Source organism: Mobula hypostoma, chromosome 6, assembly GCF_963921235.1.
Source record: "Mobula hypostoma chromosome 6, sMobHyp1.1, whole genome shotgun sequence".
Lineage (NCBI taxonomy): Eukaryota > Metazoa > Chordata > Chondrichthyes > Myliobatiformes > Myliobatidae > Mobula > Mobula hypostoma.
Genome location: NC_086102.1, coordinates 51,185,348 through 51,257,436, shown reverse-complemented (window position 1 = coordinate 51,257,436; position 72,089 = coordinate 51,185,348). Strand labels below are relative to the sequence as shown.

At 40.0% G+C, this 72,089-nt stretch overlaps 1 protein-coding gene across 2 annotated transcripts; it reads left to right on the top strand.

The window, feature by feature from the left end:
* Positions 1-17,868: 17,868 nt before the first annotated feature.
* On the top strand, positions 17,869-58,993 carry LOC134348044 (cytochrome b-245 heavy chain-like). Of its 2 annotated transcripts, XM_063050829.1 has the most exons (13): positions 17,869-17,913; positions 25,536-25,631; positions 25,722-25,832; positions 26,439-26,523; positions 28,258-28,397; positions 29,991-30,172; positions 34,682-34,811; positions 34,920-35,012; positions 35,664-35,917; positions 38,126-38,288; positions 45,511-45,657; positions 53,750-53,874; positions 56,328-58,993. In XM_063050829.1, the coding sequence occupies exons 1-13, from the start codon at positions 17,869-17,871 to the stop codon at positions 56,452-56,454; spliced, it is 1,698 nt and encodes a 565-aa protein (XP_062906899.1). In that variant the 3' UTR covers positions 56,455-58,993. The 2 variants fall into 2 exon arrangements, with proteins under 2 accessions (XP_062906899.1, XP_062906900.1); XM_063050830.1 differs by lacking the exons at positions 17,869-17,913; positions 25,536-25,631; positions 25,722-25,832; positions 26,439-26,523 and adding an exon at positions 27,178-27,244.
* Positions 58,994-72,089: the final 13,096 nt, after the last annotated feature.

Here is a 72,089-nt window from a genome sequence, read left to right as displayed (position 1 = left end):
CACCTGGATTTGGTCTTGGAACACAGGAACACAGAGCCTTGGACTTGAACACAGAACCTTGGACCTGGAACACAGGAACATGGAACATGGAGCCAGGACCCCTCCTTGGGAACAGGACATAGGGCTGGGACTCGGCTTAGACACAGACACTAAACACAGGGGCACAAAGAGATAGTTCCAAACTCAACAATAGATAGTTCCTTATCTTGGCGTGGCAAGGCTCCAGCAATTGAACTTGACGGCAATACAGGCCAGGTAGCAGGCAAGGGTAACAGGCAAAGGTTACAGACACCAAGCTTCCAGGTGTGGGTTCTGACAAGATTTCCTGACAGACATACAAATGGGAGGGGAAAGAGAAAGAACAGTCCAGCACACAATCCTTGGTTTGCAGAAGTATTTATGTGCAAGCCCGAAATGAGAATCAGGTGCCTCAATTAAGGCACCCAACAGAACAAGGGAGAATACAGGAAAACCCAGAATAAGGATCAATGGACCGGACCGTGAACCGGAATGTGGACTCCATGGACTAGACCATGACACAGGTTGGTGTCAGATCGCAAGAGAGGGAATTTATTGAATGCCTATGAGATGGCTTTTTAGAGCAGCTTGTCCTTGAGCCTACTCAGGGAAAGGCTGTCTTAGATTGGGTGTTGTGTAATAACCCAGATCTTATTAGGGAGCTTAACGGAAAAGAACGTTAAGAAGGCAGTGATCATAATATGATTGAACTCAAACTGAAAGTTGAGAGGGAGAAGCCTAAGTCACATGGATCAGTATCGCAATGGAATAAAGGGAATTACAGAGGCATGAGAGAGCAGCTTGCCCAGGTGGATTGAAGGAGGATACTAGCAGGGATGAAGGCACAGCAGAGATGGCTGAAGTTTCTGGGAATAGTTCACAAGGTGCAGGGTAGATACATCCCACAGAAGAAGTTGTTCTCAGATGGCAGGGGTAGGCAACCATGGCTGACAAGGGACATTAAGGACTGCATAAAAACCCAGGAAAGGGCATATAAAGCAACAAAAGTGAGTGAGATCAAGGATCACTTGATTCTGGCATGGTCCCAGAGGACTGGAAGATTGCAAATGTCACTCACTCTTTAAGACGGGCGGAAGGCAAAATAAAGGAGATTATAGGCCAGTTAGCCTAACACCAGTGATTGGGAAAGTGTTGGAGTCTTTTAATCAGGATGAGTTTTTGGGGTACTTGGAGACTAATGATAAAATAAGTCAAAGTCAGCATAGTTTCTACAATGGAAAATCTTGCCTGAGGAGTCTGTTAGATTTCTTTGAGGAAGTAGCAGGCAGGGTGGACAAAGGGGAGGCAGTGGATGTCATTTACTTGGATTTTCAGAAGGTATTTGATAAGGTGCCACACATAAGGCTGCTTAACGACATGGTTCGGGAGGGTTTAAACTAATTTGCAAGGGGGATGGAATCTGGAGCGATAGAGCAGTGGAAGAAGTGCATGGAGTAAAGCCAGATCTAACATATAGAGAGGCTTTGAAAAAAGAGAAGCAGAATAAAGGGTGTAAAGGTAGGAAGGTAGAAGGGCTAAAATGCGTGTACTTCAATGCAAGAAGCATCAGAAACAAAGGTGACGAACTGAGAGCTTGGATACATACATGGAATTATGATGTAGTGGCCATTACAGAGCCTTGGCTGGCACCAGGGCAGGAATGGATTCTCAATATTCCTGGATTTCGGTGCTTTAAAAGGGATGGAGAGGGGGGAGAAAGGGGAGGAGGGTTGCATTACTGGTCAGGGATAATATTACAGCTACAGAAAGGGTGGGTAATGTAGCAGGATCCTCTTTTGAGTCAGTATGGGTGGAAGTCAGGAACAGGAAGGGAGCAGTTACTCTACTGGAGGTATTCTGTAGGCCCCCTGGTAGCAGCAGAGATACCGAGGAGCAGATTGGGAGGCAGATTTTGGAAAGGTGCAAAAATAACAGGGTTGTTATCATGGGTGACTTTACCTTCCCTAATATTAATTGGCACCTGATTAGTTCCAAGGGTTTGGACGGGGCAGAGTTTGTTAAATGTGTCCACGATGGATTCCTGTCACAGTATGTTGACAGGCGGACTAGGGGGAATGCCATACTAGATCTAGTACTAGGTAACGAACCGGTTCAGGTCACAGATCTCTCAGTGGGTGAGCATCCGGGGGACAGTGACCACCATTCCCTGGCCTTCAGCATTATCATGGAAAAGGGTAGAATCAGAGAGGACAGGAAAAATTTTAATTGGGGAAGGGCAAATTATGAGGCTATAAGGCTAGAACTTGCAGGAGTGAATTGGGATGATATTTTTTGCAGGAAAATGTACTATGGACATGTGGTCGATGTTTAGAGATGTCCCGGTGAGGAAGATAAAGAATGATAGGGTGAAGGAACCATGGGTGACAAGTGAGGTGGAAAATCTAGTCAGGTGGAAGAAGGCAGCATACATGAGGTTTAGGAAGCAAGGATCAGATGGGTCTATTGAGGAATATAGGGTAGCAAGAAAGGAGCTTAAGAAGGGGCTGAGAAGAGCAAGAAGGGGGCATGAGAAGGCCTTGGTGAGTAGGGTAAATGAAAACACCAAGGCATTCGTCAATTATGTGAAGAGCAAAAAGATGACAGGAGTGAAGGTAGGACCGATTAGAGATAAAGGTGGGAAGATGTGCCTGGAGGCTGTGGAAGTGAGCAAGGTCCTCAATGAATACTTCTTATTGATATTCACCAATGAGAGGGAACTTGATGACAGTGAGGACAATATGGGTAATGTTGATGTTCTGGAGCATGTTGATATTAAGGGAGAGGAGGTGTTGGAGTTATTAAAATACATTAGGACGGATAAATCCCCGGGGCTTGACAGAATATTCCACAGGCTGCTCCATGAGGCGAGGGAAGAGATTGCTGAGTCTCTGGCTAGGATCTTCATGTCTTTGTTGTCTACAGGAATGGTACCGGAGGATTGGAGGGAGGCGAATGTTGTCCCCTTGTTCAAAAAAGGTAGTAGGGATAGTCCGGGTAATTATAGACTAGTTAGCCTTACATCTGTGGTGGGAAAGCTGTTGGAAAATATTCTTAGAGATAGGATCTATGGGCAGTTAGAGAATCATGGTCTGATCAGGGACGGTCAGCATGGCTTCGTGAAGGGCAGATTGTGTCTAACAAGCCTGATAGAGTTCTTTGAGGAGGTGACCAGGCATATAGATGAGGGTAGTGCAGTGGATGTGATCTATATGGATTTTAGTAAGTCATTTGACAAGGTTCCACACGGTAGGCTTATTCAGAAAGTCAGAAGGCATGGGATCCAGGGAAGTTTGGCCAGGTGGATTCAGAATTGGCTTGCCTGCAGAAGGCAGAGGGTCGTGGTGGAGGGAGTACATTTGGATTGGAGGGTTGTGACTAGTGGTGTCCCATAAGGATTGGTTCTGGGACCTCTACTTTTCGTGATTTTTATTAACGACCTGGATGTGGGGGTAGAAGGGTGGGTTGGCAAGTTTGCAGATGACACAAAGGTTGGTGGTGTTGTAGATAGTGTAGAGGATTGTTGAAGATTTCAGAGAGACATTGATTGGTTGCAGAAGTGGGCTGAGAAGTGGCAGATGGAGTTCAACCCGGAGAAGTGTGAGGTGGTACACTTTGGAAGGACAAACTCCAAGGCAGAGCACAAAGTAAATGGCAGGATACATGGTAGTGTGGAGGAGTAGAGGGATCTGGGAGTACATGTCCACAGATCCCTGAAAATTGCCTCACAGGTAGATAGGGTAGTTAAGAAAGCTTATGGGGTGTTAGCTTTCATAAGTCGAGGGATAGAGTTTAAGAGTTGCGAGGTAATAATGCAGCTCTATAAAACTCTGGTTAGGCCACTCTTGGAGTACTGTGTCCAGTTCTGGTCGCCTCACTATAGGAAGGATGTGGAAGCATTGGAAAGGGTACAGAGGAGATTTACCAGGATGCTGCCTGGTTTAGAGAGTATGGATTATGATCAGAGATTAAGGGAGCTAGGGCTTTACTCTTTGGAGTGAAGGAGGATGAGAGGAGATATGATAGAGGTGTACAAGATAATAAGAGGAATAGATAGAGTGGACAGCCAGCGCCTCTTCCCCAGGGCGCCACTGCTCAATACAACGGGACATGGCTTTAAGGTAAGGGGTGGGAAGTTCAAGGAGGATATTGGAGGAAGGTTGTTTACTCAGAGAGTGGTTGGTGCGTGGAATGCACTGCCTGAGTCAGTGGTGGAGGCAGATACACTAGTGAAATTTAAGAGACTACTAGACAGGTATATGGAGGAATTTAAGGTGGGGTTATATGGGAGGAAGGGTTTGAGGGTCGGCACAACAATGTGGGCTGAAGGGCCTGTACTGTGCTGTACTATTCTATGCTCTATGTTAACAAGATAAAATCCTATGGCATAACAGGAAAGATCATGGCATGGATAGGTATCTAGAACTAAAGGGCACAGCCTCATAATTGAGGGGCAATCTTTTAGAACAGAGGTAAGAAGGAATCTTTTTAGCCAGAGAGTAGTGAATCTGTGGAATGCTCTGTCACAGACTGCTGTGGAGGCCAAGTCTGTGGGTATATTTAAGGCGGAAGTTGATCGTTTCCTGATCGGTTTGGGTATCAAAGGATATGACGAGAAGGCAGGTGTATGTGGTTGAGTGGGATCTGGGATCAGCCATGATGGAATGGCAGAGCAGACTTGCTGGGCTGAATCACCTAATTCTGCTCCTATGTCTTAATGTCTTTTGGTCTTATGGTGATGACTGGTTCAGCATTATCCTGCATTTCAATACAAATGGATTTGTTCAATAATCCCTCTAGAATATTACAACTTCTCAAATTGCCTTAACCAATATCACAACACCATAAAAAATGAATTTCTCATTTGAAAATCCTGAACCCAATTATGTTATCTGTTATTCCTGGACTTCTTTAAGCCATATTTCAACTTGGACTCCACCCATTTGCTTATTCAATGACTAACATTGAAATGTAGTTAATCAAGTGTTGCCAATTTCTTTTGTTGTCCAGCTTATCTGTCTACTTTTCCATGTTCCCTGCTTATAAATCCTCAGCTTTTTGTTCCACTATCACACCTGTTCTTACTGACTTACCCGATGCCATGTTTCGAGTTTTACCTCTAGGTCAGTAACCTCCAGCCTTCTGACACATTGATGCTCCCTGCTGTCTGGAGCTTTGAGTATGTGTCCACAAATTCGATTGCCTCATCACTAGCAGCCATGCTTTCAGTTACCGAGATAATAGTTCTAGAATTCCCTCCCTAAATATCTTCACATCTCTATCTTTAAAATCTTCCTTAAATCATAGCATTGACATATAGTCTCCTTAAGAGTTACTGTATTAAGGTTAATCATACTTTTGTGAAGATTCTTGGGATGTCACATGGTGCCATATAAATACAATTTGTTTGAAAGCAGCCTTCCACTAGCCATGTTACAAACACTGGGCTCGGACAGTATTAGAGCAAAGGCTCTTGGAACCAGACTTTGAGAGAAACCATGTAGTTGATTGTATTACATTTCTATACAATATAATATGATTTCATTTATTTGGTTCAGATTTTTGACTTTGGAATGGCCTTACATTTTGTGCTGTGGCACCAATAATCAGGGACAGATGGACTCAAGACCAAAGAGTTGATTGTGGACTTCAGAGAGGGTAAGACAAGGGAACACAAACCAGTCCTCATAGAGGGATCAGAAGTAGACAGAGTGGTCAATTTCAAGTTCCTGGGTGTCAATATCTCTGCTAACTTGCATCTAATCTGGACACAACATATTGATGCAGCTATAAAGAAGGCAGGACAGCTACCATATTTTGTTAGGAGTTTGAGGAGATTTGGTTTGTCAACTAAAACACCCAAAAGCTTCTACAAATGTACCATGGAGAGCATTCTAACTGGCTGCATCACCATCTGGTATGGTGGACTACTGCACAAGATTGAAATAAGTTGCAGAAATTTGTAAAATTAGTCAGCTCCATCACGGTACTAGCCTCCATAGTATATAAGACATCTTCAGGGAGCAGTGCCTTAGTAAGGCAGGGTCCAACACTAAGGATCCCCAACAGCCAGGATATGTGCTCTTCACACTGTTACCGTCAGGAAGGAGCTACAGAAGCTTGAAAGCTCAGATTCAGCAATTCAGGAATAGATTCTTCCCCTCAGCCATTCAATTTCTAAATGGACATTAAACCCATGAACATTACCTCATCACTTTTTTTATTTCTTGTTTTTTTTTTGCATTGCTTATTTTAACTTAACTATTTAATAGACATATATATACATACATAAAATTAATGCAACTCAGTTCTTTCTCTATATTTATTGATAATGTATTTCATTGTATTGCTGCCATAAAGTTAACAAATTTCACGACATATGCTGGTAATATTAAATCTGATTCTGATTCTTGGTGAAAGGGGAAATTGGTAAATTGCTTAAAATAAAAGCATCATAAGCAGATGGATATTACCTATTTCCCTTCCTCATTCTCCTCAAAGACATCAGCCATGACCTCTATGTGACCATTAGCCACCCTTTGGGTGCTCCTGATAGACCAAAGCTAAATAAAGATTTGTGACTTATGCCAAGACACTAGAGTATACAAGACAGGCATCTTTACCTGCCTGCCTACATTTACAATAGGCTAGTAATTGAAGGGATGACATAAAGAAACAATATTTTTGATGCTTCTTTATATTGACACTTTTTTTGTTGCTTTTGGTTTCCAGATAGATTAAAATTAGTTCTAAAAGATTAAATTCACATTTTACTCATTCTCTGGTGAAAATTTTTATTTTTATTCTCTGGTGAATTATTGTTACTTGAGTTTGAGAGATTATAAAAACAATTAAAGGAACAATTGACACTAAGAACCCCTTCCATGTCTCTTTCATTAAGCAATGAACTGAACCCTGCGTGTACTTAAAGCCACTGCACGAGATGCTCCACTGACAATCCGAGGACATCTAGCAACTGACCAAGTCACCCTTCCACAAACTGCAACTCCCATCTGCCAACATATGCCGACGGGTGACCAGATCACCTTATCTAACTGCAGAATCCCAGTAGCTTACAGGATTGGCATCTAAGTAAAATCCAAGCTTACCTTTGGTCCAGGTTTTGCACTATCCCCTCTTTACCTGGACAGAATAAACATACTGCAGACCTTTGGCCCTGCTATTTGGACAGGAGACTGCTGTTTGATGCAGTTTTGAATGTTACAGAGTCAGAACGTCTGTATTTCTTTCCAGGTGATCAGGCACAATGGCAACAACTACAATGGGATTTAACTTCTCTTTTTACTTCAACAAACTTTCAAGCAACTAGATAATTACAATTAAGTTACATATTTACAATCAAATACATTCAGGTAAGGAAATGAATCATTCCCAGAACCTATTTTTGATTCATACACACAGCTTCAATGCTGCAGTCTTTTAAATTTGTGTAACAGACATAACTTTTTTTTCTGAGGTTCTTTCCCCAAATACCTCCTGACTCATTAGATTTAGATAATTTAAAGCCAATGCTACGCTAGAGTTGCAAATAGCATAGCTCTATGGACCCCACCCCATCCCCACAGAGATCTGTCTCTTCACTATCAGTTTCTATATTGATGGACAACATGTTGTCTCTAGTACTGCAATTCAGAACCATTAATGCAGAACAACTGACCAATGTTCCTGCAGGTATTGCGATAGGATTGACTTTAGTTATGTGACTCTAAAGAAGTGGAAACCTTTTAGGTTTGTACAACTGGCTGAGTAAACATGGCTGCTTGCAGAGCCACCATTATGTATTTGATAACAAATTCTCAAGCTCACTCTGCCTACTTTTCCTTGGCAGGGCAAGAATAGAAGAATCAAAGCATTTTCTGGACATTGAGCTTGGTAGCGTTGCTATTGTCTCTGTAAGGACACCTTGCCAATCTGTGAGCTTTTGGTTCTGGCTGTTAGCAGATGTCATCCTTAGAGAACCACAAACATCTCATGCATTACTTCCACTGAGGTTCAAGTTTAGAGATCAGTCTATGAACATTGTGACACTCCCTCTTCCTTCCTCTTCCAATATGATGTCCTTCTCTGCTCTGTATGCTCCTTGCTAATCTTCCTAGTTGTGCATTATTCGTCAAGGGATGCTTGCCACATCTAGGCCAAGTGATTTGTTTAGAAGAGTGATTAGTAAAAAAAATCTTTTAGCACCCCTAAACCACTGCTTGTAGATTTCAACAAATGAAAGCAACTGTAGAAGTCATTTTGCACTCAAGAAAATGTACCGACCTCAGGAAGTTCTTCTTGGCTCTGAGTGCATGCTCACATGTGCAAGATGAAGGCAGAGCATTAGCTTGAGCAGGGATTTCCAAAATCACAATGTGGTATCAATTCTTAGCTGCGCAGTCATCTTCAGCAAATTCCATTGGCTTTGTATTGGCCTGTTCTCAAAGAGAGAACTCAGTGTAGTTGTTGGATCTACTGAGACCATTCGAAACAGCTTCGTGTGTAATATTCAGTAAAGGTCAGCCATGGAAGGGCACATCCATCAAGAAGAAAATGAAACCAAAAGATACAGGAGCAGAATGGGGCCATTTGTCCCACTGAGTCATCAGGGCTGATCCATTTCCCTCTCAACCCCACTCTCCTGCTTCTCCCCGTAACCTTTCATACCCTGACTATTCAAAAGCCTTCCAACCTCCATCTTAAATACACCCAAAGATTTTGCTCCACGGTCACCTGTGACAATGAATTCTGCAGATTTACAAACCTCTGGCTAAAGAAATTCTTCCTTATTTCTGTTCTAAATGGTCATCCCCTGATTTTGAGGCTGTGTCCTCTGATCCTGGACTCTCACACTAAAGGAAACATCTCTCCACATCCACTCTGTCTGGGCCTTTCAACATTAGATGGGTTTCAATGAGATTCCCTCTCATTCTTCTAAACTGCAGCAAGTACTGACCCAGAGACATTAAACAATTCTTCACACGATAGCCCTTTTATTCCCAGTATCATTCGCATGAACCTCCTCTAAACATTCTCCAGCATCAGCACATCCTTTCTTTGATAAGGGACCCAAAACTGCTCATAGTGCTCTAAGTGAGGCCTCACCAGTGCATTGTAAAGCCTCAGCATTACATTTTTTTATTTTATATTGTAGTCCTTTCAAAATGCACGCTAACATTACATTTGTCTTCCTCACCATTGACTCAACTTGCAAATTAACCTTTAGGGAATCCTGTATGAGGATATCCAAGTCTCTTTGGACTTTGGATGTTTGAATTTTCTCTCTGTTTAGAAAATAGACTATGCTTTTTACCCTTCTGCCAAAATGCATGACTATACACACCCCAACACTGTATTTTATCCGCCATTTCTTTGTCCATTCCCCTTATCGGTCTAAGTCCTTCTGCAGCCACACTGCTTCCACAGCGCTACCTGGCCCGCTCCTTTCTTTGTATTGTCCACAAACTTGGCCACAAAGCAATCAATTCTATCATCCAAATCATTGACATATAAAATAAAAAGAACCAGTCCCAACACAGAACCCTATGGAACACCACTAGTCAACGGCAGACAACCAAAAATGTCTCCCTTTATTTCCACTCTTTGCCTACTGTCAATCAGCCAATTCTCTATCCATGCTAGTATCTTTCCCTTAATACCATAGACTCTTATCTTGTTAGGCAGCCTCACATACGGAACCTTGTCAAAGGCTTTCTGAAAATTCAAGTACACAACATTCTCCAATTCTCCTTTGTCTATCCCGCTTGTTGTTTCCTCAAAGAATTCCAACAGGTTTTTTTACACAAGATTTTCCCGTAAGGAAACCATGCTGATTTTGGCCCATTTGATCAAGTGCCTCCAAAATCCTGAGACTTCATCCTTCACAATTGATCCAACATCTTCCCAACCACTGAGGTCAGGCTAACTGGCCTATAATTTCCTTTCTTCTGCCTCTCTCTTTTTTCAAAGAGTGGAGTGACATTAACAATTTTTCAGTGCTCTGAGATTTAGTGGAAGCAAAGAAAGGTTGACAGACATTTCTGAACTTCTAGGTATTGGTGCACAGGGGGCTGTAAGGGCACAGAAGGGGTACTGCAATTACATGCTCAGAAGGCAATGGCAAGGAATTAGAGAGGGAGACAGTGCAACCATGCAGTGTAGGAGGATGCTTAATGATCTCACACATCAAGCTATCTTAATACCATTTGCTACACAGAGCATTCCTAATCCCAACTACTGTTCAGTTCACCAAGCCCCCACCAGTCATCCATCAACAGTCTCTCACAGACTCATATGTAACTTGTATAGGTTCCATTGCACTATCTGGCATCATTTCAGTTCTCTAACCTAGACTGGTAAATTGCACACACAGCCTTTTGGACAATCATGTCATCTGTAGCAGTTGCACGTTTTGTGTGATATTTTCTGGAATCCATATATTCATTCCATTGTTCCCCATCCTCCTTCTATAAGAATTACATGCAACACCCTGGATATGAACATATTCTATTGTATTTCTAGTGCTATGCTGTTATGCTTTTAGCAACTTTCCTGCAAACACAGTGTGTTCTGTTAGTTAAGCTTCATAGACTAGTGAAGATAAGGAGCCATTTGCTCAGCCTAGGAGTGTTGTGTCAGCCAGTGGGTTTGTCTTGGTATCATGCTGTAGTACTCTGTCCAGTTGGATGCCATGGAACGTTTGAGAGAGTTGGGCAGAATTAGATTTTTGAGGGACAGAGGTCTGTTTCTTTTGTTGGGAAGTGTTGGAAGAGAAGGAGGTGTGGGGAAGAGCACAAGGGAAGACACTTGGAGGATCCCACCCAAAGGGGAGATGCCATTGCAAGAAGTACTTTGTGCAGGTGAATGGTTCCATGGAGGAAGTACCAATACCTCTGGATTAGCCAATTTGTTCATAGCAGTCTTCAAGGAAAGTTCAAACTGTGGCTGGTGATATGGGTTCAGCACCACGAGTCAAGCAATACACCCAACTTTGTCAGAAACGAGCTCCAACGTTTATGTGCACATTTAGACTGGTTTAACTGGAATGAGCCCTTTTTCTTTTCTTTTTTATTAACTCTTTGTTAAAGCTGAAATATTATCCATTTTAATTGGATGCTATTAAAAATTATTTCCTAGTGAGTGATAACTTTGCACAGGCAGTATTTGCACAGCATTCTCCATTATTTTCATTCCCTTACTTAAATATTCCATCTCTCCTGTTTGGTTAAACCCAAATCATATCAACACTGGACTTGTGTCGCTTATTGAAGATGACCTTCTCACTGGTACTCATGTGGTGCTGTCACGTGGCTGTTAACCAGAGTTAGTTAACGAGCCAAGTTTGTTACAAGCCATGGTGAGAAGGTTACATGTAGTTTGGTCCTTTACATATTTTATGATCTAGTAATTTATTTAAGGTCCTGGTCATCATTTTAACTTTATGTGATATTATACAATGGTGATACTGAATCATTCAATGCATATTCTGTCACCTCATATTTTATAACTCCGCTCAATGTCTAACTTGCTGCTATAATTTGTTTTTTGCATTGTTGAAAGCCAAACATATTAATCTGGGAAGACAACACACCTGTGAAATTTTGAAATACATTGTCATTGAGTTAATTCCTGTTCCAAATGATGTTCCTAGAAAATATATTCCTTGATGTCCTGCAGTTAGAGTTGCAGCACTGCTTTAGATATGGTAGCTGTTGTGGCCGTGCACAAATACGTATCAATTAAAATAAAGGCGTGCACACGGGGGAAGGCTTTAACTGGTGTATTCACTTTGCAGAGAGAGAGAGAGAGAGAGAGAGAGAGAGAAAGATGTGCCTATGTAAACAACAGATCAATACGTAGTACTAAGGGGGGGTCATTGCCCTAAAAGAAATAGATCCATACATTACATTTTCTCCCCCTTTAGATTAATGCACCATAAAACTGTATTTGTACAAAACATTCAATTTCTCTTTCATAACCCCAAATTCCAAATAAACATGCTTTCACAATACAGTAATGGTTCATAATTAACTTCACTACACTAGAGATTCAGTCTTTTGGGTGGTGCTCTGTTTCTTTCAGAATAGTGCTTTCGCACCTGTGGAGTGGCATCAGGTTTGGCAGGTGTCTTGTCAATGATAGCATTCTCGTCGTGCCTCTGGGCCTGTGGAGTTGCATCAGGTTTGGCGGGTACCTTGTCAATGATAATGTTCTCAAAACATCTCTGGACCTGTAGGGTTGCATCAGATTTGGTAGGTGTCTTGTCTAAGACAACGTTCTCAATTGCCAGTGTCACATTGCTGTCAGTGGCATGATCATCACTGAGAGTTAAGTCCAATTGCTGTAGCATGTCCATCTTGCTGGATGCAGTCGACACAGGTGTGTTCTTCAGTTGAGCATCCGGTGTCTGGTCCACATGATTGCATCCACTGTGTACATCGATGGTCCGGATCTTGTAGCCATCCGACCGGTGCCCACTTGTCTTCTCAGTAATCATGCGCACTCGCACTTCCTGTCCAATGCTGAAGTTCCTTGCTGCTTCACTTGGCAACTGGCTGAACTGTTTATTTTGTAGTTCCCACTGGAAGTCAGGTTTCAGGAGGTCTATGTAAGATCACAGATTCCTGCACATGAACAGCATTGCAGGTGTTTGATTTATCGTCACATGAACAGAGTTCTGATACACAAAAAGTAAGTAGTCCACCTTGTACTGTAGAGGAATGTCCTCCTTGTCATTCGCTTTAATGGACTTCTTGAAGATTTGGATAGACCTTTCAGCTAACCCATTCATTGCTGGGTGGTGAGGAGCTGACTTAAAATGTTTGAGGCCATTTTTCTTCGTGAACAGTCAGAATTCTTCTGGTGTGTATTGTGGTACGTTGTCACTCACAATTTATCCGGTTAAGCCATTTTTGGTGAAGATAATCCTCAGGGCAGAGACAGTCTCTGCTGAGGTGGTTAACTTCATTGGTATGACCTCCGGCCACTTCAAATGAGCATCCGCAGCAACCAGAAACATGGAGTCCATGAATGACCCAACAAAGTCAATATGTATTCTTTGTCATGGTGAAGACGGCCACTCCTATGGGTATAAAGGTGCCTGTGGGGGTGCATTTTGAACTTTTTCACATCCCAAACAGCTTTTGACCAAGTCTTCAATTCGTTTATCTATTCCTGACCACCACACGTAGGCTCCTGGAGAGACTTTTCATCTTGACTGTACCCAGGTGTCCTCCATGCAGATTCTCTAACACTCTGGAGCACAGTTCAGAGGAACCACAGCATGAGATCCACATATCAGCACCCTTTGACATATCGACAGTTAGTCTTGTCTCACTGAGAACTCTAGAGACACAGGGTTACCATGAGCTGGCCATCCTTGCATGGTGATGTCACAGACTTTTGACAATGTCAGGCTATTCCCTGTTTCTTGTTGTATTTCAGAATTTGTTACTGGCAACTAGCCTACCAATGCTGTGCGGTCACAGTATGAAGACTTTTCTTCTTCATTTGCCATTAGTGGAAAACATGACAAACCATCAGCATCGCTGTGTTGTTTGGTACCCTTGAACTCTATGTCATAAGAGTGGGCTCCTAGGAACAGTGCCCAACATTGTAACCGGGTAGAGGTTATCACTGGTGTTCCCATCCTGGGATCAAAAATGGACACCAGGGGCTGGTGATCTGTCACCAGCATAAACTTTTGTCTGAAGGGGTAGTGGTAGAACTTTTTTATTCCCCATACTAGACTAAGGGCCTCTTGGATGATCTGTGAATAGTTGCTTTCTGCGCTCATCAGTGATCTTGACACAAATGCAATCAGGCATTCAGATCTATCTTTCATAATGTGCAACAAAATAGCTTCAATGCCATAAGAGGATGCAATGCATCACATGCCAGTGTGATGGGCAGGGATGAGTCATAATGGATGAGCAGTTCATCTGATGTTATTAGTCTCTTTGTTTCCTTGAATGCTTTTTCACATCTTTCTGACTATTCCCACCTTGCTCCTGTCTGTAACAGTGCATTCAATGGATGCAGCACTGTAGCAATGTTTGGGAGAAAATGGTGGTAATAGTTTACATGGGCCAAGTATGACCTGATTGTGACACATTTTCCGGTTTGGGTGCCTCTAGCACTGCTTCAGTCTTCTCTTGTAACTTATGTAAGCCATGATCTTCCAATGTCCACAATATGAGATTTCATTCTTGAAAAATGTACATTTCTCTCTCTTTGCACGCAGACCATACTCACTCAACCTGGTAAACACTTTACCAAGGATCTGGAGGTGCTCTTCATCATTCTTGCCAGTTGCGATGATGTCATCAGGGTAACATTGTGTTCCTGGGATATCTTAGAGCACTTGGTCCACTGCTCTTTGCCAAATTACTGGAGCTGATGTGATGAAGGTGAGACGATTACACTGGAACAGTCCCTTGTGAGGACCTCAACCAGATCGTTTGTCTTACAATACAGTTCAACCCTCTCAATATATGGCTTCATTAGCACTATCAAATTTGTTAACCTTCCCGACTGAAGCCATCGCCACGTTATTTTCACTTTAAATTTGCTAGGTGTGCATCTCTCACTGTGAACTGTGCTGTACTCATGCGTCCCTTTGTCAGCGTCCCTGATGGCTTCCGTACTGTTTAACTCTTTCATTTTGCTGTTTCGGCGAAGTTCGTGTTATTTTCTGACATTCGGGTTCGTACTTATCACCAATTCGTTGAGCAATGTGCATGTGTAGACAACAGATCAGTGCACAGACAACAGATTAATACGTAGTGTGAAGGGGAGTCATTGCTCTAAAATAAATAAATCCATACATTACAGTATTTACATTTAGCCTCTGTAATTTTGCTAGTACTAAGTTATTTTACCTACAGATAAAATTACTTCTATTGCTTTAATTTTAGTTGGTTCCTTCTTTTTAACCTTGCACTGAATATAAAGCAGCTGTGGTTGTAATGTGATCACTGTTTACAATGTATTTTCAGTTTAAATTTTTGCTAAACTGTGTGGGTATCAAACTGTATATCTCATAGATGGCAGATTTACTGCCAGAAGGCACATCCTCCTAATGGATGTGTAGAGCAAACATTGCTACTGACAAGTCAGTATAAAAATAGATAGTGAATTTACACACGAGTCTCTAAACGAGTACATCACAGTTTATCTCTGCTTCCAAACATCTCTTTATGGGTTTCTCTTTTTATAATCTGCAAGTTATCCTTATGCCCAAAATAATTTTTTATCATTACAATATTTTGCAAGATATTACATTCAGTGCTATTACCAATCAAAACAGGATTGCCTGGAAATGAATTTCATGTATCCTGAATTCATGGTGGCCAGACGCCTTCAATGGTTTCTGGATCTCAGCAAAAGTTCAAAAGTTCATTCCTTTTGTTTTTCAAACAAACACCATAGTGGACAACAATTCAAACCCTATTCACGGCAATCTCAGAAATTATGCCAGGACTGTGCATACCCTCTCCCCAAGCACCGAGCAGCCATTGATTGTAAAATTATCTGCAGGATACTCAGGTCCAATGGACAAGTTCCACAAGCTCCATCTTAGCCGCCTGCTCAAATCATAAGTAAGTGGAAATGAGGATGAAGAAGTTGTTATTTTGTATGTGTTTGCCAGACTGAAAATACTAACAACATTTTGTAGGGGCAGTATACTTGACATTATTGGAAGGATGCAGCACTCTGTAATGTGCAATGAATATCATCTTCAGGCTCTTGCCAGCTCATTTTTTCTTGAAGGTGCAAATTGACATATCACACCCAAAGAAACATTGCTGCCTTGTTTCCCTCACAGGTTCCTTCAAAGGACAAAACACAAATACACACCCACACAAAAACACACACACACACACACACACACACACACACACACACACACATAGACATACATACATACACCCACACAAACACACTCACACAGACACACACACACAGACAGACACACTCACACTCACGCACACACACAGACACACACACAAAGACACACACAGACACACACACACAAATACACACGCGTGCACACACCCACACACACACACTCAGACACACAGACACACGCACACACACACACAAACACACACACACTCACACAGACACATGCACACAGAGACAGACACACAAACAGACACACACACTCATGCACACAAACACACACACACACACACACACACACACACACACACAAATTTACCTACCCTGTCCAACTAGATTTAATTCAACTAGATATGGTCCATGGCCTCCTCTTGTGCCATGACGAGGCCACCATCAGCATGGAGGTACAACACCTTATATCCCATCTGGGTAGCCTCCAAACTAATGGCATGAATATCGATTCTGGTTAAAAGAAAATCCCACTCTCCCCACCCCAACCTTTTTATTCTGGCATCTTTCACCTTCCTTCTCAGTCCTGAATAAAGGTCTTGGCCCAAAACATCAACAATTTATTCATTTCCATAGATGCTACCTGACCTGTTGAGTTCCTCCAGCATTTTGTGTGAGTTGCTTTGGATTTCTAGCATTTGCAGACTTTCTCATGTTTAGTTATAATCCTGTCCAAGTCTTTCCTTGGACCTTTCTCCAAGGCTACCTTATCTAATGTTTCCAGTTTAATCCTGTAACTGAAGTTCCTCATCCTTGGAATCATTGTTTCCTGTAACTTCCTCAGGAATTTTACATTCTTCCTAAAGTGCAGTGACTAGTATTTTATGAAGGTTTACACTCATCTCTTCACCTTTTCACTCTGTATTTCTATTTATGAAATCTAGGTTCCTATGTGCTTTATTTAATGAAATAGCCTCAACCCAGATGTGGAAGCCATACACAGCTGTACGACTTGCAAAAGTGAAAGCAGTGTGGAGATGTGGGTATGGGTGGACACTAAAACAATGGTTGTACGTAAAGCCACTGTAAGAACTTTGTCCAAGCTATACCAGCTGTCAATTGCTATCAACATATCTAAATGTCTCTGACATGCAGCAACATGCAACATTTCCATGCATGGTAGCATGGTAGTTAGCATAACACCATTACAGCACCAGCAAACCAGGTCCAATTCTGCCTCTGTCTTTAAGGAGTTTGTACATTCTTGCTGTGATTGGTGGGTTTCCTCTGAGTGTTCCAGTTCCTCCCACATTCCAAATCCCGTATGTGTTAAGGTTAGTAATTTGTGTGCATGCTGTGTTGGTGCTGGAAGCACGGTGAGAGTTGTGGACTGCCTCCAGCACATCTTTGCAATGTGTTGGTTGTTGACACAAACAATGCATTTCATTGTGTTTTGATGTACATGTGACAAATAAAGCTAATCTTTAAATTTCTATCAAATCACAAAAATATATTTTTTGGAGAAATGGAGCAAGATAAGTATCAGGGAATTTGCATTTTGTGCATTATTGGGTTTTCTTAAAACTTTTTACAATATTTAACTTTTGTCACTTTCCCAATTTTTCCCAACCTGAAAAGATTAACACTATTTTTCTTCCCCAAATTGGAGGTCCGATCTGCTAAACATTTCTAGTATTTTCTGTGTTTATTTCAGTTTCCAGCACCTACAGTTTGATTTTCTTTCTGCTACATACAGAATTATCTAGTGTTAACAAATATTAAGCTATTTGTGCAATAATAAATCAGAAAGAACTCAACAGATCATCACATTACTCACCAATGCTTTTGCCTTGTATCTCCATTAAGCAAAATAATTAGATTTGACCATTTAATTTCATACTGAATACGGAAGTATATTGGGTAACTCCCAGACAAGCTCTCACTTCCTTATATACTTGGTTAAATTAACTCAGACCCAGTGAATTGACACTCATTTTGAATATGGGAAACTGTCTGGTGAATGAGGGAGTCTCCAGCTTTGTAATTGTAAGTACTGTAATTGTTAAATCAGTGGGGAAGTGTTTGAGTATATTGCTTGCTGGTATATTCTTCAGGTTAAATTACTTGATTACCAGTTTTAGCACATTGTGGGCTATGGAATCAATTTATTTTCAATCAAAATATAAATATGAGAGTGATGATTTTGCTGATTAAATGTTTTAAAAGCTAACAGTGGTAAATTAAACTAATATTAACTCTAGCTGTAATTTTTGATGACTTTAAAAGTAATGCTATATTTTTAAATGAGCATAAATATAAAACTGGACAAACTACCAGCGATACTCATAAATTTAGATGTCCATTCTTCAGAAACTACCCTATTTCGAATGGTCACAAAGAGAAATAGTTATAAAATTGCTCAGAGTGGTGTTGTCAATTAGGAATAATTTCCTTACAATGTTACTTTAGCTAACTGCATGCATATTAAATATAGATTCAAAATATTTTCTTTAGATGTAGTGTGCTCAAAGTAAAATAGATTTAATAAGAAATAAAATGAAGGTAATTGCAGCATCTTTATTTAGGTAAGGGGATTAAGTTTTGCAGTAGTTGTTATATTAGTGTATTTATTTTTATTATCTTACTTTATAGAATTTATATTTTCTTTAAAAATATATGACTGTTAGTATAGCAGTTATATAGCTGATATAGTAGCTCTAACAGCAGAGATTGAGTTGAGTTTCACTAAAGTGACTCCAGACTTGGGTTAAAAGGTTTTTAAAAAATTCTGAAGAAATTACATTTCATAAAACAAAATCTGTTCTCCCAAAATACTTTAAGGGAAGGAAATCAGCATTTCCTAGTCCATATGAAACACAACTCATGAATCTCACAGAATTTTTTGAGGATGTAACTAGTAGAGTGGATAGGGGAGAACCAGTGGATGTGGTATATTTGGATTTTCAAAAGGCTTTTGACAAGGTCCCACACAGGAGATTAGTGTGCAAACTTAAAGCACACGATATTGGGGGTAAGGTATTGATGTGGATAGAGAATTGGTTGGCAGACAGGAAGCAAAGAGTGGGAATAAACGGGACCTTTTCAGAATTGATTATATTTAAGAGGGAGATAGATATGGCCCTTGTGGCTAAAGGGATCAGGGGGTATGGAGGGAAGGCTGGTTCAGGGTTCTGAGTTGGATGATCAGCCATGATCATACTGAATGGCGGTACAGGCTCGAAGGGCCGAATGGCCTCCTCCTGCACCTATTTTCTATGTTTCTATGTTTCTACATGCCCTCAGAGAAATAAGCTTAATTCTTAATTATTTTTGAAGTGGTTCAGGGACCATCCTTATTAAAATTGTTACATAGAAAACAAATGTGTTGCTTTGTATTGGGAAGATGCCTCTTCAGGGTAATTAGAGTGAGACAGTAATGAACAGCCTCACCAGCAATGCACAGAGAATGGAGCTATTGTTTTGAAAATACTCCTATATTTGATTAGCATTACTACTATACCACACTGCAGTGTTTAAGAGCTTTATTTCATTAATGTAATAATTTGATTTGGACAGGCTTGAAATTTATTAAAATGAGTGCTAAAACTTTGGTTTTGTTAATAACAAGTGTAGCTAAAATAACTGATTGCAGAGCGAAGAAATTTACAAAGTGAAACAGGAAGTTGTTCTATTTTTATTCTACTTGCGATTTCTGAAATTAGCTTTTGTATAATCGTTTCTGATGACTTGATCATCTTACACAGGTGTTTAGAGTAGGAAGGGTAAGGGATGACTCCCCCACAGAAGTGTTAAAAGAGAGTCTCTAACCATCTATTCATTGACACTACCATTGCTGTATTTCCTATGATCATCTTCCCTGGGGTCATCGTTGATCAGAAATCTGCAACGTAAATTCCGTGGCTTCCTGAGTAGGTCATTCTGGATCTTCTTCAGCGAGTGAGTCTCTTCATCATAGACTCACCACTATCTACAAGATACAACTGAGGAGCATGATCTATTTCTCTCCCCTTGACTGATTGAGCAAAACTTCAAAAAGTTCCACACCATCCAGGTTGACACTTCAGTGTGTATCCCATACAAAATGTATTGCATGTACCAAGGACTCTCCAAAAACAGCTCCTAAAAACATAGCCTCTACTGCCAAGAGGGACAAGGACAGCAGCTAGGTAGGTACACTCAACAGCCAGTGGCAGTACCATCGTGGGAAGACTGCCGTGTTCAGGAAGGCAGCTCATTACTACTTTATCAAGGGCAATTAAGGGTGAATGCCAGCCTTCTCAGTAGTGCCTAGATCCTGAGAAAATGAATTTTAAAAGGGACAGAAAAATAATTAATACAAAAATCGATGTCAGAAAGTTGAGCACTCACCATAAAAAATGACGGTACTGAATCCTAGGTAACTGTTAAGCAGGTTGATTATGTCAAGGTGATTACTTAATCTCAATTCTTTTAATAAAGTTTGATTCATTTTTCTTTGACACATCGCCTCATGTTATGTTTTGCTTCAATCCCACAGTTCTCTTAGAACAGGATTCTATGCACAGCATAAACAACAGTTGATGTCTTGGGCCGAGACCCTTCTTCAGGACTGGAAAGGAAGGGGGAATATGCCAGAATAAAAAGATGGGCGGGGGAGGAGATGGAGGATAACTGGAAGGTGACAGTTGAAGCTTGGTTGGTGAGAAAGGTAAAGAGCTGCAGAGGAAGGAATCCCATAGGAGAGGGGGGTGGACATTAGGAGAAAGGGAAGGAGGACAGGATACAGGGGGAGTGATAGGCAGATGAGAAGAGGTAAGAGACCAGAGTGGGGAATAGAAGAAGAGGGGAGAGGGTAAGGAATTTTTTTTTACTGGAAGGAGAAATCGATGTTCATGCCATCAGAATGCAGGCTATCAAGACAGAATATAAAATGTTGCTCCTCCACCCTAAGAGTGGTCTCTTCATGGCACAAGAGGAGACTATGGAGCAACAAATTCCTTTGAGGGTATTTGGGCTCACTCCAGCAGCCCAATCAGTGGCAGGAGCAGTGAACAGTGAGGTTTCTCACAGGTCGGCGACACTTGTTTAAAGATACAGAAGGGACAATCTGGGCGGCCATTGTTGGGAATAGGCCAGTGGTGAGAGTAGGAGTGTCAGGCTTTGGCTCAAAGGAGGCTTCGACTCAAAAGAGGCTTTGGCTCTGGGTAATTTCCATTGAGGTTCCCTTTTTTCTCTTACTGTACCTAGTACAGTAAATGGCCATTGTGTATTCTTCATGCAGGATGGTGGAGTCCTGGGAGACCCAGAGTCTCCCAGGGGACTACATCTGTGTGAAGTGCATCCAGCTGCAGCTCCTTGAAGACCGTGTTAGGGATCTGGAGCAGCAGCTGGATGACTTTCGGTTTGTACAGGAGAGTGAGAAGGTAATTGATCAGAGTTACAGGGATGTTGTCACCCCAAAGATGCAGGAGGTGAGTAGCTGGGTGACTGTCAGGAGAAATGGAAATGTGAATAGGCAGTTAACACAGAGCATCCCTGTGGCCATTCCCCTCAATAATAAGTACACCGTATTGGATACTGCTGTGGAGGATAACCTCCCAGGGAAATGGCACAGAGACCAGGTTACTGATGCTGAGCATGGATCTATGGTGCAAAAGGGAAAAAGGGAGATGAGGAGAGCGGTAGTGATAGGGGACTCACTAGTCAACTGAACAGACAGGAGATTCTGTGGACGTGAATGGGACACTCAAATGGTATGATGTCTCTCAGGTGCCAGCGTCAGGTACATCACGGATCATGTCCACAACATTTTGGAGGGGGAAGGGGAGCAGCCAGAAGTCTTGGTACACACTGGTACCAATGACATAGGAAGGAAAAGCAAAGAGGTCCTGAAAAGAGAATTTAGAGAGCTAGGTAGAAAGCTGAGAAGTAGGACCTCCAGGGTAGTCATTTCTGGATTGCTGCCTGTGCCACGCACCACTGAGAGTAGAACCTTTTCGGAATGGCAGGCGGTGACTAGTGGGGTACCGCAAGGCTCAGTGCTGGGACCCCAGTTGTTTACAATATATATTAATGACTTGGATGAGGGAATTAAATGCAGCATCTCCAAGTTTGCGGATGACACGAAGCTGGGCGGCAGTGTTAGCAGTGAGGAGGATGCTAAGAGGATGCAGGGTGACTTGGATAGGTTGGGTGAGTGGGCAAACTCATGGCAGATGCAATTTAATGTGGATAAATGTGAAGTTATCCACTTTGGTGGCAAAAATAGGAAAACAGATTATTATCTGAATGGTGGCCGATTAGGAAAAGGGGAGGTGCAACGAGACCTGGGTGTCATTATACACCAGTCATTGAAAGTGGGCATGCAGGTACAGCAGGCGGTGAAAAAGGCGAATGGTATGCTGGCATTTATAGCGAGAGGATTGGAGTACAGGAGCAGGGAGGTACTACTGCAGTTGTACAAGGCCTTGGTGAGACCACACCTGGAGTATTGTGTGCAGTTTTGGTCCCCTAATCTGAGGAAAGACATCTTTGCCATAGAGGGAGTACAAAGAAGGTTCACCAGATTGATTCCTGGGATGGCAGGACTTTCATATGAAGAAAGACTGGATGAACTGGGCTTGTACTCATTGGAATTTAGAAGATTGAGGGGGGATCTGATTGAAACGTATAAGATCCTAAAGGGATTGGACAGGCTAGATGCAGGAAGATTGTTCCTGATGTTGGGGAAGTCCAGAACGAGGGGCCACCGTTTGAGGATAGAGGGGAAGCCTTTTAGGACCGAGATTAGGAAAAACTTCTTCACACAGAGAGTGGTGAATCTGTGGAATTCTCTGCCACAGGAAACTGTTGAGGCCAGTTCATTGGCTATGTTTAAGAGGGAGTTAGATATGGCCCTTGTGGCTACAGGGGTCAGGGGGTATGGAGGGAAGGCTGGGGCGGGGTTCTGAGTTGGATGATCAGCCATGATCATAATAAATGGCGGTGCAGGCTCGAAGGGCCGAATGGCCTACTCCTGCACCTATTTTCTATGTTTCTATGTTTCTAAACAGGATGATTTGGCAAATTAATGTGTGGCTGAGAAGCAGGCGCAGGGGGCAAGTCTTCATGTTCTTGGATCATTGGGATCTCTTGCAGGGGAGGTATGACCTGTTCAAAAGTGATGAGTTGTCCCTGAACCCGAGGGTGACCAATATTCTAGCGGGCAGATTTGTTAGAGCTGTTTGGGAGGGTTTAAACTAATTTGGCAGGGGGGTGTGAACGAGGATGAAGGGACTCAGGATAGGACGTATGGTAAAAAAAAGCAAAGATAGCACGCTGTCATACTGTCAGGAAGGGCAGGCAGATAGGACACAATTGCAGCCAGCAGAGTGAGTATCAGTGCATTAGGGATGCAGAATCAAAAAGGGTAGCAAATACAGTACTCAAAGTGTTATATCTCAATGTACGGTGTATAAGAAATAAGGTGGATGATCTTGTTGCACTATTACAGATTGTCTGGTATGATGTTGAATCGTGGCTGAAGGATGGTTGTAATTGGGAACTGAACATCCGCGGTTACACATTGTATCAGAGGGACTGGAAGGTAGGCAGAGGGGGTGATGTGGCTCTGCTGGTAAAGAATGGCATCAAATCAATAGAAAGATGTGACATAGGATTGGAAGATATTGAATAGTTGGGGGTTGAGTTAAGAAACTGCAAGGATAAAAGAATCCTGATGGCAGTTATATACGGGCCTTACAGCGGTAGCTGGGATGCAGACCACAGATTACAATGGGAAATTTAAAAAGGCACGTCAAAAGGGCAATGTTATGATAGTCTTGGGGGATTTCAACCTGCAGGTCAATTTGGAAGATCTGGTTGGTAATGGATCTCAAGAGAGTAAGTTTGTTGAATGCCAACGAGATGGCTTTTTAGAACAGTTTGTCATTGGGGCCTACTAGTGGATCAGCTACACCGGATTAGGTGTTATGTAATGAACCGGAGACAATTGGGGAGCTTAAGGTAAAAGAGCACTTAGGAGCCAGTGATCACAATATGATTGAGTTCAACTTGAAATTTGATAGAGAGAAAGTAAAGTCTGACATAGCAGTATTTCAGTGGAGTGAAGGAAATTATAGTGGTATGAAAGAGGAGTTGGCTAAAGTAAATTGAAAGGAGATGCTGGCAGGGATGAGAGCAGAGCAGCAATGGCGTGGGTTTTTGAGAAAAATGAGGAAGGTGTAGGATAGATGTATTTCAAAAATGAAGAAATACTCAAAAGGCAAAGTAGTACAGCCATGACTGACAAGGGAAGCCAAAGCTAATGTAAAAGCAAAAGAGAGGGCATACAACAAAGCAAAAATTAGCGAGAAGATACAGGATTGGGAAGCTTTTAAAAACCTACAGGGAGCAACTAAAGGAAACATTCGGAGGGAAGGGATAAAATACGAAAGCAAGCTAGCAAACAATATCAAAATGGATAGTAAAAGCTTTTTTGAGTATGTAAAAAAATACATATGAGAGATATGAGAACGGATATAGGACCACTAGAAAATGAGGCCAGAGAAATAACAGGGGACAAGCAGATGACAGATGAACTAAACGAGTATTTTGCATCAGTCTTCACTGTGGAGGGCAAAGGGCAAACTGGTGTTCAGCTCAAATTCTGTGAGGTTTGCTCATCTCATTGCGGAACAGGTGCCATGGCTGTGGATTCATTTCCAGGGACTCTGTGGTTCATGTTTTGTGTGTTACTTGTTTACTTTTTTAATTATTGCACGATTTGTTCTGTTTTTCCATATAATGGGTGTTCGGCGGTCTTCGTTGTGTGGGTTTTTTTAATGGGTTCTATTATGTTTCTTGGTTTCGTGTCTGCTTGCAAGAAGACGAATCTCAAGGTTATATATACGCATACACATACTTTGATATTGAATGTACTTCGAACTTTGAACCTTCTCCTTAGTAATAGAAACTATACTTACATCTGCCCTCCGACACTCTCGAATTTCCAGCATACTGCTAGTGTTTTCTACAGTGAAGACTGACACAAAATACTTATTAAGTTCATCCATGATTTCTTTGTCCCCCATTACTACCTCTCCAGCATCACTTTTCAGCAGTCCAATAGCCACTCTTGCATCTCTTTTACTCCTTATATATCTGAAGCATCTTTTGGTATCCCCTTTTATATAATTGGCTAGCTTACGTTCCTATTTCATCTTTTCTCTTCTTATTGCTTTTTTAGTTGTCTTCAGTTGGTTTTTAATAGCTTCCCAATTGTCTAACCCCTCCACCCACAATTTTTTGCTTCATTAGATAGCCTGTCTTTTGCTTTTATGCTGTCTTTGACTTGCCCCGTCGGTCACGGTTGTGTCGTTTCCTCTTTAGCATACTTTTTCACCTTTGGGTTGTATCTATCCTGTGCCTTCTGCATTGCTCCCAGAAACTTCTGCCATTGCTTTTCTGCTGTCATCCCCGCTAAGGTCCCCTTCCAGTCAGCTTCACCAGCTCCTCTCTCATGCCTCTGTAATTCCCTCTACTCCATTGTGATACTGATATGTCTGACTTTACCCTCTCCCTCTCAATTTACCGGGTGGATTCTATAATATTATGATCACTGCCTCCTAAGAGTTGGTTCCCTAATCAAATCTGATTCATTACACAATCCCCCTTTTTTTCTTTTGCAGCTGGTGTGGCTCGGAATAAATGCATTTCTCTTCGTTCATTTCTTTTTCGTCTATGAAGATGGACAGAAGTTTTTTTACACACGAGAGCTGGTTGGGGTGAGTTAGTATGCCTTTGGAAGCTTTGGGCTGTGGTTTATTTCCTATAGATTCACTGGAACTCATGCGTGTTTCTTTCAATCCACTTAGTCTGCTCTGGCGTGGGCTCGTGCACCTGCTGCATGTTTGAATTTTAACTGCATGCTGATCCTGCTACCAGTCTGTCGAAATCTGCTGTCGTTCATAAGAGGATCCTGTGGGGTAAGAGGCTAAACGGCATCCTCAAAATTGTACAAAAATATTCTATTTTCACTATTTTACTGAGATTCCTCAGGTTTTATGTCACATTTAGAGAAGTTGGGCTATACGGACTCTGACAATAGTATGTTTGATTGAAAATAGTAAAAAAAAAATAAGCTCTGTGAGATTTACTTCAACCTTTAATTATATTACTGTTATGCTGGTAGTAAATCAGCTACCCCATAAAGTCATGCATCAGGCTGGATTGTGTAACGACTTAATGCCTCACCCACATGAAATTTGGAAATTACAGTTAAGATGCTCTGTTTATTCTTAAGGCACAGAACATAAGACAACACTATGCTGCACAACTCAGTGAATGTCATAAAATACCGCAGATGCTGGAAATCTGAACCAAAAACAGGAAAGTCCATAAACACTCAGCAGGCCAGACAGCATCTGTGGAAAGAGAAACAGAGTTAACATTTCAAGTGCAATTGAATTGCTGCTTCTCTTAGAAAGAATTCTTGGGTCCCTGGATGGTGGGAAGGGTAGAGGTTAAAGGGCGTGTGTTGTGGGAAAGTGCTACAAGAAGCAGAGTGCATGGTAACCTCTCTTCTACTTTAGTGCTGCAGACACACTCTCAGAAGACAACTGGACAAAAACATCACCTTTCATAAACTGGTAGCTTACATGATTGCTTTGCATACAGGTAAGTTATAGTCAATTATAGCATTGCCTAACCCTTATTATGTCTGAGTTTTACTTTTTTATGGAACTGAAGTCAAGAAATCAGATTAAAACAGTTTCAAGGATTATGTATATTTTCTGGTTAAACTTTAAATAGAATGCACTTAATTAGAACATTTTTGATTAAATCAATTAAAGAATATTGGCAGGGATTAATAAAAAGATTTTCAATTAAGAATAAAAGGAGTGTAAGAAATGTAAAAGAAATGCAACTGCCACGTCATGAGCAATAATTCAGGTCAATGAAAAGATCAGTCTTGTCTGAACATTGCTGTGGATTATGATTATTTTTGTCAACATTAATATTCCACACCTATAATGGGGAAGAATCCTAAACCTTGAATGCAATTTTGGTGGGTCTGTTATGTGTTTGAATGTTGAAATCAGAAACTGTAGCTCTATATGTTATGGTGAAGGATTGACAATATTATGACTAGTAATTCTGGTTCCTCATTTCAGATAATGAAGTGTTTAGGTCTGAGTTCTAGATCTCTAAACACAGATGAAAAAAGCTATGACCTCAGTTGTAGTGGAATTCCATAACACCAGACACAGTTATCTGCTGTTTCACTACCAAGGTTGCTCTGTCCTTTGGTCTGGAAGTCAATACTTTTGTCCATTAACCCTTCAGATTGAATCACTGGAGGGAATGTTCGACTCCTTGGAGGACAGGAAGGAAGGAGGTTGTAAGAATTCTGTATGTTTTCTGGGGTCATTTGCTTTTAACTATCATCTACGTAATTACGATAATATATTAGAGGTTAAACCCAGTTTGAAGAACAGTTCCACTTCATAGCTCTGTTGTTGATGCACCCACCCCCTCCCCCTCAGTTGCACTCGTAGAACTCGGGAGGTAATTAGCCAATCTGTATTTCCTTTGCTTTTGGACACAAGGCAGGTTGTAATATTTCGATATTGATGGGTAGCCTCCAGTGTTGTATCTGCATTAGAATTCTGTCTCGTTTTCTGTCAGGATCCCATGAACGTAGTCTTTCATTGACATCAGTCAGAGAGAACTAAATTGACCGATGTCTGGGTAATATGAGAGTGAGGATCACAGAAGACCAAGACGTATCACTTACTTTCTGGCTGAGGGTGATTCTAATCACCTTAGCCATGTCTTTTGAACTCACAACTGATCTCCTCCATCTTTGAGGATGGGAATGTTTTGGCAGATTCCTCCTCCATACAAGGCCACAATCGTTTATTAATGCATATGATAGGACAACTGACTCGTAGAACCATCTTCATTTAATATTTGATATTTGATACCTCAACTTCCATAGCAACACAAAGAGAAGTAATCCAACATCTGGGTGCTGAAATAGATTTTTGGACCTTTATTATGGAAGCTCAGCCCATTGCCATATTGACTTAGGGTGCTCTGTTCAAAGAAGTTTAAATGGTTTCATGTCCTCCAAGGAACTGTAAGGATTGTTCAGACTCCGTCACAGGAGAATTTTAGATGCTATAGTGAACATACGCTGGACTAACTTGAGTCAGATTGTACTGTTATAATTGACTGTGCTTGAGACTTTGATATATAAATGATAGAAACATTAAGTTCAGAACTGTATCATGAGCTGAATTCATTGATCATATATGCCCATTATTATCTGTTTAGACATATTGCTTTTGATGATCATGTACATAATTCAGTATTATACAGGGATTAGAACAGATTTTTCCTCCACAGCCATTCATATCATCGCTCATTTATTCAACTTCGAGCGGTTTATGGATAGCCAGCTGGGTGAACGTGGACGACTCAACACTATCTTGTCACAAATGGGAGGAAATGAAGGTTACCTGAATCCAATTCGATCCAACAATACGGTAGTCTTCAATTGTCTTTTGATACCTTAACAAAATCAAGGAAAAATCAATGTATATGCTGGACAAAAGGAAAATGAACTAGAGGAAGTAGTTCCTGAATTCAGCAGAAAATGTACAAAAGAATAATAGGGCCTTTATTGGACTGCAATCTACCATTCCTTTCTTCTCAAGACTTTTCATATATGTTTCGGTGGAAGCACCTTTTCAGACAGCCAGATAAGTGTATATTTCAGCATCCTGCTTTAGTTCTAATTTATATCAAAGTCTACACATTTGGCCCGAGACTCGCCAGAATTCACATTGTTTTACTTGGGCGGATGTGGTGGTTTACAGAACTGTAGGAACAAATGTGCAGCACTTGATTCCACTTGTGAAAGCAGTGATGTGGCCACAATGTGCATCTTAATACTCACTAAAAAACTCCAGGTCACTGATAGTAATTGATAGCTTGTCACTTTGAAGGGGATTAGAACGAAAATGCTTGCTCCTTGGTACCTGCCTAGAAATACATTCTGGGGAGCAGAAGCGAGCTAACTTCTATGATAATTTTTAAAAATTTTAACAAGGAATTTTGCTGCGCAATATTAGGCCTTTAAGGCCCACCATTCACATATGTAGGCCCCCTGGCCACCCTCAGGGTCGCTCAGCTGGCTGTTGTGTAGGGAAACAGCCCTCGGCCCCGCCAAACTGGGTAATTAGTTTGTGCGGATGCTGTGTGATGTACCCCACCCCGCCCAAATAACAGACAATACACCAGATACGATCAAATGATTTAGAGTTTATTAGATATTACTGGAACTATATAATTAATAGAGAATAAAATATAAAAGGAAAATAAAAGGCGCCACATTTATCAAAGTTCAATCTCTTCATGCACAAACAGTTGGAGCTCAGGACCCTTCTTCTTCAACCTGCGACCCCTCGGACCGCCTCGAACAGCCAACTGGGACCAACAATGGTCGTCAACCAGACGCTCCACATGAGTCTGTCTCCGTCTCCTCTCCTCGCCGAGCGCCCTCCTCCGGGGTCCGACCCCGTTAGAAGACTCACAGCACCTGGTCCATCCTCTGTCTCTCTCTCTCCCGCCTTCTGCCTCCCAAAATCCCGCGCATACAATCTCTTACACACACCCCACAGGCATAACAACTAACCCAATTGGTTCATTTGTCCTCTTATCAGTGGATAATCCAAAACAAACTACCAGCGCAAGAACTTTCTGAGCATTTAACATAACAAAGAAGCATTCCCAAGTATAACATAACAAAGAAGCCATTTTAATTAACCTACACAGTAACATAAAAGACGAAACCCCCTTACACCTATATAAGAAGCCCAATGGCTCCTGTAGATAGCTGACAGGGACACCAAAACAAAAAAAAACACTACTGGAAGGGACACCAGTACTACTGGTAGCATGTCATCGAATTCCTACCCTCATCCTGCTTTGCCTTGCCGGGATGAATTAGATTGAATCCAGAGGAAACATTGTTTTTTTTGTTATTTCTGCCCTCACATGCTGAGCTTTCCCTTCTGTTTTGCTTTTGCTATCTTTTATTCCAATGACTTGTCAACATGACAGTCTTTCTTCTCCAGAATCCTACTGAGGTGGCGTTTGTAACCGTGGCAGGCCTGAGTGGAGTAGCCATCACTCTGGCTTTGATCCTTATGATAACATCATCAACAGAGATTATCAGGCGATCATACTTTGAGGTCTTCTGGTACACCCACCACTTGTTTGTGGTCTTTTTTGCTGGGCTCGTGATCCATGGAGTTGGGTATGTAGCATATACATATATATATATATGGAGAGTGAATAGTTTTTATAACAACTCAAGTGCTGTGTATACTTCAGTAAATCTCTTTAAAGTAACATATATAAAGCTGCAGCACATTTGTACTAACAAGCACCAAAGATTTCTTTGCTGAGGAGAGTTGGCAGATCAGGATCCAGCAATTTTTTTCAATAACAATTTGAATTCTTATGCCATGTGTTAAAAAAAGTAGTAGCCTTAGAGATATATGGCTATAAAATTCTCTACCCCAGTTATGTCACAGGATCATTTACAAATAAGGTCACTGTCATGACTGTTATTGTACTGAGAAACACAAATCCTGACAGATGAGAGATGCTCAGCTAAGTAACAACTATAATTAAAGATAATTATGTCATTGTCTGGGATGACATTGCAAAAATCATGGAATTTTGCCATGATTTAACCAATATTTTCACTCAGTGCTCAGGAGCTTTGATCAGGCAGGAATTTAGTGACGGAATTGCAATATAAGAAAGAAAAGCAAACCACTTGGCTGCTTACTGTGAGTGAGCTCTTTGTGGTAGTGGAGACAGAAAATCAGATGGGTAGGCAGCAGGACTGTGATAATGTTACACAGGACTGTAGGTTGCACCATGAGAAGGAAATAAATCCATCACACTGAACCTTATCAAAGGTCAGTGACATAAGCAAATTAAAGCCTCTATGTATATCAGCTAGCTAAAGGTACTCTTGTTAATAAAGCAAACAAATTATAGTTAAAGATAATTATGTCGTCTGGGACGACATTGCCAAAATCATGGAATTTACAGCACTATTGATAATAAAGGAAACAAATTGTTCATAACTGGATGCCATAAACAGCAAAAGTGAGAGCTGAAGAATCTGTTTTGTTGGTGAAAAATAAGATCATAAGAAATAGAAGCAGGAATAGGCCGTCTTGTCCATCGCACCTACTTCACCACTCAATAAGATCATGGTTGATCTGACCGTAGATTGAGCTCCACCTGCCTGCCTTTTACCCATACCTTTTAATTCCTCCACTATGCAAAATCTATAAAATTACAGTAGGTCTTAGGTATATTTATTGAAGTAGCCTTAGGCAGAGAATTCCATAGAAACACTACCTCCGGGAAAATCATTTCCTCCTCATCTCCATTCTAATCTGCTATACAAAATCTTGAAACTATGTCTTTTATTTCTAGTCTCATCTGCAAATGGAAACAACTTTTCTAACTCTGTCTTATTATCCTTTACAGAATTTTATGTTTCTGTAAGGTCCTCGCTCAATCTTCTGAATTGCAACAATCATAGTCCCAGGCAGCTCAGTCTCTCCTCACAGGCTAAACCCCTTCATCTTCAGAATCAACCAGGTGAACCTCCTCCAAAGCCAGTTTACCTTTTCCCAAGGAGACCAGAATAGCACACAATACTCCAAGAGCAGCCTCATCAGTTCCCTGTACAGCTGCAGCATAAACTCCCTACACTTAAAAACAATCCTTCTAGCAACAACGGCCAACATTCCATTTGCCGTCTTGATATCCTGTTGCACTTACATACCAACCTTTCGTGACTCATGCATAAGCACCCCCAAACCCTTGTGCACAACAACATGCTGCAATCTTTCATTATTTAAATAATAATCTGACCTTCCATTTTCCCTTTCGAATGGATGGCATCACATGTACCAATAGTGTAGTCTATCTGACAGACCCTTTCTTACTTACCTAACTAAGAGTTTTCTCTGCACTCTCTGCAACCTCTGTAAAATTTGCTTTTCCATTCAATTTAGTGTCAACAGCAAACTTAGATATCTTACACTTGGTCCTCTCTTCCAAGTCATTAATGTGTACCATGAATAGTTGCAGCACATCACCGACCCCTGAAGCATTCCGTTCACCACTGTCTGCAACCAGAGAAACCTATATTTATCCCAACTCTCTGCCTTCTATTGGTTGATTAATCTTCTATCTTTGCCAATACATTACTCCATCTCCAGGCATCCTTATCTTATGGATGTCTTTTATGTGGTACCTTATCAAATGCCTTCTGCAAATCCAAGTATACAACATCCACCTGTCCCCTTGAATCCACTAAGCTCATTACATCGGCAAAGAACTCCAAAGAGGACAACCCTTCCTGAATCCATGTTGTGTCTGCCTGATGAAACCGCTTCTCTTCAGATGTTTCACTATTTCTTCCTTAATGAATGCTTCAAGCATCTTCCTGTAACCAGATGTTAAGTTAACTATAGTCACCTGCCTTTTGCTCCCATTCTATTTTTAGACAATGGTGTGACATTCGCTGACTTCCAGTCCACTGGTACCTGCTCAGAGTGCAGAAAATGTTGGTAAATTATCATAAAGGCTGCTACTGTAATTTCCGTCATTTCCTTCTGTATCCCGAAACACAATCTATATGGACCAGGGAACTTGTCTACCCTAGTTTTCTCAGCACTTCCTCTTTAGTAATGACAATGGTATCGAGGTATTCACCTCCCATCACATCCATAATCTCTCTGGTTGGCATGAATACCAGCATGAAATAGTCATTCAAAGCTTCAGCTATTGCCGCATTACACAATATTAATTCCCCCTTCTCATCTTCCAAGGGACCTACTTTCACTTTACGCACTCTTTTTCACTTGATATAATTACAAAATATTTACCCTGTTTTTATAGTCTGGGCTGATTTACTTTTATAATTTATCTTCATTTTCCTTATGGCTTACTTAGTATTATTTTTTAAGTTTTACCAATCTTCCAGTTTCCCACTACTCTTGCCACCTTTGTATGCATAAGCTTCTAGTTTGATACCTTCTTTTATTTCCTTAGTTATCAAAGGTTGGCTTTCCCATTTTTCCTGCCCTTGCTTTAAACTGGAATTTTACTTTCTTTTAAGCACTGAAAAATCTCTCCTGTTTTTCAACTGTCCCACCATATAGCTTGTATTCTCAGTTAACGCTGGCCAACACCTCTCTCATCATGAGTAGTCTTCCTTGTCTAGGCATAATATATAATATATTTTGCCCATCTCATGCTCAGGACTAGATCCAAGATAGTATATTCTCTTGTAGGTTCAATACCATACTATTCAAGATATTTGACAAAGGAGTGTCAGTTAGTGCGTTGAGTTTCAAATACTATAAGGTGTCACTGAAACATAGCATTCTCAGAAAATGACAGGCAGATATGGAAAGAAGCTTGTTATGTTGCTCAGTACTAAGATGAGCTTGTTTTTTTATGAATTATGAATCTGTGAAATTGGAAGGCTGAAGGTACTGAACATTTAAACAAATTCAAATATGAGACTGATTTGTATTTGGACAACAATGGAATCAAGGAATATGGAACCTGGCATGAAAGATGATACAAGGCTGAAAATGATTTTATTAAATAGAGGTCTAATGTATTTATTCAAGAGAGATTTCAGTATTTATTCAAGAGTGATTTCAGAAAGAGAGCTGGCCTTATTGAATTTGCCAGTATTACATTCCATCAGTAAATTACTGCAGTGTCAGTTTGCATTATGTGCATGGAACCTGAAATGGGCCATACACATTTAACCTTTAGATTGTGAACAGTTGTTCTAAGGTGAATCATTAGAGCATAGTAGAACAATAATCACGTTATTGAATTTGATCCAAAAGCCTAAGTTATTGATCTGAAAGCAAGAGACTGAATCTCGCTGTTAATATACTGCACAGCACCAGCAACACAGGTTCAATCCTGACATTGATGCTGTCTGCGTGGAATCTGCAAGTCCTTCTGGTGGCTAAACATGTTTTCTTTTTCCTTTTCCTCCCACATTCCAAAGACGTGATAGTAGGTTAATTGGCCATTGTGACTTACCCCAAATGTCAGGTGGCAGGAGAATGCTGATGGGCACATGGGAGAGAATAGGTTAGGGGAAATAAGTGGAGATATGAGACTGCATGAGATGCTCTGAGAGGTGGCATCAATTCAATGGGCTGAACAGTAATATGAAAATATAAGTTCAAGAATTTTTTCAAATCTGAAATAAAATGGAGGAAATATAATGTGTGAATCATCAGGTTTACATGCATCTGCTGTTCTTATCTGGCCTATAATTGATCCTTACTTCTTTCTGAAGTGCTTTAACCAATCCACTAAGGTCAGAGGCAAGTTGCTCTGGGAAATGAGTACTGGCCTCAGCCAGAGATGCTCAAACCCCAAAGATAAAGAAATACATAGAAACAAGATCTAATTCATGACCCTAAAAATTGAAATCTATTTGACAGAATTAAAAAGAAAGTAGAGAAAACAATGTTTATATTTTTTACATTAAATATGGCTAAAAACCTTTCAGGGTTCTGGTGACCCTCCAAAAACTAATGACTCCCTTTTCTCATTTTAAATTGACAAATGGCAATAACAAAGCTTTTTTAAAACAGTAGACAATAAGTAATGATTTGTCATGCACCTGCACTTAATTCAAAAATCAAGCCCGATGCTTCTTTGAAACTTTCTGACAAACTACCTCTTCTTCCAGGCAAATTGTTCGTGGTCAGACAAATGCAAGTTTGGAGGAACATAATGCCACCTTCTGCAAGGACAACTATCCACAGTGGGGGATTGATCCAAAATGCCCTGTGCCTAAGTTTTCTGGGAATCCACCAATGGTATCTAAATATTTGTTCACTTTTAGTATAATAATATTTCTTTAAGATAATTTAATTACATCAATCTATCATACACTTTCCTACAAAACCTAATTGATTCTTTTATAGACATGGAAATGGGTGGTTGGTCCAATGGCTCTGTATGTCTGCGAGAGATTAGTGCGGTTTTGGAGATCTCAGCAAAAGGTTGTCATTACTAAGGTAAATATTTCTTTATATGAAGTTTACGACAGCATGTCTCCTTGTTATACAAAACTATTTCTAGTGTGTGTGTGAAAAGCATGAGAGTTCCTGAGGTACAGCTCTTATCATTATTCCTAAAGTAAAAACCTCTGCTAGGAACGTTGTGCTCTGAACTGCCCCATGCATTATGTTGTTCAGCTCTTAAATTTGACTTTTCACAGTCCTCCTCCCACTGGCTGCACTAATAAATGATGTCCTGAGTGAACCATTTCAATGCTTCTTCACATAAAGCACAAGAGAAAGCAGGCAGAATTTCTGGTGGTTTGTCTCTTCCACCTCAGAATAGTTTTAGAGTAGAATTTGAAGGGATCTAAAAAGCAGTTGGCCAATCTCCACTGCAAGCTGGGAAGCTATAATACTTGAGAACAATGAATGAAAGGTATCTTTTCAAAAAGGAAAGAAAGCAAAACTGGATATTGAAACAGTTCATAGTATATATAATTAGCTATTATCTAATATTAAAGCTCTTATAAACTGAAACAAATACTTTACTACAATAGTTATCTTAAATAGGGCTTTATATAAGTAAATAAAGATTAATCAGGCATTACCTGCTTTTGTACTTAAACACGGGATTGTTTGCTAATGCCTCTGTATATCTATCCACAGGTTGTTACTCATCCCTCCAAAGTTCTGGAGCTACAGATGAAAAAGCGAGGCTTTAAGATGGAGGTGGGCCAGTATATTTTTGTCCAATGCTCAAAGGTTTCAAGCCTGGAGTGGCATCCCTTCACACTGACCTCTTCCCCAGAGGAAGATCACTTCAGCATCCACGTGAGACAAGTGGGAGACTGGACTGACAATCTGGTCAAAGTGTGTGGTGGAAATCAAAAGGAATTCCAAGAGGCATGGAAACTTCCCAGGTAGGTGCAATATGTATATAAAGCTATCTCTGGCAGCTGTACTACACTTTGGAAATTAACTTAATGACAAAATTCCATCGATTGTTTGAGGTGAGATTTTCTCAGACTGTTGTTCACAATAAGAATACATACTAACAGGAAACACATCACTGTTAAAATTCAGACTTTTCCAAAAGATATATTTCTTAAGTGCCTTGATTAACAGAATCAGTCCTTTGAGGTTTAATGCAATTAGTGGTAGATTAACCTCAATTGCAATTAACAGTCAAATGTGACTTTAAATCACACAGCCTGGTTGAAACCTATGTCATGAAATGGTATAATCTGAGTTATTATAAACACAAGAGATTCTACAGTTATTGGAAATCCAGACCAACACACACAGAATACTGGAACAACTCAGCAGGCTGGACAGTGTCTAAGGAGTGGAGTAAACAGTCACAGTTGTGGGCCAAAGTCCATCAGGATTGGAATGGAAGGGGGAAGAAGCCAGAATAAGAAGATGGAGGGAGGGGAAGAAGTACAAGCTGGCAGGAAATAGGTGAAACCAGGTGAAGGAGAAGGTGGGTAGCTGGGGGAAGAGGAATGAAGTGAGAAGTTGGAAGATGATAGGTGGAAATGTAAAGGGCAGAAGAAGAAGAAGGAATCTGATAGAAGAGGACAGTGGACCGTGGGAGAGAGTGAAGGAAGATGGGCACCAGAGGGAAGTGATGAGCAGATGAGGAGAAAAGAAGGGTTAAGAGGAGAACCAGAATGGTGAATAGAAAAAAGAAAGAAAAGGATGGGGAGAAATTACCAGAACTTAGAGAAACTGATGATCATGTCGTTGGGTTCAAAGCTGCCCAGATGAAATATGACAAGTTAGTCCCCCAATCTGTGCAGCCTTATGAGACAATAAGACCACTAGACATAGGAGCACAATTATGCCATCTGGCCCATCGAGTCTGCTCCATCATTCAATCATTGTTGATCCTTTTTTTTCTCTCCTCAACCCCAGTTCCCGGCCTACTCTCCGTAACCTTTGAAGCCATATCCAATCAAGAACCTATCAATCTCTGCCTTAGACACACCCAATGACCTGATCTCCACAGCCGCATGTGGCAACAAATTCCACAAATTCACCACCCTTTGGCTAAAGAAATTTCTCCACATCTCTGCTTTGAAAGGGCACCCCTCTATCCTGAGGCTGTGCCCTCTTGTCCTAGACTCTCCCACCATGGAAAACATCCTTTCCACATCTACTCTGCCTAGGCCTTTCAATATTTGAAAGGTTTCAATGAGATCGCCCCTCATTCTTCTGAATTCCAGCTAGCACAGATCCAGAGCCATCAAACGTTCCTCATATAATAACCCTTTCATTCCTGGAATCTTCCTTGTGAACCTCCTCTGGACCCTCTCCAATGCCAGCACAACTTTTCTAAGATGAGGGGCCCAAAACTGTTCACAATAATCAAGGTGAGACCCCACCAGTGCCTTATAAAGCCTCAGCATCACATCCTTGCTCTTGTATTCTAGACCTCTTGAAATGAATGTTAACATGGCTTCAACCCAGATAAGTATGAGATGGTTCATTTTGGTAGGTCAAATATGATGGCAGAATATAGTATTAATGGTAAGACACTTGGCAGTGTGGAAGATCACAGGGATCTTGTGGTTTGAGTCCATAGGACACTCAAAGCTGCTGTGCAGGTTGACTCTGTGGTTAAGAAGGCATATGGTGCATGGGCTCTGGAGCCCAGCACATTAATCTAGAATTCTAAGTATGTTTGAATCAAGACCAGATGAGTAGTCCTATCTAAAAGAAAAACAAGTAGAGCATGACAGAGCAGGTCATTGGTGTTAACGTTCCACATTCCATCACTGTGGTGATGATTTATAGCAGACTGATGGGACTGAATTTGTCTTGCTTTTTCTGAATGGGTATTGTGAAATAATTCTTTATTAGTGTAACTTACTGGAAGAGGTTGTGAAAAGGCACATCAATTTTAGGAGTATAGATCTTTTCAGGTCGTAGAGCCTTAGTTAGATCCATTACAGTTTCTTATTATGCCGAGTTGGGTCTGTAACAGGAATCTGATGCCAATCATTCACTCTGCAGATACTTTAGTCTGTCTTTAAAAGTCACGTGTAGGTGTTGCTAATAGGGAGGTTCTTGGGTCCTTCTTTTCCTATAGCTGTTCAATAATCTACAATTTTTTTTTGCTTCAGTATTGCAGTTGATGGCCCTTTTGGCACTGCCAGTGAAGACGTCTTTCTGTATGAGGCTGCTGTTCTAGTTGGAGCAGGGATTGGAGTAACCCCCTTTGCATCTGTTCTCAAATCTGTCTGGTACAAGTACACTCATTCTGATCCAAATCTGAAACTGAAAAAGGTAATGCACATTACAGACATTGCTTTGGGAAGATTTCCTTTGTTTGCAAGAACTGGTTATCAGAATTTTCTAATGCTTATTAGATCCAGTGATTTATAAATTAATAAAAAACAAGTATTTGACAGTTTTATACACAGCTGGTATAAAAGAATGCAATTAAGTGCTCCTCTGGCCAGCTGTTTTCGTTCTATCCACTGTGTGTTGTGTACTTAATATTTTAGTAATATTTGAGTAACATTGTAAATGTATTGTTTGATTAAGCATTCTTTGTTGTTTAAATAATTTATTACAGGTTGTATGTAAAAGTATGTGAATGGCTTACATCATTACATCAGCACGTCATGCGTTCATGTCTTGCTAAAAGTAAAAATGAACATACACAAGTTATATGCAAAAGAAAATCTGCAGTTTCTGGAAATCCAAGTAAACGCACAAACTGCTGGAGGAACTCAGCAGGCCAGGCAGCATCTGTGGAAAAAAAGTACAGTTGATGTTTAAGTCGGGGCAAGACCCTTCAGCAGGACTGGAGAAAAAACAAAGATAAGGAGTAGATTTAAAAGGTGGAGGAGGGGAGAGAGAAACACAAGGTGATAGGTAAAACAGAAGGGGGAGAGATGAAGCAAAGAGCTGGGAAGTTGATTGGTGAAAGAGATACAGGGCTGGAGAAGGGGGAGTCTGACAGGAGAGGACAGAATGCCATGGAAGAAAGAAAAGCAGGGAGGAGCAAGGAACATCTCCAAAATCTCAAGAAAGTGTTAAAACGTTTAGAAGATTATGGACTCAGAGCACAGTGCAACAAGTGTGAATTCTTTAAATCAAGAATCACTTATTGTGGTCACACCACTGATGCACAAGATTACACAAGTGTGCTGAGAAAATTCAAGTGGTGGTGGATGCCACAAGGCTAAAGGATGTTGCATCATTGTGATCCTTTACAAGAGTTATCAATTACTATAAAAGGTTTCTGCCAAAGCTGGCTACTGTGATCCACCCCTTGAATTCATTACTACAGATCGGAAAGAGATGGCAATGGACAAAGCAGTGTGAGGTGACTTTCCAAGAGATACGGGAAATAGTGACATCAGGCACTGTACTCACACATTGCGATTCAGATCATCCAGTGAAACTTGTTTGTGACGCCTCGCATTATGGTATAGATGTAGTCATGTCACAGGTTATGAGTGATGGGAGTGACAAAAATAGCCTTTGCATCATGTTCTCTTACTGCTGCAGAGAAAAAAGAAATGCACAGATTGACAGAGAGGCCTTGAGTCTGGTTTGGGTGTAAAATGATTCAACCAGAATGAATGGGAGAGAGTTATCCTCATTACTGATCATCAGCTGCTGGTGTCCATTTTCAATCCACGGAAGGGTGTTCCACTAACAGCAGCGGCACAAGTGCAGAGATGGGCTCTGTTTCTTGGGGGACACAATTACTAAATCAAATTCAAGAGGACGACTAATCATGTCTTGTTTGCCCTTGGAATAAGAAATACCTAAACAATTTACAAAAGAGGACACTCCTCCTGATGTATTTTCCCCAATGCAAATCAAAAGTCTCCCTATTATGACAGAGATGACCCAAAGGGAAACTAGAAAAGACCCCACACTGTCTCAGGTTGAAATGGCCACCCAAGGTAGTTGGAATGTGCAGCAGAAATTCCGGTTCCCCCACTTATAGCAGTACTGCGATGAACTTCCCCATGACCAGTGGGGGAGGGGGTTTGCATTATGTGAGTATTGTGAGTTATTGTGTCATTAAAGCTGAGAGCTGAAGTTTTGGAGGACTTACATGCTGGTCATTTAGGCATGGTCAAAATGAAGTATTTGGCTCGCAGATTTGTTTGGTGGCCTGGGCAGATCAAGAAGCTCGCTATGCATTGTTTGGGATGCCAGCACATTCAGAAGATGCCAAGAGCAGTGCCTCTCCATCCCCAGGAATGGTTTGCATTGCCCCGTCAGAAGATTCATGATAATTTTGTTGGACCATTCATGGGCACAAATTTCTTGGATGCAGCTACCAAGTGGCCAGATGTGTTCCCAATAGCTCCCACTAGAGCCTTGCACACTGCTGATATGTTGAGAAGCCTCTTCTCAAGGACTGGTGCTCCAGAACATTTTGTCAGTGACATGGACCACAGTTTGTTGTGATCAATTTCAGTCATTCCTGAAAATGCACCGTACTACCCAGGTACAAATGGTGTGGCATAAATGTTTGTCCAGAGTCTAAAGAACACACTGCAAGCAATGTCAGTAAACCACACTACACTGACATTGAACCAGGAGCTTGTCAATTTCCTCCTTACATATCGCAATGCAGCACAATCCACAATCAATAACTCACCAGCTCTGCTGTTCCTGAGTCATCCCTTGTGTTCACGCTTGGATCCCCAACAGCTGAGACAAACTGAGGGATCCTTAATCAGGTAAATACGATGTTTCTTAATCTTCCAGAAATAGTAAGGGACAGAGGGTCCAGTGAGATGGAGGAACTGAGCGAAATACATGTTAGTAGGGAAGTGGTGTTAGGTAAATTGAAGGGATTGAAGGCAGATAAATCCCCAGGGCCAGATGGTCTGCATCCCAGAGTGCTTAAGGAAGTGGCCCAAGAAATAGTGGATGCATTAGTGATAATTTTTCAAAACTCGTTAGATTCTGGACTAGTTCCTGAGGATTGGAGGGTGGCTAATGTAACCCCACTTTTTAAAAAAGGAGGGAGAGAGAAACCGGGGAATTATAGGCCGGTTAGCCTAACGTCGGTGGTGGGGAAACTGCTGGAGTCAGTTATCAAGGATGTGATAACAGCACATTTGGAAAGCGGTGAAATGATCGGACAAAGTCAGCATGGATTTGTGAAAGGAAAATCATGTCTGACGAATCTCATAGAATTTTTTGAGGATGTAACTAGTAGAGTGGATAGGGGAGAACCAGTGGATGTGGTATATTTGGATTTTCAAAAGGCTTTTGACAAGGTCCCACACAGGAGATTAGTGTGCAAACTTAAAGCACATGGTATTGGGGGTAAGGTATTGGTGTGGGTGGAGAATTGGTTAGCAGACAGGAAGCAAAGAGTGGGAATAAACGGGACCTTTTCAGAATGGCAGGCGGTGACTAGTGGGGTACCGCAAGGCTCAGTGCTGGGACCCCAGTTGTTTACAATATATATTAATGACTTGGATGAGGGAATTAAATGCAGCATCTCCAAGTTTGCGGATGACACGAAGCTGGGTGGCAGTGTTAGCAGTGAGGAGGATGCTAAGAGGATGCAGGGTGACTTGGATAGGTTGGGTGAGTGGGCAAACTCATGGCAGATGCAATTTAATGTGGATAAATGTGAAGTTATCCACTTTGGTGGCAAAAATAGGAAAACAGATTATTATCTGAATGGTGGCCGATTAGGAAAAGGGGAGGTGCAACGAGACCTGGGTGTCATTATACACCAGTCATTGAAAGTGGGCATGCAGGTACAGCAGGCGGTGAAAAAGGCGAACGGTATGCTGGCATTTATAGCAAGAGGATTCGAGTACAGGAGCAGGGAGGTACTACTGCAGTTGTACAAGGCCTTGGTGAGACCACACCTGGAGTATTGTGTGCAGTTTTGGTCCCCTAATCTGAGGAAAGACATCCTTGCCATAGAGGGAGTACAAAGAAGGTTCACCAGATTGATTCCTGGGATGGCAGGTCTTTCATATGAAGAAAGACTGGCTGAACTGGGCTTGTACTCGTTGGAATTTAGAAGATTGAGGGGGGATCTGATTGAAACGTATAAGATCCTAAAGGGATTGGACAGGCTAGATGCGGGAAGATTGTTCCCGATGTTGGGGAGGTCTAGAACGAGGGGTCACAGTTTGAGGATAGAGGGGAAGCCTTTTAGGACCGAGGTTAGGAAAAACTTCTTCACACAGAGAGTGGTGAATCTGTGGAATTCTCTGCCACAGCAAACTGTTGAGGCCAGTTCATTAGCTATGTTTAAAAGGAAGTTAGATATGGCCCTTGTGGCTACAGGGGTCACGGGGTATGGAGGGAAGGCTGGGTTCTGAGTTGGATGATCAGCCATGATCATAATAAATGGCGGTGCAGGCTCGAAGGGCCGAATGGCCTACTCCTGCACCTATTTTCTATGTTTCTATGTTTCTATGTTTCTATGTTTCACTCCTGGTGAGGGACTACAGATGTGCTCAAAAGTGGGTACTTGACAAGATTAAGGACAGAACTAGACCACTCTCGTGCACAGTGGAGATTGCACCTGATTTCATCTGGAGACAACACATCGATCAGTTGAGGAGAGCAGAGTCAATTGTTAGAGAAGAAAGGTGTCCAGAGCTGTCAAAACCACTTCCTGCAGAGTCAACTTCTACAACCACCACAGATTGTTTCACAGGCCCCAAAACCTGTGATTCTTTCATAACCAAAAGTCACACCTGCCAAGCAGAGTGATCCCCCTTGTTAGGAAAAACATCCAACAAGAATAAGAAAGAGTAAGCGAGGGAGGGGAAGATGGTGGCATGAAGCAGCATGCAGCTGCCACTCCGGTGAATGATATCTGTTATCAGTCAAATAGGGTGCCGTGCACAATCCTGATTGGATGGAGACAGACGTTGAGAGCACGGAGGAACATCTGCTGAAACTTCTGAAATGCCTGTTTCACTGCCACTGCTACTGTGTGATCCAGAATCTCCGGAGGGGAAGGCCCCGAGTTCTCGGCTTTGCTTGTTGCTTGGCAGCTGGGGCGGGGTCAAAGCGCTCAGCAGAGATGGTGCTCGGTGCCGGAGGACTGGTCGGAGGCTCGAAGTTTTCAGATGGACTCAGAGTCGGCTGCAGTCCGGTGCTTCCAATGCATCGGCAAGTTTGCGGCGCTTCCATCTGCGTGAGATGATGGGGCTATCGGGACTTGAGACTTTTTTTTTGCTGTGCCCATGGTCTGCTCTTCATCAAATTACGGTATTGCTTTGCACTGTTGTAACTATATGTTATAATTATGTGGTTTTGTCAGTTTAGTCTTGGTTTGTCCTGTTTCTGTGATATCTTTCTGGAGGAACATTGTATCTTTTTCTAATGCATGCATTTCTAAATGACAATAAACGAGGACTGAGTGTCCTCATAATCTAACCTAATCTAATCTTCCACAGTGATTAAATCTTTAGGCCTGAATGGGGCAATTTATAATGTACTATGCTGTAGATGTTTATTTAGTAGTTTTAATATATAGTTTACTGTATATATGTATATAAGTTGAGATGCATTCTATATTGAGTTGAAGTTTCCAGCTAAGCAAGTAGGAGTGCTATGTATCTAATATTTAAGTAACATCATAAACATTTTGTTTCATTTAGCATTCTTTGCCTTTTTAAATGATTCATTACAGGTTATATGTAAAAGTATGTGAATGGCTTACATCATTATGCCACCATGTCATATGTGCATGTCTCGCTAAATGTAAAAACAAACGTACACAAGTTAATTCCCTGCTCTGTGTTCTTTCTTTCAATTAGTTTTATGTTTTGGAGTTACAAAAAATAACACCGTGAACTTGAAATTATCAGACATTCTATTCTCTGGGACCTGGAATTTTAATCTCATAAGGATGTATAGCCAAGAAGAAGGCAATCAGCTCAGCATTTTCATGTCAGCTGAAATTTCCCTGTCCAGGCTGATTTCATTTTCTCAGCCTTGCTCAATCGCCTTGTACAGTTCCAAGTATGATTTACTTCAAGACTTCTACCACTCCCCTGACCAACAGCCCTATCTGTTCATACTAGTTCCCACATTAAATGGGAAGTGACAACCTGCTTCTTGCTTAATTTTCAAATTAGAGGAACTTTGTTACTTGAAGTACTCACATATTAGATGCTGAATTGCAGAATTTTTTAAACCAAGTCAGTCGCAGTGCTGGCATTCAAAGCTCATTGACACCACAACCCCAAATTGAACAAGTGAGGGGGCACAAATTTGACTATCTATTTTATTTCTGATTAAGTTCAACTGATGTCATAAATTAACGTGATAACAAAGCTCTTCAATTTAAGGAAAATTTCTGCAAACCACTGCTTGACTAAAAGACTAAAATAGCCAATAACCTGAGAAGCAAAAGTGGTAAAATGGAAATTTACTTATTACAATTGGAACATTTGATTAACTTACAGCAAACAGCTTAATTTCCAATGGGAAATAGAATATTACCATCTATATGAGCCAGTAATGGAAAGAGATAGCTTTCTTCCCCTTGGTAATGTACAATGCTTAAGTATTATGTTGGTATGTGCTTTGTTTTATACCAGGGAAGTCTGTGAATGAGCAGACTTTCTCCAAGTCCAAGCCTCTCCAAGGAGATGTTCATCTCTTGGATTTTGAAGTTTACTAAATTTATATTTCTGCCTCAAATCCCTGGGTCTCCAAACATTTTAGCATTTGACCCATGCTGCCTTTTTATTATACCTCTACTAGCTCATCAGTCCAAATTTTAATTAGATCTGATATCTCATAAGCCATATTTCTAGCTAGATTTGGAAGTGCAAAATAAAAAATCAATGTACTGTCACATTCAGCTTTTTCAGCAGTTCCTCTCAAAGCTTTTAGAACCAGATTCTGAAAAAAAAATTTGATTATATTTCCTTCCAACTATAATCACGTAACTGAAATTAAATCAATTCATCTTCCAAGCGTGCTGAAAACCCTTGTTTACTTTCTCAATGCCTGGGGCGATGCACTTCACACAAATGGATTATTATTGTGCTTATTAATGATGAAATGAGGTCTTGCCAGAAATATCATTACCTTTTTGACTGATAACATTTATTTAGTCAACAGTAAATGAAAGCCCCATTAAAATAAGTGCAAAGTAATAAGATGTTTTTAGTTCACTTAAACTCAGTCAAGTAACAGAAAACAGGAGGGGCGAGGCAATGCTGACAAAGAAAGCAATTATATTTTGGTGGAAGCAGAAGCGAAGCTGGTAGAGCACAACAGATTCGTTGGAAGTTTCTATGGTGTATCCATCTACACCTTTCATCTCCAATAATTGACAGCTAATGCTGTAGGAATAAATATAAAGGTGTGCAGTAAATACAATTAAATTGTGGGATGGGAAAGGGATAGATGGGAAAATGATATTGTAAATATAATTTATTCTACTTATTGAATTATAATATAAATATTATTGCAATGCAACAATTGACAAATTGCATCACAGACACAAAGTAAGTTTAGTGTTATTATTTTTTAGATCTATTTCTACTGGCTCTGCCGGGAAACCAGTGCTTTTGAGTGGTTTGCTGACCTCCTTCAATCCCTTGAGTCTCAAATGCTTGAAAGAGGTAATTCCGATTTCTTGAGCTACAACATTTACCTCACTGGATGGGATGAAAACCAGGTAACAATTTACTAATTTTACCATGTTCTTTCAGCAGACATTATCCTAGAAATCTAGATAAAAATATCTGGCGAGAACGTGAGTGGACGTGGTGATATGAGGGGGCAAGATTTTCACACACAGAGTGGTGGGTGCCTGGAATGAATTACCAGGGGTAATATTAGAAGCAGGCAGCTTGGTGCTACTTAAGGGACTTTTACGAATGGAATGGAGGATGCAGATGGTAAGCAGGAAGAAGATATTTAGTATAAACTGGTATTAAGATGGGTAAAACATCATGGGCTGAATGGCCTGTGCCATACTCCATTTCACTATGTTTTATGTTCTAATGAATCTGGCCTGGAGTGACCTTAAAAGATTTACTTTACTGCATGGCAAAGGCCAAGCAACAGGAACAGACCTGAAATTACCCCTTATCATTCTGAACAGCAGTAGAAATACTTCAACACCCGGAACACTTCAGACCTAAGTAAAGAACAGCAAAGGCACAGGAGAGTTTGTAGACACTGGAAATCTTGAGCAACACACAATGCTGCAGGAACTCAGCAGTCACACAACATCTACCGAGGGAAATAAACAGTTGATATTTCGGACGGAGACCCTTCATCAGCACTCCTGCTGTGATCTATCTACTAACCTGGCAAATAACTAAGTTTTAAATTTTTCTTCCAGTATGATATTAAGCCTGTGTATAATTCATCATAATAAGCTTTAAATTTCAATTGATTAGTATTTTTATTGTTAGAGGAAGTTAATGTTCTTTCCAAGTGAGGAAACATATAGATTAACATTTTTAAATACCCAGAAGTTGAAGGAACAATGTCAAAATTGACTCAGATCTGATCTCTAGATTTGAATAAATGTTGTTCTGATCTTCATCAGACATCTGCAATATTAAACTTCCCCAAATATTACAGAATTGAAACTTTCCAGTCATTCTATCAGATGTCAAAATCTGTTAAGTGTTAAACCACGGATAAAAGTACACATAAATAAATTTGAGAAAACTTGGTTATATATGGGAAATGCTTTGATTGCATCACATATGCAGGACACATTATAAACAACCATAGAATTATTTCAGATCAAAATTGGAGAGATCTACAACAGAAATAAACTTGCAGGCCTATATGGGTTCAGCAAGAAAAACATTTGACTAGATTTGTCTCCAGGAAGGTGGGTGCATTCAGCAGCCAAAAGATCTCCTTGTATGCCACAATGGCTCTGGAGAAGAAAAGACCATCATCTGTGCCAGTCCTTTGAAAGAACATGCCTGATATAGGTCCCTTGGCCTATACCCTTCTCCCCAAAGTCAGAAAATTAGACCTCTCTGAGTGTATGCCCAGTTACCATTTGAAAATTCCAGCATTCTTTCTCGTGTTTCTTTCGTGATCACAAGGCTCTGTTGGATATTGATTGCTGCAGGCCTGCTTCCCTTGTTTGGTGGTGAGCCAGGCGGCGAGGCAGCAGTGTCACCTCAGTTGTAGTGAGGACTAGGCCTCAAGCCTCAGACTTGCACTGTAGCCTGACATCCAGGCTCAGCTGGTGATGGCCTCTCCCATCAGTGCTGCCCTCCAGTGTTGGATCAGTGGAATTACAGACTGGACCACTAGGAAGCATCAATTTCAGTGCCAGGGTGTTTTGATCTTAACAACATTGTTGAAAGAAAAATCAAAATTTTAATCCAATTCTTTCACCACTCATTTTAAATCAGTGAACCCTGGTTAGCAAACTATTTCCTGGAAGTATTTTTTTCACTCTCTCATTTAAAATGACTCCTTTAATTGTTTAATTTTTGTACTGTTGTGAATAATCCTACATCTCATGCCTCATCATATCCGAAGTCATACTTTCTTGGTAAATTCCTCAATAAATTTTTAAGGACCTTCCTTTTGTGTGGTTTAGATTACAACACAGATTTCATCCGAAGTCCAGCAGGAAACAATAGAACTGTGTTTTCACTGCACCCTCTCACATGGCCAGTATCCCATTCTTCTACTTAAGCACATTGTCAGATTGTCTCACCATGTTTGAAAGATTGTGAATGTCCACCTCTATGTACTGTTATCCTTCTATGCTTTTAAAACAGAGCCACACTGCCCCTCCATGTTGTTCCTCCAAAAGTACATCCCCTCAGATCTCCGTGCATTAAATTGCGTCAGCCACATATTGACAGTTCCTCAGTGTTTTCTTCTTCATGAAATCCATTCCTATTTGCTTCATCATTTGTCATTTTGCTAAGTTTTATTTTTATATAATTTTTTTATTGAGATAGGCCCTTCCGGACCCATCAAGCGGCACCACCCAGCAACCCTTGATTTAACCCTAGCCTAACCATAGGATAACTTACAATGGCCAATTAAACTACCAACCAGTACATCTTTGGATTGTTGGAGGAAACTGGAGCACCCACAGGAAACCCACGTGATCACAGGGAGAATGTATAAACTCCTTACAGACAGTGGCAGGAATTGAACCTGGTCACTGGTACTGTAAAGCATTGTGCTAACCACTAGGGTACTACGCTACCCTATCTGTTCACTTCAAAATTTTTTTATATAATATAATTTTTATTGTTTTCAAAAAGAATACATGAAAAGATAAAATCTACCCTCCCCCCTCCCCTTAACCCTCCCCCCCCCATATATAGTCCTACCTAAAAAGAGAGAAGAGAAAAAAAAAAGAAGAGCCGCCTGGGTATTGGAAGGTTTCCTCATGCTCCATGGGATTCAAAATAAATTTGGTATAATTATTCGTTACTTTCCCCAAGGGACCAAGATCTTTATCGGAGCACTTAAATATGCCATCCTATCTTTTGTAAATAAGGGCGCCAAATATTCAAATATGTTACATATTTATCTCTTAAATTATAAGTAATTTTTTCAAGTGGAATAGAACTAGCCATTTCATTATTTCAACGATCCATACTTAAATACGAATCAGATTTCCAAGTAACTGCTATAGTCTTCTTAGCTACTGCCAATGCAATTTTTATAAATTCTTTCTGATATTTATTCAATTTAAGTTTCGGCTTTATCCCTTCAATATCACCTAATAGAAATAATACAGGGTTATGTGGAAGTTGAGTTCCAGTAATTTGTTCCAATAAGACTCTTAAATTTATCCAAAAGGGTTGAATTTTAAAACAAGACCAAGTAGAATGTAAAAAAGTACCAATTTCTTGATTACACCGAAAGCATTTATCAGATAGATTTGAATTTAATCTATTTACTTTTTGTGGTGTAATATATAATTGGTGTAAAAAATTATATTGTACTAATCTAAGTCGAACATTTATTGTATTTGTCATACTGTCAAGACAGAGTCTTGACCAATTTGTTTCATCAATATTAATATTCAGATCTGTTTCCCATTTTTGCTTTGACTTATGGATTCCTTGTTTAATTGTCTGTTCTTGAATCAAATTATACATACGAGAAATAAATTTTTAAATTTTCCCTTTTTGAATTAAAATTTCAATTTCATTAGGTTTTGGCAAAAACATTGTTTGACCCAGCTTACCTTTTAAGTAAGCCCTTAATTGAAGGTAACAAAAGAAAGTATTATTTGATATTTTATATTTATCCTTTAATTGTTCAAATGACATCAATATACCTCGTTCAAAACAATCTCCTATAAATTTAATCCCTTTTTGGTACCAATTATATAAAAGTTGATTGTCCATTGTAAAAGGAATAAGTCTGTTTTGGAACAAAGGTCTCCTTGCTAATAGAGATTTCTGTGTTTCATTATCAACGTTTATCTTATTCCATAGATCAATCAAATGTGTTTAATATAGGAGATTCTTTCTTTTCCCGTATTCATTTAGATTCCCATTTATATATAAAATCTTCAGGTCTATTTTCTCCTATCTTGTTTAATTCTATTTTAATCCATGCTGGTTTTCGATCATCGAAGAAAGATGCAATAAATCTAAATTGATTTGCTTTATAATAGTTTTTAAAGTTTGGAAGTTGTAACCCTCCTAACCCAAATTTACATGTCAATTTTTCCAATGATATTCTTGACATTTTACCTTTCCAAAGAAATTTTCTCACACATTTATTTAACTCTTGAAAAAATTTCTGTGGCAATTGTATTGGTAATGTTTGAAACAAATACTGTAATATAGGAAATATATTCATTTTTACAACATTGACTCTACCTACTAATGTTATTGGTAGTATCATCCATTTGTCAAAATCTTCTTGAATTTTTTTCAATAGTGGTAAATAATTAAATTTATATAAATTCTTTACATCATTATCAAGTCTTATACCTAAATACTTTATGCCATTTACCAGCCATCTAAATTGGGTTACTAATCGACATTGACTATAGTCTCCTTTAGTAAGAGGTAAAATTTCACTTTTATCCCAATTTATTTTGTAACCTGATACCTTCCCATATTCATCCAATCTAGAAGATAATTTATGTAACGAATGTTGTGGGTTTGTTAAGTAGATCAAAACATCATCAGCAAAAAGATTAATTTTATATTTCTCCTGACTAACTCTAAAACCCATAATATCTGGATCAATTCTGATTAGTTCTGCTAATGGCTCTATCGCCAGTACAAATAAAGCAGGTGATAATGGACAACCTTGTCTAGTTGACCTTTTTAACTGGAATGGTGTTGAAATTTGAGAGTTTGTCACTACTTTAGCCTTAGGGTTAGAATTTAAAGTTTTAATCCAATTTATAAAAGATGTTCCTAACCCATATTTTTCTAATACTTTAAATAAAAAATCCTATTCTAATCTATCAAATGCTTTTTCTGCATCCAAGGCTACTACTATACTCTTCTCGTCCCTTTTTTGTGCCAAATGAATTATACTGAGTAGCCGGGTTACATTATCTGCCAATTGTCTATTTTTAATAAATCCTGTTTGATCCATATGTATTAATTTTGGTAAATATTTAGATAATCTATTCGATAAAATTTTTGCTATTATTTTATAATCCGTATTCAATAAAGAAATAGGCCTGTATCATGTTGGTTTCATAGAATCTCTGTCTTTTTTTGGCAATACTATTACAATCGCGGTTGAAAAAGATTCTGGAAGTTTATGTATTTTTTCTGCTTGACGTATTAGTTCCATAAAGAGAGGAAATAATAAATCTTTGAATTTTTTATAAAATTCAGGTGGAAAACCATCTTCTCCTGGAGATTTTGTTACTTTGGAGTGATTCTAAAGCTTCTTCAACTTCTTTTAATGTAAAAGGCATATCTAATCCCTTCTGTTCTTCCAAATTCAATTTTGGAAGAGATACTTGTGATAAAAACCTTTCTATCTCATTAACATCATTTTGAGATTCTGATTGATGTAATTCAGAATAGAAATTTTTAAAGGTTTCATTTATTTCAAGAGGTTTATAAGATATTTTATTTGCCCTTGTTCTAATTGCATTTATTGTTTTGGAAGCTTGTTCCGTTTTCAACTGCCAGGCAAGAATTTTATGTGCTCTCTCACCTAACTCATAATACCTTTGTTTAGTTCTTATAACTGCTTTTTCCACTCTATATGTCTGAAGCGTATTATATTGTAACTTCAATTTGACAAGTTGCCTTCGTTTTTCTTCTGACATATATCTTTGAGATTCTTTTTCTATTTTTGTAATCTCTTTTTCCAATTGATCTAGTTCTGCCATATATTCTTTCTTAATTTTAGACGTATAACTTATTATCTGGCCCCTAAGATATGCTTTCATCGCATCCCATAATATAAATTTATCATCCACTGAATGAAAGTTTGTATCCAAAAAAATTGAATCTGCTTTTTCATAAAATCACAAAAATCTTGACGTTTTAATAATGTTGAATTAAATCTCCATCTATAAGCCACTTCTTCCTTATCAGCCATTATTATTGTCATTAATAAAGGAGAATAATCTGATAATATTCTTGCTTTATATTCCATATTTTTCACTCTGTGTTGAATATGCATTGATAATAGAAAAAAATCTATCCTTGAGTAAGTTCACTTCAAAATTAAATTTGCTAGACATATCCATATCACTTAAAAAAAAGAGAAACATAGCTTTCTATACTGGTGCCTGGAGAACTTCATAACTTCTGTTGAGCCAGAAAAATATCTGATAATGTTACACCTTCGCTTTCCCTCAGACAATTACTTTTAATACCATGTGTAATTGCTTTCCCAACAATTCTGTTATTTATAACAATGGAGTGCCTTTCAAAATTCCATGTTAATATCTACTACAGTATCTCTTTTACTTCATTAAAGAATGGAATTGGATTAATCAGATACCATTTGTTACACTTATGTTACTTTAAAAGATTTGAGAAGGAAGTCTCTTATTAATCTATACATCCCAAAGTGAGAATTAATTTGATGTACACTAGTCATTGGTCACCTCTGCTCTCGCAAGGGTTTTTCCTTTAATCCTAATCAGCCCTTTAACTTCCCTCTGAAGTTACTTTAATAATGCTTTTATTTCTATTATATATTGTACTGATAAAAGTTAGCATAGTAATACCTTTTCAGCCTCACAATTTTGGTTTTCAATTTTTCGTAAATTGTTGGCAGGTTTTGGAATTTCCCTTTTAATCTGAAAAGGGATCTTTAGCTTCCTTTTTATGTTACTGGCTGTACCTTTTCTCTTACATTCTATTCGCCCACATTACAGCCTCCTTCAGCTGCTCTTCTGAACATTTTGTATGCTTCTCAGATCTCTACTGTATTTTACAGAACTAGCTAAACTAGATCAATTTCAATATCTTATAACAAACAGAATGATTCAGCTCATAAACCCTTTAGTATGTCATCTTCCTGAAATATTTCATTATTGAACTATCCCATTACTCCCTACCTTTACTCCATTCCTGTAAAAAAACTTAAAAACATTGCAGCCAGCAATGTGTTTTACACTCCTTCCTAGGTTTAAGCCCAGTAATGCAATTAGTATTATAATTTGTGCCTAAATTCCAACATTGATGCACAGAGCTGTGCTTGTCTGTTTTTTTTATTTCCCTTCAACTCCTCCGCTTTCTACATTAGTCTTCACGTTGTGCTCTTTGCTCCTTCGGTCTACAATGCTTTCTTTCTGTATTTATGACTACTGTTCTCCCAACAAACTAACTAAAAGTTTCCTTCAAAGCACAACTTTACCTCCCAAAAATGACATTGAATCTGGAACTGATCAGTTGCATCCCACCTAGATGGATGGTCTTTCCTGGTTTCGAACGGATCCCAATGCACAGGGAATATAAAACAATCCCTCCTGCACCACTCCTCCTTTAATGTATTCACTTGCACTATCTTCCTGTTTGAGTAATCCAGAGATCAGCAGCTTTGAGGTCCTGTACTTAATAACTTATCCAGCTTCTTACTTGGAGGCTGGCTGCGCCTCTGGTTTTTTTTTCATACATATGACGTTGGCTGCAACATTGGCTTTCATTACTACGCCTGCTGTTTCCTTTCCACACACCAGAAAGACTGAACCCATTCACACATACAAGAAAACAAGTTATCTGTCAATTGCTGAATTTTTCATTGATCTCATGATCTGTCTTTGTGCATCTTTTAGAATGTATTACCCTATAGGAACCTCACAGATTATACTCAGAGTGGTCTAGAATGAAAAGGCAGGTCCAGTGTTTCTGCTTTTACAAACCTTCATAACCATCAAGAGGCAGATCTGAGAGCTGACAAGTACTATGTTACAATTGTAAATGTTTTAAAAATGCACTAGCGCTAAATTCAGATCTGAAAGTGAAAAAAAAAGATTGGTACTTCAGGTATGATGCTCATCAGCTTTAATTTTACATTAGTTGTCAAGTTTTAGTCTATTAGAGATTCAAATAGGGACAATTACTGTTAATGTCAGTACATAAATGAATCTATTCTTTGCTATTTTAACCAAATAAAGTAGAATATTATATTTTTCATGCCTTATTGAATTGTAGCACTGATCAAAAGATCCATGCTCATATCTCTGTTAATTTACCGATTGGTGTGCATTACGACACTAGTGTTCAGTAAGTGTGTATTCTTGGATCATTCTGCTGTTGCTTGATTTAGTGGCACTCACTAATCCAGATGACAAATCACACTTCTGCTACTCATAGGCAACTCACTTTGCTATGCACCATGAAGCCCAAACCGATGTCATCACAGGACTCAAACAAAAGACATTGTACGGGAGACCAAACTGGGAGATCGAATTCAGAAACATTGCAACTAAGCATCCAAGGTAGGAGTAGTGGGCAGAGCTGCTGAGTACGCTACTTCATTTTGAATATATCTTTAAATTTTGTGACAATGCAAAGTTAGAGATTCTCTGTGAAATGGGTTGGTGACACAATATCTTTTTTACTGCTGCTCTGAGTAATGTGAGAGCTTGAGTTGATTCTCCCTCTAACTAACCAGCTTGGATCTCCTTTTCACTAGCTAGATGTTCATATGTGAATACTCACTGCTCTGGGATATAGCTGCATGGATATGACTTCCATTTGAACCTTGGGGAAAGCATATGTTAGAAAATGGCAAAATGCATTAGATAAAACCACAATGTTTTAAAATTCCTTTAAAGTATGTACAGTCTTTATTTGCTTGTAAGGGAAAATAAAAGATGATAATTAACAACATGGTGATATCTAACTGATAAAACAATAATAATAATTGTCATATATTTAATACTATTTTGGATTCCAGGCAGTGTTGAGTATGTTTGGATGTCACTAATATAGAAAATGCTAAATTTATTGGCCTGATTTTAAAGTCTGTGGGATCTCATAGGCATGGGTTTCCCTTGCACAATATCAGAAGTCAGTTCACAAACCGGTGAAAATCTGCAGATGCTGGAAATCCGAGCAACACACGCAAAATGCTGGAGGAACTCAGCAGGCCAGGCAGCATCGATGGAAAAGAGTGCAGTTGACGTTTCAGGCCGAAACCCTTTGGCAAGACTGGAGGAAAAAAGCTGAGGAGCAGATTTAAAAGGTGGGGGAGGGGAGAGAGAAACACAAGGTGATAAGGCCATAAACAGTCCTTTCAGGTGAGGCGACACTTCACCTGTGAGTCTGTTGGTGTCATATACTGTGTCCGGTGCTCCCAGTGTGGCCTCCTGTATATCGGTGAGACCCGGTGTAGATTGGGAGAGCACTTCACCAAGCACCTATGCTCTGTCTGCCAGAAGAAGAGGGATCTCCCAGTGGCCATCCATTTTTAATTCCACTTCTCATTCCCATTCCAATATGTCTAGCCATGGCCTCCATCACTGTCATGATGAGGCCACACTTAAATTGGAGGAAAAACACCTTATATTCCGTTTGGGGAGCCTCCAACCTGATGACATGATCATCGATTTCTGGAACTTCTAGTAATGACCCCACCCTTCCAGCTTGTTCACCATTTCCCATCCCCTTTTCCCTCTCTCACCTTATCTCCTTGCTTCCCTCTGGTGCTTTCCCCATCCCCCCTTTCCTTTCTCCCATGGCCTTCTGTCTCTTTCACCTATCAACTTCCCAGCTCTTTACTTCATCCCTCCCAATTCAGATTTCACCTATTACCTTGTGTTTCTCTCTCCCCCCCACCTCCCACCACCTTATAACTCTACTCCTCAACTTTTTTTCTCCAGTCCTGCCGAAGGGTTTTGGCCCGAAACATCGACTGTATTCTTTTCCATAGGTGCTGCCTGGCCTGCTGAGTTCCTCCAGCATTTTGTGTGTGTTGTTCAGTTGTCAGGTGCCAGCCTAACTGGTTCCTCACCATCTTGCAGCAGTGATGTCATCAGATAGGCCAATTAAACACTCATATTAAAGAATACTTACCGGTTATAAACAAGGAAATTTGGCAATAATCCTCAAGAAGCTTGAGGAAAGAACAACACAATCCACTTGAATGACACCTCAGAAGAGCTATTGATAGAGTGGACAGCCAGAGACATTTTCCCCAGGCATCAATGGTTAATAAAAGAGGGCAAAACCTTAAAGTGTCTGTAGGAAAGTATAGAGGTGATGCCAGAGGTAGGATTTCCACACAGAGAGTGGCTGGTGTGTGGAACGTGCTGCCAAGGATGGTGGTAGAGGCAGATATATTAGGGACATTTAAGAAACTCTTAGATAGGCACATGGGTGAAATGCAAATGGAGCGTTATGTGGGAAGGAAAGGTTAGATTAATATTGGAGTAGGCTCGGCATAGATTGTGGGCTGAAGGCATGTACTTTGTTGTACTGTTCAATGTTCTGCATTCCTTTGGATCCATCCTTTGTTTATTGTTTGCCTTATATCATTATTTCCCTTGTCCTTTAACCTCTTCTGCCTTCCACCTTATTGCAGACCTTCCCTACAGTTCTTTCCTCTACTCCACTTTGCCCTGTCCCTATATTTGCTTTATACCTGTTACATCTCGAAAGAATACTTTTTTCCTAATTATGATGATAGAGCATCAACCTGAGATGTTAGCTCTTTTCCTCTCTCACAGAATCTACCTACTCTACTGAATATCTCCAAAATTTTCAGTTCATATGTATTTTAATATCCTCAGAGCCATAAACAGCAGGAGTGCTTGATTATTTTCATGGTGTTTTGAGAAAATATCCTGAAAAACTGTTCTAATTGAATGGAACCAGAAGTACTGATCTAATTAGGAAAAAAAGGCATTTTTAAAAAGGAAATCAGTAAAATGTTATCTTTATTTTACAGCACCAATGTGGGAGTCTTCCTCTGTGGGCCAGCATCTCTAGCCAAAACTCTAAATAAGATGAGCAGTGCACATTCATCAGGTGATCGGAGAGGAGTACGTTTTATCTTTAACAAGGAAAATTTTTAAGTTCTGGCACCAAAACCTTACTTCTGAATCCAGAGCAGGTTTTAGCTTTTAGCAATGAACCTCACCAAACAGCAAGACACAAAGATCACACATCTGCTGTATATTGACAGGTTTTTTTAAATTTGTTTTTTAAAATAGCTCATAACTAATCCTTTCTTTGATTTATGCTTGGGTTGTAGGTTTTGGCATCATTGTTCCAGAATTAGCATTGTATCGATGTAAACTACGTGTAAAAAAGATACAATTTAAGATACTTGTCTACTTATGTCTGTGTCATAAAGTTGGATTTATAGTCATGTGCATTATTGTGTGAGAGAATCAAATTCAATGTGATTACTTTTTGTTGGTTTGAAGTATGCTGTATATTTATTCAGGCTTTCCCTGTCTGTAGTAGCTTGTGGATCTTTAGATTAACTCAACTGGGACAGGAATCACATGTCTTTGCTCCTTCTGGGTGCTTGTTCCTGATCCTTCTTGACCTTTTGTGCAGAAGATCAATCACAAGGGCAGAATAATAAATCCATCATATCATGTCTAACAAACCCATTTCCAATACAATATCAATCATCTTCAAATAACACAACCTAGTTTCTATGCATTTGGAAATTTCTGTCATGATCCCCTGCATTGGAAATGTCACAGACACTCCTCTGAGTTACCTGTTCGTTTTCGTTCACTTCCCCTCATCACCACTTCAGTTTGAAGAGTAATGTAGAAACTTATCACTAGTAAATACAAGAACTACCTTTCTAACAAGTAGCCATAAGATGACATTTTCACAACAACCACGTCTTTTCCTTGACTTTTAGGTAACATCGGGTGAAATTCACAATAAAAATATGATCTTCCTCAGTCAGACTAACAACCTCGTTGCAGTTAAGAACCAGTAACTTGAAAACCATCTGACTGCAACAAAATCTATCTAAGCCCAGAAATGAATCCCAGAAATGAATCCCAGTAAATAGGTTACTTTTGTTTATGTTGCTTTGCAGAAGGTAATCTTCTAATACTGAGTAGTACAAAACAACTCAAAAGTAATAAATCAGATTTTCAGACTCTACAATAATAAAAATTGTAAAAAAACATTTAATTGGATAGACAGGGGTTTCGAAGCCCAAGGAAACAATATGTTTCTGAAGATGTTCAGTGCACATATACCTGATGGGAAATAGATATTAGGAGGCCTTGAAAGGTGGTGAAAGGAGGATGAAGAGCTCCCAGAGATCACTGGGCTCATGCAAATATGCTTCACCTTGACAATTGATCCTGGCCTCTCCTCACACACTCCAACTTACGTAAGCCCATCACCCATACTGGGACATAGGCTGCCCACAACAGCTCATAAGAGTCCTCTGTCCAGAACCAGTCTTTCAAATTGTCCCCAGGTGTAGCCCATCTTCAAAGATCCTTCGTCTATCAGAGATGAGGAGTTTGGAGCCTCTGTAGCTCTGTTTTTTAACAAAATGGAGTTGCTAGCCCCATGCTCAAACCTCCTCCCTTTGCAGCTGGATTTGGGACCGTCCATGGCAGAGTTCACACACTTTAAGCAGATACCATAATAAATTAGTCCTGATATTCATCTAATATTCAGTCAAATCTGAGCTTTATTTCAAAAGGGAAATTATTTCACGTCGTGGCAATGTACAAATGTGCATGAACTTCCATTTTATATTTTATCTGACAAAGAAAAAAATCAGATATTTCAAGTACAGGAGTTTAGATTTAACAGAGAAATATAAGATGTCTAAAATCTGTGTTATTTGGGCAAACTTCCTTTTTGTATTAATATCTCATAATATATAGGCTGATACAATGTCATATAACTTGATTGAACAAATTATATTAATCTTTACATATTTGGTAATAATTGTTTAAATCATTTCAGTAATGAAATTTCAGCTTTAAGCATTATAGAACAATTTTGTTTAATATAGCAGGAGTCTTTTTGGAAATCTTTATTTTCTACAATTTCTAAAGCTTTGAAAATTAATTTACAACCTAATACATTGACTGTTCTATTTGGAATAGTTCCGCATCATATTCAGGGTATTTCATTTTCAAACCAACATGTAATTGCATTCGTTACATTGTTGGCAAGAGCTATTTTATTGAAGTGGAAAGATACCTCTGCTCCTACATTAACTCAATAGTTTTACCATGTCATGTCTTAGTTTGGAAAAAATTAGAAGTAGAACTTCTGATCCCCAATTTGATTTTGAAAGAAGGTGGGGCTCTTTTGCAAAATATTATAATTAAATTTGAATCAATTTACATGGTTTCCTTCCAATTTTATGTTAGATAAATGTGATTTGGCGGTTGTTTTCTTTTTCTTCTTTTATATATATAAATGATTGTAAGACATATTGCTCCGGGAGTTGGTTCCTAATGGGTTTTTTTCCCCTTTTTTTTGTTTTATAGTTAGTGGGGTTTTTTTTAGTTAACTGGGGTTCTCTTTTTTCCTTCTTTTTCTTTTATAATTTTTTTTTCATTAGCATATATAAGTTTTTTTCTTCAGCTTTAATTATATATATACTAATTTGTTGAATTTCTGTATTTTATAGCTGTAGAAGATTATATATTAATAAAAAGATAGAAAAATGAAATGAATGTAGCAGGTGTCTTCACTGTGCTGTCTAAGTGAATAGAACTTAAGAAATATGGAAATAAAGTTTTCCAAAATGCAATTATTGTTACTGATGAACAAGTCTAAAATAGGAAAATGAATTGCTTATAATTTCTTACAGTGCTACTACATGACAGGTAATCGTAGTCATTCCTTCCAGGCACATGGAATGCTCTTCCCTTCAGTTCTTCTCAGACTACTCCACTGACATGTTTCCAGAACATTCTGCCATTTACTGCTCTTGAAAAGTGAATTAATCTTACCTTAATTTCCCACTCCTCACTTTCCCTTATGAATACTGCTATGTATTTAAAGGAAGACACAGGAGAATGAAAATGGGAGTCTAATTTTGTGTTTACTTTAAGCAAGGCGCATACATATACAATTCACGTATTATACATATAACCCCTAATGACTTATTTAAATGAACAAGAATGCTTACACACACACACACACACACACACAATTATTAAATTATTCCTGAAACATTTAATACACAACACTCCTCCCTGGTTAGCTGTGAACTCTAACTCAATGCAGAATGCATCTCAACTATATACATAGTATATTATATAATATAACTACTATATATGAACATCCACAGCACAGTAAATTTTAAATTCTCACATTCAGTCATAAAGATTTAATCATTGTCAGAGATTTCTTACTTCTGAAGGATCATGTCTTTCCTGATGAGGGGGAATCACTCTACTTGGCAGGTGAGACTTGTGGCTGTGAAAACAATCCCACGTTCTGGGGGCTCCTTCTTTATGATTGTAGGAGTTAACTTTGAGACTGCAGGAAGTGGTTCTGACAGTTCTGGACACCTTTCTTCTCTTTCCTTTTTCTCCTAGTTTGTGTATCTTGATCTTGGGAAGTTGCATTTAGTCCACTGGAATATTCTCTTATAAATCCTTCTATTGCTCCCTTTACGATTTGTCCTCTCCTTTTCCACATCATCATCTGACAAATCCTCCGTTTTTATATCTCCATTGACTCCTTTTTTTTTGGGCTTCCATTTCTCCAGCTGGGCTTTGGTACTTGCATCTACTTTTAGAAGCAGCTCTCGTCTCCCTCTTGAAGTTCATGCAATAACCTTAATGCTCACAGAGCAGATTCTGGTACTTTATACTCACAGAAGTCGAATGCTTGCAACTTTCCTGAAGCTCCTTGAACTCCCTTCCAGCTTAAGACACATTTCGCAAGTAACTGCCTGATTAACATATCAGAAGCTTTTTCAGATATGTTGCCTACAAAAGCTGTTGTAGTCGGACCACTGCTTTTGTCACTTTCAGGCTTTCACTCAGCGTCATGGTCCTTCCTTGGTCCAATATGCTTTCCAAACAGAGGCACCAAGGTTGCCACCAACACCTGTTTGTCCTCTGTTGGGCAATGGTTCATGGTACTCGGCAGATGTAGCATTATTCTATGCATTCCTCAATTCTCTTTCAGTTGGCTTCATTGTAGGGGATGTGACATGCAAATTGTGGATGGATCTCCAATCAAATTATCACACTCCACAGTGCTGGCCCTCCCTTTTCTTCCACACAAGCTCAACGTGGTTTGTTGGTTATTGTTTTTCACGATTACGAATGTCATTCTCACAGGAGTTATATTTTCTCCAGTATGTTCTTAGTTGAATATCTGAAAGCTTCAGTTTAGTATCCTTGAAATGCCTCTCAAATTCACTTTGTGGAATGACTGAAACAGTGTCTAATTCCATTTTAATTAATTTGCTGTTCACTTCTCGTGTAAGCCATACTGGTTGTCTATTGTTGATGTTCACACTGTAAATCTCAAAGCTGCACGGTCCTGTGTCACTCTCATCAGTCTCAGATTTTTCATCAACAGCATGCAGATTAGTGTTCTTTTTGAAACTACAACGTGACTTTTCAGCTTTTTCTCTTCTCTCTGCAGTCTATTTTTTTTGTCCCAACATACTCTTTGTATGTGACCTACATTGTTGCATTTTCTGCAAGTTTTGCCTTTCTGCATTGATCTGGTGTATATGAGCCCCTGCCACAATGATAACACAATCTGTTCATCCAGGCAGCCATGACTATATTGTTATTTCTTTTGTGGATTTGCTCCATAAGGAAATGTACAACCTGCTGGCTCTCCACTCCACCTTGGATCACCTACCTCAATTGAAATATCAATTCCTACCTCAAGCTGCTGTTTATTGATTACAGCTCAGCGTTCAACACAATCATACCTTCGGTTCCAATCATCAAGGTCCAAAACCTAGGCTGCTATACCTCCCTCTGGATCCTTAAGTTCCTCACTGGGAGAGTGCAGTTAGTGCAGATCAGCGTCCTTGCTGACAATCAGCACTGGTGCACCTCAAGGATGTGTGCTTAGCCCACTGATCTACTCTCTCTACACCCACGACTGTGTGGCTAGGCACAGGTCAAACGCCATCTATGAATTTACTGATGACACAACTATTGTTGGCAGAATTTCAGATGGTAACAAGGAGCACACCGGAGTGACATAGATCAGCTGGTTGAACGGTGTCCCAAAAACAGCCTTGCACTCTACACTACAATAAGGAATGCCTATGTTCATTTCCAAGATTGCATTTTGTCAAATTGAACCCTTTGGCTGTACTCCTGCTACCTGCATACAGGCAGAGCCTAAAAATCAAGGCTCCAGAGATCAAGACAACTAAACAGGAGACAGATGACAGTTACAGGATTGCCTTGAGTCAGGAGACTGGGCCCTGTTCAAGCACTCATCTGAAGATCTGAATGACAACACTAGGGTTGTAACAGACTTTATTAAACAGCTGCAGATGCAGATTTATACCAGTCAGAGTCCTGGATGAACCATGAAATCTGGAATTATGCTGAGGACCAGATCAGAGGCATTCAAGTCTAGGGATCAATAATGCTACAAGAGGTGCAGGTATCATCTCCGAAAAACCATCTCATGGGTGAAGTGGGGATTCTGGATTAGAATGGAATCAACGAGGGCTGCTCAACACTGTAGCATGGTTGAAGGGCCATAAACTCTTACAAAATTAAATCCAGCAGAGCTTTGGTTCCAGATGAGCTCAATACCTTCTATGCTGGCTTTGACCACCAGAACAGGACGGAACCATCACCCTCCCCCATGTCGCCAGATGATCCTTTCGTCTCAGTTTCTGAAGATGACATGCAGGCTGCCTTCAAGACAGTGAATCCAAGTAAAGCATCTGGACCATATGGAGTACCTGGCTGAGTACTAAAGACCTGTGCTGACCAACTGGCTGGCATGTTCACGGATATCTTCAACGACTTACTCCGGTGGTCTTTGGTACCCATCTGCTTCAAGCAGACTTCTATCATATTGGTGACCAAGAAGAGTATGGTAACCTGCCTCGGAGACTATTGTCCAGTGGCACTTGCCATCATCACCTCAAAACTAATCAGTAAACACTAAGACCTGGATCTCAATACCCCCTTGTGCAATTGGATCCTGGATTTCCTCACTTGCAGACCCCAATCAGTTCAGTTTCCTCCACAATCTCCATCAGCACAGGTGCATTACGGAGCTGGGTGCTTACCCCCTGCTCTGCCCACTTTACACTGATGACTGTGTGGCTAAGTACAGCCCCAACACCATTCAAGTTTGCTGATCACACCACTGTCATGGGCCATATCAAAGGTAGTGATGAGTCAGTATACAGGAGGGAGATTGAAAATTTGGCTGAGTGGTGTCGTAACAACAACCTCTTTCTCAGTGTCAGCAAGACCAAGGAACTGATTGTAGACTTCAGGAGAGGAAAACGAGAGGTCCATGAGCCAGTCCTCATCAGTAACTTTAAGTTCCTGGGTGAAACTATCTCAGAGGACCTGTCCTGGACCCATCATATAAATATAATTGCAAAGAAAGCACAACAGCACCTCTGCTTCCATAGGAGTCTTCGAAGATTCTGCATGTCATCAAAAAAATTGACAAACTTTTATAGATGTGTGGTGGACAGTGTATTGACTGGCTGCATTACAGCCTGGTATAGGAACACTGGTGCCTTTGAGCAGAAAATCCTACAAAAGGTAGTGGATTCAGCCCAGTATATCTTCAATAAAGCCCTCCCAACCATTGAGTACATCTACTTGAAATGCTGATGTAGAAAAGCAGCAGCCATCATTAAAGATCTTCACCACCCAGGCCATGCTCTTTTCTCGCTGCTGCCTTCAGGTAGAAGGTACAGGTGCCTCAGGACTCGCACCACCAGGTTCAAGAACAGTTACTGCCCCTCAACCATCAGGCTCTTGAACAAAAGGGGATAGCTACACATATTCTATTCAGGTGTACCCACAACCAATGATCTCACTTTAAGGACTCTTTATCTTGTTATTTCATGCTCTCATTATTTATTGCTATTTATTTATTTTTGTGTTTGCCCAGTTTGTTGTTCATTGATCCTGTTTACAGTTACTGTTCTATAGACTTGCTAAGTATGCCCACAGGAAAAAGAATCTCGGAGTTGTATGTGGTGACATGTATGTACTCTGATAATAAATTTTACTTTGAACTTTGCACAATGTCAGTCAGACCAAGGAGTTAATTGTGGACTTCTGAAAGGGGAAGTCAAAGGAACACATACAAGTCCTCATCGAGGGATCAGCAGTGGAAAGGGTGAAAGTTCCTGGGTGTCAACATCTCTGAAGATCTATCCTGGGTCCAACAATTAATGCAGCTACAAAGAAGGCACAACAGTAGCTATATTTAATTAGGAATTTGAGGAGACTTGGTGTATCACCAAAGACTCTCGCAAACTTCTACAGGTGTACTGTGGAATGCATTCTAACTGGTTGCGCCACCATCTGGTACGGAGGTGCTATTGCACAGAATAAGAAAAAGCTACAGGATGCTGTAAACTGGGCCTGCTCTATCATGGGCACTAGCCTTCCCAGCATTCAGGACACCTTCAAAAGGTGATGCCTCAAGGTTAATTCTATCATCATCCAGAAAATGCCCTTTTTTCTTTGCGGCCATCAAGGATGAGCTGCAGGAGCCTGAAGATACACATTCAACGTATCATGAACGGCTTCTTCCCCTCTGCCATCAGATTTCTGAATGAACAATGACCCCATGAACACTACCTCACCATTTCTCTTTTGTTCTCTTTCTATACTACTTAATTTAACTTTATATTTGTATTTCTTGATGTAATTAGTTTTTTAAATTATTGTGTATTGCAATGTACTGCTGCCACAGAACAACAAATTTCATGACATATGCCAGTGATATTAAACTTGATTCTGATTCATTTCCTACATTTGTTTATTTTAAATATTAGAGGGTGCCTATCCACAGTCAGGCAACCCAATGAAGCTTCCCGATTTTTCCTTCATACTTTTATATTTCCTTTGTTTAATCATGTCCTAGTTTTGGCCTGAACTACTTCACTTTCTGTCTTAATGAAGATTCCTATCATGTTATGGTTACTCTTCCTTCAAGGACTCCATACAGCAAGATTATTAACTAACCCTTTCTCAATGGACAATACCAATCTAAGCTACCCTCTTCCCTCAATGATTCCTCAACTTAATGGTCTAAAAAATCTATCTCACACATCTCAAGAATGAACCTCCATGCTATTTTTGTTAATTTGTTTTAGTCAGTCACCTGTTAAATTGGATGGAATACACTTCATCATCCAGAATAACCCTGCAGTCTCCTGATATCACCATAGTACTGTAGCACATTGGCACTGTCATAGCAAACTTACCTTTCAAAATTGGTCATTGGAGTTAATTCCTCTTAATTAAGTGGAATTGAAATAATAATGTTCAGGTTAAGTTTTTAATGCAGTAAGGTTGGGTGTGTTGGTTGAGGGCTGGCTGGCTGCGGGGTGCATTCTGTGGGAATATTGACTGACGGACTGTATAGGTCTGGAATGATATTTGTACACGGTCTCTTGCAAACTCTGATAGGATGGCAGGGAGGGAGACTGATGGTGACAGCAATAGTATGGAGTGTGAGTGGGAAGAGGTGGGGAGAGGGACTAAGAACAGGAAGGTGATGGGTTGGAAGAGAAAGAAAGGTGGTGGGTTTAGTGTAGGTGGATTGGAAAGTGAGGGAAGAGAAGTTGAGGAGAAGGCCCTGAGGGCAAAATTGCTAAACGTAGTGGTAAGATTTGAGGGGGAAGGAGGAGTAAAGAAAATTGATCTGCTTAAGCTAACAAAAATCATTAGAGGACAAGTAGGGGAAGTGAGCCATGTGAGAATTTTAGGAGATCGAAACCTGCTGATAGGATGTAAAACTGAAGAGCAGATAGAAAAGGCAATGAAGGTGATTAATGTTGGGAAAGTCAAAGTGTCCAGGGTTGTAAGAGTTGGAGCACAAAGGGTCAATGGTTGCAAGGGGGTGATATCTGGGGTTCCCCTCAGTGTTAATATGAAGGAGCTAGTGGAGAACTTGAGGGTGAGGAATAGTTCAGTGAAGAGTGTGAAAAGAATGACAAGGGGAGCAGAGAAAAGGGAGACTGAAACCATTCTGGTAGAATTTGAGGATAAGGTGCCTCCAAAGGAGTTATATTTTGGATTTCTAAGATACAATGTAAGAGAATATATACCAAAACCTATGAGGTGTTTCAATTGCCAGGAGTTTGGGCATGTGGCCAAAGTGTGCAAAGGAAAGAAGATGTGCAAGGTGTGGTGGGGAACATGAATAAGGAAAATGTGGAGAGGGAGTGAGACCAAAGTGCTGTTATTGTGGAGGCAACCATAGTGTAGCGTTTTGGGGATGTGAAGTGTTGAAAAAAGAGGTGGAGGTGCAGCAGATAAGGGTGAAGGAAAAAGTCTCATATGCTGAGGCAGTCAAGTTGACAGGACAGAAGAAAGAGAATAAGGGAGGATGTAGCAAAGAGCAAGCGGCAGCTAAAGGAAGGCAAGATAAGAATGCATGGATAGAGAAGAAGAAATTGGTGACCTTTATAGCAGGAGTTGTAAATGCAACTTATGAGATCAAATCTAAAACTGAAAGGATTCAGTTTATTGTGAAAGCTGCAGAGCACCATTTGGATATGATAGGATTAAAATGGGAAGAAGTAAACGATGAACTCAGAGTACAGTCAAGTCAAGAGACAGTATGTGTGGGTTGATATTACTAATAATGCTACTTTAATGGAATACAAGAAGCCTGATTGCTAATGGACAAGATTTTAAGCAGTTTATAGTTAGTAGGAGAGAAAAGCCAGATGTTGTGTGTATCCAGGAGACCTGGTTAAAACCTAATTTAGATTTTGTTTAATATGGTTATGAGGCAGTAAGGCGAGACAGGAGGGGGGGGGGGAGGAGGAGGATGTGCAACTTATGTACACTTTAGTGTACCAAGAAGGAACTGTAGGGAGTGATCATTACCCAATCTGGTGCAAGATAAATATTTCTGCTTCATTGGTCACAAAGAATACAGGTGGGAAATGGATTCTTGAGAAAGCCAATTGGGAGAAATTTCTGGAAAAAAGTGAGAGATATCTAAGTCAGGTCAGTGATAGAATGGACATAGAAACACAACAGAATATTAAAACAAGGTATAATATCAGGTGCATTAGAATTCATTCCTAAAGTAAAGGAAGAATAAAGAAGAGAGTAATACTATGGTGAGATGATAATTGTAAGGAAACAGTGAGATATAGAAATAAGGCATTTAAACTGGTTAAAAGAATATAACTTCCAACATATGATTCAGTACAAACAAGCTCAGGCAGTAGTAAGGACAATAAGACATGCTAAAAGGACGCACTGGAGAAAGTATTGTGATTCAATCGGAAACACAACTCAAGTAGGAGAGGTGTGGGGGATGATAAAAAGGATGGGAGGGGACAGGAGTGAGTGGAGGTACCCAGTTCTGGCTGATGGAAATGTGACTGCAGTAACAAATAAAGGAAAAGGCAGAGTTGTTGGCAAACACTTTTGTTATGGTACATACTTCCGATAATTTGTCTGAGAAGGGAAGAAGAGGTAGAGAGAGAACAAAAGCTGAAAATATGGAGGCTTTATGTAGGAAAACTAACCTTGACGGTGTGCAAGTTGTCCCTTTCAGCATGGGAGAATTAAGAAAGGCACTAGATAAAATGGGAAAGACTGAGACAGGTAAAGATGAAATATGTTATAGTATGATCAAACACTTGAGTGAAGGAAGTCTGGAGAAACTACTGCTTCTGTATAACAAAGTCTGGGATGAAGGGAGAATACTAGGGAGCTGGAAAGAGGCAATAATTATTCCAATAAGGAAACCTGGGAAAGATGCCAGCAGGCCAGAAAACTACAGGCCAATTGTCTTGACATCACATGTATGTAAACTTATGGAACGTATGATAAATTAGAGGTTAGTGTACTTCTTGGAAAGTAGAGGTATGGTGGCTATGTATCAAAGCGGGTTCAGGAAAGGAAAGAATACTATGGATCCAGTGTTGTGTCCAGAGTATGAAACAAGAAAAGCTCGAGTAAATAAAGAGACAGTGGTTGCAGTCTTTTTTTGATGCTGAGAAAGCTTATGATATGCTATGGAAAGAGGGGCTCCTAATCAAGCTACATTTAATGGGAATCGGGGGGCGATGTTCATTTCGGTTAAGGACATTTTAAATGGGATAACTATTCAGGTGAAGATAGGATCAGAGCTATCAAGCCAGTATGTTGTAGAAAACGAGATGCCTCAGGGGAGTGTAGTGAGTCCAACTTTATTCTCCATTTCGATAAATGATATATTTGTAAATATTCCAACAGAAGTGGGGAGGTCATTGTTTGCAGATGACAGGGTTTTGTGGAAAAGAGGGAGAAATATTGAACATATAGTTATGAAAATGCAAGATGGAATTAATCAAGTTGAAGAGTGGGGGACAAAGTGGGGTGTTAAATTTTCAGTGGAGAAGACAAAAGCCACGTTCTTTACAAGGAAAAAGTTCAGGGGACTTAATTTGAATCTGTATAGAAGTAACCTGGAGAGAATTGAAAGTTTTTGGTTTTTGAGAGTGTACTTTGACTTGAGATTAACATGGAGAGAACATGTTAGACACGTAGTTAGTAAATGTAAAAATGTGGTAAATGTCATGAGGTGTCTTGCTGGATTGGAATGGGGTGCTGATTTTGCATCACTGAAGTATATTTATGTAGCATTAATAAGATCAAGATTAGACTGTGGAAGTACTGTATACGGGTCAGCAGCAAAATCTGTGCTAGCAGAACTGGGTATCGTGCAAGCTCGGGCTCCAAGGCTGTGATTGGGAGCAGTTAGAACTTCCCCAGTGTGTGCACTCCAAGTTGAAGCAAATGAAATGCCATTGGGGCTGTGGCGTAAACAGCTGGAGGCCAATTACTGGATTAATTTAAGGGGGCATGGTGATAGCCATCTTACAAAAAGGGTGTTGCAGACATGCTGGGAGAAGGAGAGGACACAAAAGTTTAAGAATAAGTGGTAGACAATTTAGAACAGAGTTAAGGAAAAACTTTTTCACACAGAGAGCTGTGGTTCTGTGGAATGCTCTGCCTTAGAAGGCAGTGGAGGCCAATTCTCTGGATTCTTTCAAGAAAGAGTTAGATAGAGCTCTTAAAGATAGTGGAGTGAAGGGATATAGGGAGAAGGCAGGAAAAGGGTACTGATTGTGGATGATCAGCCGTGATCACAGTGAATGGTGGTGCTGGCTCGAAGGGCTGAATGGCCTACCCCTGCACCTATTGTCTATAAAAAGAGAGTTTTGGCTGGACAGGAGAGCAAACAGCAAAAGATATGGGTGTATACAATAAAGAGTTTTGTCCAAGTGTGGTGTGGCCTGTCAGTCCTTTCTGGGTATTAGAAAATCCCTCTGTAGATTTGCAATTGCTTAAGATTAAACACAGTAATAAGACGGCTGATATACTCAGTGACTATCATAGTTATAGAGAATGTAAATATAAAGGCATACAGATTTTTACAGCTGGATCAAAGGATCCAGAAACAGGTGCAACAGGGTCTGCAATTGTTGTACCAAGTGATCAAGTGGAAATTAGCAAGAGAACACCTGATTGCTTGAATGTATATGCAGTTGAAATGTTTGCCATATTGTTAGCACTAGAATGGAGTGAGCAGGTTGATTGTAATAATAGTGATATGTAGCGATTCTGTATCAGCCCTTGCAAACATTAAGGCGGGTACAGCTAGGGGTCACCAGAATCTGCTTTATGAAATCCTGTTTGCAAATTCAAGACTGGCTAGACAAGGCAAAAATATCGCATTCATGTGGGTTCCAGCACATTTGGGTATTATGGGAAATGAGACAGCAGATAGGCTGGCAAAAGCAGCAGTCAAAAAAGGATCTATAAAGGTCAATATTAAACTATCAAAATCAGAGGGGAAGAGCATAGTGTGGAGAAGGATAAACCAACAGTGGCAGGCAGCAGCATTGGATAAAGCAATAAAAGGAAGACATTTACATTCAATTCAGAACAGAGTAGATATGGGAAGAAGTAGGGGAGTAAAGTGGAAGGAGCATGTAATTATAAGCAGACTGAGAATTGGGCACAGCAACCTTAATGGCACTCTGGCCATCATAAATAAGCATCTAACAGGTTTTTGCGATCTATGTCAGGAGACTGAAACAGTAGAGCATATCCTTATTTCACGCCAGAAATTTGCACAGGAAAGGCAACAAATGTTACAACAATTACGCAAAATAGGACTGGTAGAGAACAATGTTAAAGGTTTATTGGAATGTGGGGAGAGTGATCGGGGAGGAAATGGTTGTTTAGTTATTTAAGGGTGACAGGACTGGAACGACGGCTTTAAAGTGAATGGACAATGAGGGACAATAAATCCTGAAGATGGCAGTAATGCAACAGTGTGGATGCCAACTGCCGTAAAAACTCAAAGAAGAAGATGATGTTTTGAAGTGGCTGCATTGACAGGACTCTCACTTACTAAGTCTAATTACCAGTCTGGAAATCTGAATTTTAAGTAAGAGATAACCTGATTTTCAAAGCATTTTTAATTTAAAATATTTGCAGAATCAGTAGAGAATTCTGAGCTTATATTACGCCCATTGTCAGCTCCATAACCCTCTCCCTTGAACTCACAGAACAAATGGAACAAAGATTCAGGCCAAAGGTTTCTACAGGGATTTTAATGAAATGATTTTCTTTGCCTACTCCAGGGTAGTATTCACTGGGTTGCTGCCTGTGCCATGTGTGAGTGAGGGTAAAAATGGGATGATTTGGCAGGTGAATAAGTGGCTGAGGAACTGTTCAGGAGGACGGAGGTTCACATATATGGATCATTGGGATCTCTTCTGGGGAGGTATGACCTGTCCAAAGGGGACATGTTGCACCTGAACCCGAGGGGGTCCAATATCCGTGTGGGCACATTGACAAGTGTTGTTCAGATGGGTTTAAACTAATTTGGCAGGGGATGGGAAGTGGGGTGATAGTGCTGAAGATGAGGTAGTTGGATTACAAACAGTGGCTATGTGTAGTGAGACTCCTAGCAAGCAAAGGCTGATGGTAGGGCAAAATTGCAGTCAACAGGATGAGTTGCAATGCAAAAGGTGGACAAAATTGAAAAAGGCGGACAAAATTGAAAAAGGCGAATACAGGACTAAAGTGTTTTATTTGAAAGTGCACAGTCTACAGAATAAGGTTGATGAACCTGTAGCTCAGTTAGAGATTGGCAAGTATAATGTTGTAGGCATCACCGAATCATTGCTGAAAAAAAGATTATAGCTGGGAGCTTAATGTACAAGGATACACATTGTATTGAAAGGACAAGCAAGAAGGCAGAGGGGTGGCGTGGCTCTGTCAATGAAAAATGAAATTAAATCATTAGAAAGAGGTGACATAGGGTTGGAAGTGTATTATTGTGGATAGAGCTAAAAAATGGCAAGGATAAAAAGACCCAGATGGGAGTTATATACAAACCCCCAAGCAGTAGTAATGACATGGGCTACAAGTTACAATGGAAGATCGAAAATGCATGCCAAAAGGGCAATATTACAGTAGTCATGAGGAGTTTCAATATGCAAGTAGATTGGGAAAATCAAGTTGGTACAGGAATCCAAAGGGAAAATTTCTAGAATGCTTACGAGATGGCGTTTTAGGGCACATTGTGGTTAAGTTTACTAGACGATCAGCTATTCTGGTGTTGTGCAATGAACCAGATTTGACCAAAGAGCTTACGATAAAAGAACCCTTAGGGGAAAGTGATCATAATATGATTGAATTCACCCTGAAATTTGAGAGGAAGAAGCTAAGGTCAGATGCATCAGTATTACAGTGGAGTAAAGGAAATTAGAGGCATGAGAGTGGAATTGGCCAGAATTAATTGGAAAAGAACACTGACCATGATGATGGAAGAGCACCAACGGCTGGCATTTTTGGGAGCAATTTGGAAGGCACAGGATACATATTGTAGATCCCAAAGAGGAAGAAGTATTTTAAAGGTAAGGTAATACATCCACGGCTAACAAGGGGAGTCAAACCAACATAAAAGCCAAAGAGAGGGCATATAATAGAGCAAAACTTAGTGGGAAGTTAGGGGATTGGGAAGCTTTTAAATACCAACAAAGTAATAAAATGTCATTAAGAAGGTCAAGATGAAATCCAAAAGTAAGATAGCCAATAATATTAAACACAATACCAAAAGTTTCTTCAGATACATAAAGTGTAAAAGAGATATGTGAGTGGCTATCAGACTGCTGGAAAACAATGCTGGAGAGGTAGTAATGGGGGACAAGGAAATAGCAGATGAACTGAATAAATATTTTCTATCGGTCTTCACTCCGGAGGTTCCAGGTGTCAGGGGTCATGAAATGTGCGAAGTTACTATTACTAAAGAGAAGGTTCTTGGAAAATGGAAGGGTCTGAAAGTATATAAGTCACTTGGACCAGATGGTACACACCCCAGGGTTCTGACAGGGATGGCAGAAGAGATCATGGAGATATTAGTAATGATCTTTTGAGAATCACTATATTCTGGAATGGTTCCAGAAGACTGGAAAATTGCAAATGTCACTCCACTCTTCAAGAAGGGAGAGAGGCAGAAGAAGGAATATTAT

Bases quoted from the DNA above. Each gene is read 5' to 3' on its own strand.
- LOC134348044 (XM_063050829.1), top strand. From the start codon at position 17,869: ATGGGAAACTGTCTGGTGAATGAGGGAGTCTCCAGCTTTGTAATT. The intron at 25,833-26,438 runs GTAAGAGGCTAA...CTTCTACTTTAG, and splicing joins TCATAAGAGGATCCTGTGGG to TGCTGCAGACACACTCTCAG. The intron at 35,918-38,125 runs GTAGGTGCAATA...TTTTTGCTTCAG, and splicing joins GAGGCATGGAAACTTCCCAG to TATTGCAGTTGATGGCCCTT.